Genomic DNA, 72,089 nt, shown 5'->3' on the forward strand with positions numbered 1-72,089 from the left:
GTCATTCAAGCGCTAGTTTCATCAATACCATTTGACATTCTTGCCTATCAGTTTGATTGACCTCTATTTCTTGTAAAGTGGTTGTGGCAGGAACAAGGAAATGATTTCTATGGATACTACGTTTGCGAGTCCATCCGCCACACGACCTGTGAGCGGGGCTACACTGACGAACAATATGAAGTACGTAAATAACAACATTCACAATTTTATTTTATTACCATCATTTGTGTTGAGTTTCATTCATTCATATATATGTATTGACCCCCTTCTTTAAATTAGATGTTTCGAAAGCGGGATGAACTCCTAGCACCAGCTCGCATGCGAGCAATTCAAGAGGAATTGGCGGCATTCTTTCTTGACCACGTGATCCCTGAAGACGGAGAATACTATGTGGACCCTGAGTCCGTATGATTATATTTGTAAGAGATAATTATTGTATATATGTAGCTGGTAGTGTCGGATAGATATACAAGAACTTGTTGTTCGACCAATCTCTCGGAGAAGGAGAGGTGGTCGATATCACTTCTCTCTGTATGCATATATGTTCATGACGATCTTCTGTTTCCTTCGTTTGCTTACTAGCTAGCTAGCGTGTCTAGTCCTCTCTATACGTATGTATAGTACGTAGCGTCGACCAAGCACGGACATAAGAGAGGACACTTCTCTCTATTAATTATAGTTAGCTAACACAATATATGAAACACCTAAATTAACCCCCCAAAACACCCAACCCCCCCCCCCCCTTTAAAAAAAACAAAAACCCCAACCACAGAAATGCTGACGCGTGGATGCCTATTGGTCCCGGTTGGTGCCACCAACCTGGACCAAAGGGTCTCCTGCCTGGGGCTCCGCGCACAGGCCACGTGGAGGCCCATCTGTCCCGGTTCTGGATTGAACCGGGACTAAAGGGACAGGGCATTAGTACCGACCCTTTAGTCCCGGTTCCAGAACCGGGACAAAAGGCCCTTACGAACCGGGACAACAGGCCCTTTTTCTATCAGTGGGATAACCCCGGATCTAAATGTCCTTGTCGGTGTTCCGCGCGATTTTTGAGTTCTTCATTGCTGGTCAAATTGGGGCAAAGACGGTGATAGAATAATGGTTCCTCGGCTTTTCCCATGTCAATGTCCTTCCTTCGAGTCTCCTCGATGACTCTGAGGATGGTGTCGATCGTTGGGCATTCGGTCTGGCATGATTAGTGTTTGTTCACCGCGGTGGCAGTGACCCGCAGAGGGGATGGTCTTCGGTGTGTTTGTGTTATTTAGTTGAGTGTATTTAATTTTCATATCCGTCCAATGAAGCTCAGCTAGATATTAAAGATGTAAGTTGCAATCCCAATTATTGACCTATATCAAAAGTCATATTTCTTTAAAATGGGTGGGGGTACCGAAGATAACCCCGTAAAGCCTAACTGGGATAGAGGAGCAACATGGCAGTTTGAGTTAAATTTGAATTGCATAACATAGTGGACGAAGAGCTGATAAAGACAACTATAACATTGGACAAGGAGATAAGAGAGGTACAGACCACCACCATCAATTGCCTCCTTTATGGCAGCCAAGAAACTCTTAAGGAATTAGGAAACTTCAAAATATGTGTGATATATATTTTACGTGCATATACAAAGACATGCAATAGGCATGTCACTGGTGAAGGAGTAACGTAACATGCCCTCTATTCTTTACCGTCTGAATGAGAATCATTGGGGAGATCCATACGAACAACAATCGGGCTACAATATTATTATTATTGAAACGGAGGATTTGCCTCATCTATTAATTAAGCAGAAGAGAGTTGCCTGGTTAATTAACGAAAAACCGGGCGAAAACCGTCACAAACCGCCGAGTGGCACACACAGATAGCCCACACCCGCCTTCACAGAGAGTGCCACATCGAGCTAGCACGCAAGCGTCATCGTCATCACTTCTCCCCAAGCAGGCGTCATTGCCATCCCTAATCTATCAGAAAGCGACTCCAACTTTGCTGTGGACGAACACCGACCGACCCTCACCGCGAAGGTTGTGTAGAAACACATGAAGACCTGTGCCAGAAATCAGCCACCCACGTCGAGGGCAGCGCAGCTCAATCGGGCTACGATATTCGACTGAACAGGAACCTGCCTGCACAATATACCTCTACAATACTTTGTATATGTCCACATGTTTGTATACAAGACTTGGTCAAACTTAATAAAGTTCGACTTAGGACAAATCTAAAACTTCAGTTATGACCTAACTACACAAATGCATGAATCACCCTGTTAATTCTAGCTAACTAGATGAGGCGATCAAATCCTAATGGATGTACCACACTTTGGATCTTCAGGTGAAATGGAAAACAGAGGGTGACGCAGAGAAGCACAACAGCAGGGGCATGATACAGAGACGACGGAGCTCTGCTGAAACCTGAATACCGCCACTAAGCAGCAAATTAGCAACGCTCCGGTCACAGGCTGACGGGCAAAAATATGCGGCGCAGGCTGCAGAGACGCTGAAAAGCTGATGCAGGAGGGTGGAAAGGAGGAGGACAGAGGAGCAGCACCACCGGCTCTACACCATAACACGCTGGCATCTCGATTACCAACCTAACCGTAGCTATGTTGGACACGATAATGTGAGTCTGGTCCAACAACCGATCTGATTCTGATCACTTCGCTAAGGCTATATATTGCCTTTTACTGAGCCATGTTTTTGCATCCCACAACAAAGCAAGAGCAGCTACCCTTGCAATCACTACCCAGTCTCCAAGAAACAAGTAGTACTAGCTAGCACTGAGAAATGGCTTCGAACACGAGCTTGCTGGCCCAGATCATGGCGTGCACGCTCCTACTCACCGGGCACACGTGCCACGGCGCACGCCACTTGGCTGACGCGACTCCGGCGGCTGCCCCTACCGCTGCTGTACCTGGCCTGCCAGCCGTGCCGACCCTGCCTGCCGTGCCCGCGGACACAGTCACCCTGCTGCCACCAATGCCGGCGGTCACCCTGCCCACCGTGCCGCAAGTGACGCTGCCGCCCATGCCTTCCGTCGTCGTGCCGAAGGCGGTGCTGCCGCCCATGCCCAAGGTGACCATGGCGCCGATGCCCGCTATTGTCGTACCAAAGGTGACACTGCCGCCAATGCCGTTCGTCCCGAATGTGAACGTGCCCATGCCGTTCCTGGCGCCACCTCCGTCTGTGTAGGCGACTCAGTGCGGCGGCCTTGATGCAGAAGTAGCCACCACCCATATTTTCTTACATGCAAGCACTGTATTTTCTTTACACCTCCATATTTTCTTACATGGAACTCTTTACTTTTTTTTGAATTGTTTGGACTGCTTACCACATATGTCACGTGGTAGAACTCTTTACATTTTGTATGTGATGTGTATCAGCTGTTCATATACCATTTTATTTAAGCCTCCATATTTTTATTGTTGGTGTTTCTTGAATTTTGACAGTTGTTCCATTGCACATACTCGTGTTTATATGTGATCTTTGCCTTTTAAGGCCAAAACTGACAGATGTTTAGTTTTTCGAAAGGAATGTCGAAAACTTTCGACCTCTACCTACTCGAATGCATGTAACCATAAATTTAGTAAAATAGAAACAAGACAACATGGCAATATCATCTACTTGCAAGCAGAGAACATGCAGAAGACAACAATGGCAGAATCACAACAAAGACGAGATAAAAGAAACACATACAACTAAGTCGGCATTCTTGTGGCAAAGCCTTCAAGGAGATATGCCCTCGTGCCGATGTCAACAGGTCTAGCCTATGAAAGCCACGATGGGAATTTTCGTTATAGATGAAGGGTTCAACTATTAGACTAGAACATCGAGAGAAGAGACAATACATACAACCATAAAATGATGGAAATAGCATTGTTGCCGTATCAAGCACAATGATAGATGCGCATACGATCCCACAATAAAAAGAAAGATGTAAAGAGTTTCGGAGATCCAGTATTAAGCATAGTCAGGATATACACGAACCAGTATCAACATGTGGAGATATGTGGTACAAACAACAACCAGATACGATTAATTGCTTTTTTTTACGACTAGTTGACACCATCAAAATATTGTACATCTGCCGCCAACCAACATAGCGGAAAAGTAGGATCGCACAGGCGGTCAGGGAGGCGACGAGGGTTCCCTTGCGCGCCGCCGGTGACGCCGCCGGTTCCCTCTCTCTCCGTCGGCCGCTCCGGCGACGGGAGGGAGGGGGAACCTCGGGTCTGTTAGCTAGGTGTGTGTGTGATAGGGTTAAGGTTGAGGGAGACGCTGCCGAGGCCGTTGCGGTGGTGTCACGTCGGAATAAGTTTCTCCGGGTTCCATTCGCGGCCAGGCGAGGCTTTTGCCTTCGTCTAGGAGCCAGCGGAGTTGGGGATCCCCGGGTCTCGTCGAGGTCGCGGGCTTTGGTGGCTGGAGGTCCATCGACACTGGCCGTTTGGGTCCTCAGATAGGCGATGGATGCAGGGAGACGAAGACCCTTCTTCTTCCTTGTTGGTGTGTTAGATTGATGTCCATGCCCTCTCAGCGCTGGTGTCAAGAAAGGAGGAAGCAGCGTGGCGGCAATTGTACCATGGTCGAAGATGATGACCTGCTTGCGACTGGTTGCAGATCCTTCTGCTGCAGGGGTCTTCTCTCAAGATTCAGAGATGATGACACGGGGCTTCGGAGATTTTCTTATGTTATGATTGTCTTAGGGTACTCTAGGTATTCATGGTCCTTTGTGTTTGCGTTTCAGTGTGCTTGTAAGGGTCAACTTCTTTGTACTGATTCGTTATGAATGAAAAAAAATCTTAAAAAAAATATATTATACATCTGCCTAACAACATCCAGGAGCTAACATACTCACATTTTTTAAGACTTCATGCACCAAGTAAAAAACCCACGAAAGACACAATATTTACTAGACTTAAAGATTTTAGATAGCCGTGTGGAATGCGCACCACAAGGGGTGACATCTTATATCGTTGAATCCACCGTGGCTGAGGACACACCCCTTGTATGACAGGTTGTGTACCGCTTTTTCATTACCGGGCCACTAAAGAAGAAGAAGATGATGATAACAACGATGGGTACACAAATGGGATGTGGGATGGGTTGTGAAACCATCATTCCACACGACACCGCCTTCGCACCGAAGACGCCGCTGCCATGACTACATAAAAATAGCAAAAAAGGATGAAAAATGCCCTATGCAAATATTTGGGGTTATCATGTCTCCTGCGGCCAGAAGACCGCCGAAAGTGAAGCAAACCAGTGTATATGTAGGTGGAGGACACTTGCCTTTAATGATTTCAGGCTCTCACGTCTAAGGGTGGCGAACTCATCGAACCAGTACATATTTGATCTTCTGTAGTTTTCTGGCCACATTCTTGGAGTAACTACTCAATGTAGCAATTATTTTTTCTTTGGTCATGGTTGTTCTCTTAGTTGATCTTCTCAGTTTGTTGCGAGTAATGTTGGTAACCCCCGACTATCTATCCGAACGTGAAAAAGAGATAATTTGAGGGCCATCATCAGAGTATGTGGTGGATAGGTCGGACTGAAACATGCTTGGGTGGTTGGGCTAAGAATGTACGAAGACAAGCTGCTATATCCTTGATCACAGTATAGCTGCCACACGATTAAAAGAAAATATCACGCATACAAGTTCGCAATTGTGTGTACGCGGCACAAAGTTTTATGAAAAAATGTCTTTTTGTTTTGTCTCCGCAAAAAAGACAAATTTTAGTGCTTCTAAATAGTGTTGCACGACATAATTTTTTGTCTTTTTTGCACAGGCCATAAAAAAGTTATTTTTCCGTGAAACTTTATGCACGCACATAAAACATGGAGACGTACCCGTGCAAAAAAAATAGATTTTTCTAGAATTTAGAAATGTGTTTTCCAAAGTGGATTCATATGTACCCGGGTTCATCCATATACTTCTCAAGTGTCCTCCACCTACATATATGCTGGTTTTCTTATTTTTGAACTATATGCAATTTGATGCAAGTTTTTTGTGCAATTTAATTTATTTTTATTTGAGTTTATTTCTTGCTTTAGAGTAAGTAATATGGATGCCCTTATTTCATTTTCCCATAGAAAAATGTATGTTTATAATTGTATTTTTTTAATTTTAATAATTTAAGTTTTTGTTAATTTGAAAAGGTGACTGGTCCCAAAAAGAATCAGCCAGGATGTAACTAAATTGTCCTGCTTCAAAAAAAAAAAAGAAGTGAAGCACATCCAAATGCATGCCGTGGAGCCAAGTTCATTCACTTGGCCAAAGATCAACAGTGCCGCATTAGCATTTTTATATTTGACAGAATAAGGAAAGTTGAGCCCAACTCCAGCTCCTCACCTAAATACCGGGAATTTGAGGCATCCATGCATTTTCTCACTAACGTACACAAAATTCTGATTACCAACCATGGTTCCATAGAAGTTGTGCTGCCTACCACGGTGAGTCTGGCCAACGACCAATCTAAGCAAGCCATTACCTGGCTATAGCCTGCCATGCATTGACATGGGTTCTTCCATAGAAGTTGCTCTTTGCCGACGTTTGTTTATGTGTATGCGTTAGTGTTGGTTGTGTGCGTCCAAATTATGCAGAGACCGAATGTATACTCCTTGTGTTTGTTTCACTTGATGCTTCATTTCAAGTAAAGAAACTCTACCCTTTTCTGAAGAAAAAATCCAGCTAACGAACGTAATAAAAAGAACAAAAATCACATGCCCCATTAATCTGAGCTCAGCACCAACTACCACTCAATGCAAGTTATTTCTAGCTTGGTACTCATCGTGTTAAATGTTACGCATTAAACTATCTGTGTACTACACAAGCCACTATAGAAAAGAGGGCTTTGGTTCAGGCCGGGTCAGTCCATTAGTCCCGGTTCAGTCCAGAACCGGGACCCATGGGGGCATTGGTCCCGGTTCGTGAGGCCAGGGGCCTACCGGGCCTTGTGGGGGCATTGGTCCTGGTTCGTCTAGCCACTTTGGTCCCGCTTGGTGGGACGAACCGGGATCAATGGGCCTCGCTCCTGGCCCACCACCATTGATTCCGGTTGGTGGCTTGAACCGGGACCATAAGTTTCCCTTTGGTACCGGTTCATGCCACGAACCGGGACCAATGAGGTGCCTATATATACCCCTCGCCCGCGAGCAGAGCACCCCAGTGCTATGTTTTTCTCTGGCCGGCGAGGGGAGGGTTTTGTGGTGCTCTAGCTCACCTCCTATGCACATGAGGTGTTCGATGAAATGCCCGAGTCACACTAGTTAAGCTTTCTCCTCTCGAAGCTCGACCTCAAAGCTCCATTTTCCTCGAGATTTGTCTAGGTTTAGCGGCCCATCACGTCCCATTCCCGTCTTCACCGCCGACGATCGCCCGCACCGATCTCGTCGCCGGCACCACCGTGGTGAGCCTCTTGTTCTTATCTTCTTTCTGAAAGAAAAAAATTATTACATTAGATAGATACTTGTCTAATTTTGTTACTTTTATTATTGCTTGTTATTATATAGTGCGATGGTTTTGGTATCCGCCACCGCCGGCCTCGTCCTGGCTATGATTCGGATGTGGTATATATTATCTTTTTATAACTATTTGGTTCATTTATTGTTTATGACAATTATGCCGACCAACGTGACATAGATTTTATTTATCTAGGAGGTAGTTGAACCAGAAATTCCAACCGACCCTATTGTCGAGAGGTTAAATTTAGTTGAAGAAGAAAACAATTACTTGAAGGAAAAAATAAAAAATTGAGGAGGAGAAGATGATATTGGAGTTGCATGTTGCGGATGTCGTCGATGATCACAAGATCAAGATGGATGCAATGCGGTTGAAGATGAGAAAGATTAGAAAATATGCCATTCATACCGAGGCTTGGTATCATTATGCCGTTGGATCAATTGTTACCTTGGTTGCGATTATGATCGCATTTGTTTTCGCATTGAAATGTTTTACATAGTTTCAATGTATGGTTTAATTAATTAGATGCTCTGGAGAGCTATATGTTGTTAGATGAGAACTATGTATGTACTTTGGTTTTAATGTGATGATGAACTTCTATTAATTTGGTCACTTAATTATCTATTCATGATGTTCTGTAATGGTTTTTGACACACTTAATTATATATAATGCACGCAGATGAACCGGCAATGGATGTACGGTGACAGACACACCTCCGAGTACATTAAGGGCGTGCATGATTTTCTCGAAGTGGCTGAGGCAAACAAGCAGAATGGTTTTATGTGTTGTCCATGCCCTAAATGTGGGAATACGAAGTCTTACTCTGACCGGAAAATCCTTCACACCCACCTGCTTTACAATGGTTTCATGCCACACTATAATGTTTGGACGAGGCACGGAGAAATAGGGGTTATGATGGAAGACGCGAAGAAGAAGAGGACGATGACAACTATGTGCCCCCTGAATACGGTGATGCTGCAACGGGGGAAGCTGCTGAAGATCAAGAGGAACCAGACGATGTGCCCAATGATGCTGCAACGGGGGAAGCTGCTGAAGATCATGAGGAACCAGACGATGTGCCCGATGATGATGATCTCCGCCGGGTCATTGTCGATGCAAGGACGCAATGCAAAAGTCAAAAGGAGAAGCTGAAGTTCGATTGCATGTTAGAGGATCACAAGAAAGGGCTGTACCCCAATTGCGAAGATGGCAACACAAAGCTCGGTACCGTACTGGAATTGCTGCAGTGGAAGGCAGAGAATGTTGTGCCTGACAAAGGATTTGAGAAGCTACTGAAAATATTGAAGAAGAAGCTTCCAAAGGATAACGAATTGCCCGACAGTACATACACAGCAAAGAAGGTCGTATGCCCTCTAGGATTGGTGGTGCAGAAGATACATCCATGCCCTAATGACCGCATCCTCTACCGCGGTGCGTACAAGGATCTGAACGCATGCCCGGTATGCGGTGCATTGTGGTATAAGATCAGACGGGACGACCCTGGTGATGTTGACGGCGAGCCCCCCAGGAAGAGGGTTCCTGCGAATGTGATTTGGTATGCTCCTATAATACCGCAGTTGAAGCGTCTGTTCAGAAACAAAGAGCATGCCAAGTTGATGCGATGGCACAGTGAGGACCGTAAGAAAGACGGGAAGTTGAGAGCACCCGCTGACGGGTCGCAGTGGAGAAAAATCAAGAGAAAGTACTGGCCTGAGTTTGCAAGTGACCCAAGGAACGTATGGTTTGGTTTAAGCGCGGATGGCATTAATCCTTTCGGGGAGCAGAGCGGCAATCACAACACCTGTCTCGTGACTCTATGTATGTATAACCTTCCTCCTTGGATGTGCATGAAGCGGAAGTTCATTATGATGCCAATTCTCATCCAAGGCCCTAAGCAACCCGGCAACGACATTGATGTGTCCTAAGGCCATTAGTTGAAGAACTTTTACAGCCGTGGAATGGAAACGGTGTACGTACATGGGATGAACACAAACAGGAGGAATTTAACATGCACGCGTTGCTGTTTGTAACCATCAATGATTGGCCCGCTCTCAGTAACCTTTCAGGACAGACAAATAAGGGATACCACGCATGCACGCATTGTTCAGAAGAAACTGAAAGTATATACCTAGACAAATGCAGGAAGAATGTGTACCTGGGCCATCGTCGATTTCTTCCGACCAACCATCAATGTCGAAAGAAAGGCAAGCATTTCAAAGGCGAGGCAGATCCCCGGAAGAAGCCCGCCATGCGTAACGGTGATCACGTACTTGCTATGGTCAATGATTTACACGTAATCTTTGGAAAGGGTTCCGGCGGACTAGCTGTTCCGAATGACGCTGAGGGACACGCACCCATGTGGAAGAAGAAATCTATATTTTGGGACCTACCCTACTGGAAAGACCTAGAGGTCCGCTCTTCAATCGACGTGATGCACGTGACGAAGAACCTTTGCGTGAACCTGCTAGGCTTCTTGGGCGTGTATGGGAAGACAAAAGATACATCTGAGGCACGGGAGGACCTGCAACGTTTGCACGAAAAAGACGGCATGCCTCCGAAGCAGTATAAAGGTCCTGCCAGCTACGCTCTTACGAAAGAAGAGAAAGAAATCTTCTTTGAATGCCTGCTCAGTATGAAGGTCACGACTGGCTTCTCGTTGAATATAAAGGGAATAATAAATATGCCATAGAAAAAGTTCCAGAACCTAAAGTCTCATGACTGCCACGTGATTATGACGCAATTGCTTCCGGTTGCATTGAGGGGGCTTCTACCGGAAAACGTCCGATTAGCCATTGTGAAGCTATGCGCATTCCTCAATGCAATCTCTCAGAAGGTGATCGATCTAGAAATCGTACCAAGGCTAAGGAGTGATGTGACGCAATGTCTTGTTAGTTTCGAGCTGGTGTTCCCACCATCCTTCTTCAATATCATGACGCATGTCCTAGTTCATCTAGTCGACGAGATTGTCATTCTGGGGCCCGTATTTCTACATAATATGTTCCCCTTTGAGAGGTTCATGGGAGTCCTAAAGAAATATGTTCCGTAACCGCGCTAGGCCAGAAGGAAGCATCTCCATGGGCCATCAAACAGAGGATGTCATTGGGTTTTGTGTTGACTTCATTCCTGGCCTTAAGAAGATAGGTCTCCCTAAATCGCGGTATGAGGGGAGACTGACTGGAAAAGGCACGCTGGGAGGGGCCTCAATAATATGCAGGGACGGATATTCTTGGTCTCAAGCACACTACACAGTTCTACAGAACTCTACCTTGGTGACCCCGTATGTCGATGAACACAAGAACAGTCTGCGCTCCAAACACCCGGAGCAGTGCGACGACTGGATTACATGTGAACACATCAGGACTTTCAGCAGTTGGTTGGAAACACGTCTCAGAGGTGACAACACTGTTTGTGATGAGCTGTACTTGTTGTCCAGGGGACCATCTTTGACTGTATTGACTTACAAAGGATACGAGATAAATGGGAATACATTTTACACGATCGCCCAAGATCAAAAGAGCACCAACCAAAACAGCGGTGTCCGCTTTGATGCAGCAACCGAGAGGGGAAAGGACACATATTATGGTTACATAGTGGACATATGGGAACTTGACTACGGACATGATTTTAAGGTCCCTTTGTTTAAGTGCAAATGGGTCAATCTGTCAGGAGGCGGGGTACAGGTAGACCCACAGTACGGAATGACAATAGTGGATCTGAAAAATCTTGGGTACACTGACGAACCGTTCGTCCTAGCCAATGATGTGGCACAGGTTATCTATGTGAAGGACATGTCTACCAAACCGAGAAAAAGAAAAGATAAGGAAGCGAATACATCATACGATGAGCCAAAGCGCCACATAGTTCTTTCAGGAAAAAGGGACATCGTGGGAGTGGAGGGCAAGACAGACATGTCTGAAGATTATGAAAAGTTTCATTAAATTCCTCCCTTCAAAGTCAAGGCTGACCCAAGCATCCTGATAAACGATGAAGATTATCCATGGTTACGGCGCAATAAGCAAATGACACAAGCGAAGAAAAAGTGAAGACTTTCTCCCGCAACTATTATGATGATACCATGCCAACTTTGTAACAGACGAGTATGATACCATTGTCCGTTTTGTACATGCACATGCTATGTGGGTGAAATTATGATACCATGCCAACTTTCAACTTTTTTCAGAGTTCATTTGAAATGCTTTAATGTCCTATGGTTCGGCCCTCGTAATACCGGGATAAAAGGCCATTATTCAAATTTTAACTATTCAAATTTGAAAACTAATGGCACTAACAGAAAGTTTATAATTTTTGTGACCTAAAAGAAAAATAATTAAAAATAAACTTTAATAAAATAAATAAAAATAAAAACAATAAGTATTTTGTTGCAAGTAGAAACAAAATAAAGGGGGACACCATAAGGCCTTTGGTCCCGGTTGGTACCACCAACCGGGACTAAAGGGGGCATTGGTCCCGGTTCGTGGCACCAACCGGGACCAATGCTCCTCGCCCCTGGCCCATGACCATTAGTCCCGGTTTATGCCACAAACCGGGACTAAAGGGTTGGTCCTCGTTGCGGGCAGAGTTTAGTCCCACCTCGCCAACCGAAGGGGGCTCACACCGGTTTATAAGTCCTTCCCTCTCTGCCTTGTTGAGCTCCTCCCAAAGTGAAAATAGATGCCCTTATAGAGAAAAGTTTAACCTAAATTCAGAGTGAATTTCTCTGAAATTCATAGAAATTTACTATAAATTTAGGTTGAATTTTCTCTATAAACGCATCTATGCTCATTTTTGACTAAGTTAATCACAAACTTGTGGTTCACACAAATTTCAAAAAATTCAAATTTTAACTATTCAAATTTGAAAACTAATGGCACTAGCAGAAAGTTTATAATTTTTCTAAAACTAATGGCACTAACAGAAAGTTTATAATTTTGCTAACCTAAAAGCAAAAAAGAATTTAAAATTAAAGCAAAAAACAAAAGAAAATAAATAATGCAAAAAAACAAAAAACTGGAAAAAACTATAGTAAAGTTAATCACAAACTTGTGATTCACACAAATTTCAAACAATTCAAGTTTTAACTATTCAAATTTGAAAAGTAATGGCACTAACAGAAAGTTTATAATTTTTCTAAAACTAATGGCACTAACAGAAAGTTTATAATTTTGCTGACCTAAAAGCAAAAAGAATTAAAAAAGCAAAAAACAAAAGAAAATAAATAATGCAAAAAACAAAACAAAAAATGAAAAAAAACTATTTTATAGTAAAGTTAATCATGAACTTATGATTCACACAAATTTCAAAGAATTCAAATTTGAAAACTAATGGCACTAACAGAAAGCTTATAATTTTTCTGACCTAAAAGCAAAAAAGAATTTAAAAATAAAGCAAGAAACAAAAGAAAATAAATAATGCAAAAAACAAAAGAAAAAAACTGAAAAAAATAGCAACATTAAGTATTTTGTTGTAAGTAGAAACAAAATAAAATAAATAAAGCAACAAAGAAAACAAAAAAACAAAAAAAGTACCACCTACTAGTCCCCCACGGCGTGAATACGACTAGAAACCCTACCATGGGCCAGGATTCAGGCCCGCAGGAGGCCCAGTAGGCCCATAGGCAGATAAAGTAACTTTAGACCCGTAAGCCTGCATTTGAGAGGAGCTCGAAGTGGTCAGCGCAGCCGCGCTTATAAACCACTGTCGAAGTCTCTCGGCTAGCGAGGTGGGACTAAACATCCCACCGCACCGCGCTAGTTCCAGCACAAGGCCATTGGTCCCGGTTCGTGGCTCTTACCGGGACGAAAGGCTGCCTTTGGTACCGGTTGGTGGCACCAACCGGGACCAATACCCCCCCCCCCCTTAGTCCCGGTTGGTGCCACCAACCGGGACCAAAGGCTCTGCTGAAAAGAGGCCTTTGGTCCCGGTTGGTGCCACCAACCGGGACTAAAGGGTGGCATTGGTCCCGATTGGTGCCACGAACCGGGACCAATGCTCTCAGTATATAAGAAAGCACTTAGCGTTTTTCAGATTCATCTGCATCAGTTCCTCCCGCCCCGACGACGCCGCCAGGCTGCCCGAGCTCGCCCCGTCGACGCCATCGCCGCCCTCTGCTGCCTCGTCGATGAGCAGCCGCCCTGCCCCGAGCACGCCGCTGGCGGCCCGCCCCGACCACGTCGTGCGGCCCTGCCCTGACCACGTCGTCGTCGCCCCAGCTGCCCCGCGCCATCGTCGCCTTTGCCTCGCTCAGCCCCGACCACGCCGCTGTCGCCTCTGCCCCTTCCCCGACCACGCCGCCGTTGCCTCTACCCCGACGCGCGCCGTGCCCCTACCCCGATCACGCTGCACCTCTCATCCCTTTGGTCAGGGCCGGCACCGCCCCCCTCTTCCTCCCTGTTTTTTTGCACATATATAGATGTTTTTTCCTGATTATATGTATATGTATGAGTATATGTATGTGTGTATATCTGTTTATATGTCCTTTTCTAGATTTTTTTTGTTTTTGCATTTTTATAAAAATGTATATATGTATGTATATATGTTCTCTCTCTGTGTGTATATATATATATATGTGTGTTCATGTATATATGCAAAAGATAGATTTTTAGAAAAATTAGGATTTTTCTGTTCATAGATTTTTTTGGTGATATTAATTATTGTAAATATGCAAATGTTTGTATATTCATATGAACAATGAATTAGGCAAAACCTTTACTTTTTTTCTAAAATTTCTATTTGAACATTATTTTAAAAAAGCAAGCAATACTACTTCATGTATTTTTAAGAAGGAAGAAGAAGAAAAAGAATGAGAGGAAAAAGGAAATAAGAAGAGGAAGAAAGGAGAAGAAGAGGAGAGGAAGAAGAGGAGAAATAAATAAGAAGATGAAAAAAGAAGAAAAAAAGAGGAGAAGAAGAAAGGAATAGAGGAGAAGAAGAAGAAAAATTCTTCTCTTTTTTTCTTTTTTTTCTTCGATCTTCTTCTCTATTCCTTTATTCTTCTCCTATTTTTTATTTCTTCTTCGTCTTCTTTTTTTTATCGGGTCTGTCGTCGTCGATATACCCCGTGTCCCGATAACTTCAACACGAGGGGGGGGGTTCGACCTACCCCCTCCCCGATAATATTATTTTCCCATGCATGTATGCAAAAGTTACATTTTTAGAAAAGTTTTATATATCTAGCTAGGAAAGGAAGAAGAAGAAAAAGAATGAGAGGAAAAAGAAAAATAAGAAGAGGAAGAAAGGAGAAGAAGAGGAGAGGAAGAAGAGGAGAAATAAATAAGAAGAAGAAAAAAGAAGAAAAAGAAGAGGAGAAGAAGAAAGGAATAGAGGAGAAGAAGAGAAAATATAATATTCTATTTTCTCTTCTTCTCCTCTATTAATATCTTCTTCTCCTCTTTTTTTTCTTATTTTTTCTTCAATCTTCTCCTCTATTAATATCTTCTTCTCCTCTTTTTATTTCTTCTTTGTCTTCTTATTTTTATCGGATATGTCATTGTCGATATACCCCGTGTCCCGATAACTTCAACACGAGGGGGGGGGGGTTCGACCTACCCCCTCCCCGATAACATTATTTTCCCATGTATGTATGTCATCGTTGTCGATATAACCCCCTTCCAGATAACTTCGACCGTGATAACTTATACCACGGGAGCACCCCCCCCCCGGTCCTCTCGCTTGACCAAAACTCTCGAGGACACCCAAACCCTAGAAAAAAACGATGTCGGTCTCCTACCCCCTCCCGCCGCGCCCCTACCCTTGAAGCGTTGCCGAGGCCACCCCAAACCCGGAATAAGCTAGGTCTACGTTTGCCACTAATATATCCACATGCTGTCATGTTTGTGTAATAATTGTCATGTTGTAATATTTGCAGAAACAATGGAGTTCGGACGAGACGAGGAACAAGAACAGGTGTTGGGGGACATAATCTTAGCCGGAGGTGATGTCATGTCGTATCTTAACGACAATGATGGTCTGCAAGCAGAACATGGTGAAGAAGAAGCAGGCTACGGTGATCAAAGAATGGAGGAGGAAAGACATGATTATGATGGCTCCGGTGACCCAATGCTGGTGCAAGAAGGAGCCCGTGGTGACGGCTCCGGTGACCGAACAGAGTCCGGCCAGGTAAATATATTAGTTAAGCCTGTGATGACTAGCTAATTGATGCATTCATTGTTTTGGTATGTACACATATTAATTAACTCCAATCTAATTCTTCTTTTTTCGAGCCCTCCGGATCGAGCACAACTTCACTAAAGAGATGAGGCCCGAAGAAAAAGTTGCGCTCGGATGAAAGGTTTGAGATCACAGCAATCACGCGCGATGGCATGCCGACTGAACCCATCCGGACAAAGGAAGCATTTGCTGCTCAGTGCGGGGTTCTTGTTAGGGACAAGATCCCGATCAGCATCCAGCAATGGTGTAAGCCTAAGAACGAAGACCCTGAGGTGTCTTATGTCAATGATATGCAAAAAGATGATCTTTTGACTGAGCTGAAGGCAAATTTCACCCTACCGCCAGAGGAGGATCCGGAGAAGCCAGTTAAAGAGCAATTAATCAAGTCTCATGCTCTTAAGAAGATGGTAGACCTATTTAGGAGGTGGAAGAATGAGCTGAAAACGTTTGTCGACAAAGAAGAGACACCAGAATTCATCGGCAGATATGAGAAGATCAGAGATCACTGGCCCGCATTTATGGCCTACAAGACATTGGAAAAGAGTAAGAAGATGTCGGCGACAAACAAGAAAAATGCTGCAAAGAAGAAGCTTCACCATCGCACGGGGTCAGGTGGCTACCTCAAAGCCCGGCCTAAGTGGGCCAAGACTGAGAATGATCTGCTTGATAAAGGGATCGAACCAGAGACAATGAACTGGCCAGACCATTGCCGGACTTGGTTCTTCGGGGCTGGCGGAACCTTGGACCCTATATCAGGGAAATGCGTTTGGACGGACGAGCAAATGAACATACCAGTCAAGAAGCTAATGCACTATATCGATGCAGCGCAGCAAGGGACATTCGTTCCAGACAGAGAGAACGGCGAGCTCACAATGGCCCTCGGGAATCCTGAGCACCCTGGACGGACATGAGGCACGCCAGGCTCCGTTTCGTGGAAGGCTGGTTTTCCGGACGCAGGCGTTTACAAATGCCAGGAGAGGAGGAAAAAAGTGGAGCATGCCCAAATTCAGACGCTACACGAAAGGGTTCAAGCGCTAGAGGAACGAGAAGTAGCTCGCAGCAAGCGACCCAAAACTACCCCCAAAGCTACCCCGCCATCTCAGCGGAGAAGCAGCGTGGCTTCCACCGAGCTGCTTCAGCCGGAGCATGTCTTGACGGCTCCTGCTAGCTACCCCGTGGATGCTATCATGGAGTCTCAACATTGCCACCTTATGACGCAATGGTAGAACTTCAAAGTCAAGGCGGCTGTCGGCTCTGTTTGACCTACTGAACCCGGCGCAACTTTTCACTATAGTCCGATTCCAGAAGGATATGCCAGGGTGACGGTGGACGAAATAACGGAGGGATTTGAGGACTTCCAGCTTGACTACTCTACCGGTGAAGGGGAGACTCGGTTGGGTTCTTGTCTATTGACTCCATGCCTATGGCGGAAGGAGCTCATCAAGCTTCTGAACTGGACGCCTTCGCCTCCTCCTCCTCCTCGGGCGAGTCAGGGCACTCCGCCTCCACCTCCGGCGAGTGATCAGGGCACTCAGCCTCCTTCTCCGACGCGTGGCGGCACTCCGCCTCCTTCTCCACCTGCGCCGGCGCGCCCGAGCAGCCAGCCTCCTCCTTCTCCGCCTTGTCAGCAAGGGCGGAAGAGACCCGCCGCCGCTCCAGCTGCTCCGACGTGTCGTAGTCCTTCTCCTCCGCCTCGTAAGCAAGGAAAGAAGACAGTTGCAGCCGCTCCGTCTGCTCTACCGATGTCTAGCAGTACAGCTAGAGGCGGGAGGCAATACAGATTTGGTCCTTCTCTTAAGACTCCAGAGAAGTTACCATATGAGAGGACCCCGGAGGAGAACGCCAAGATCGCGTGAGCCGAAGTGAGGAACTTCTTTGAAGGGGTGGAAGCAAAGAAACATCCACCTCCGGAGGAGAAGGTAGATCCTGTGAAAGCGAAGCGCACTCTGGCTGCCCTGAAAAAACCAGCAAAGTCTCCGCCGAAAGGCAACTATGATCGCATTATTGCAAAGAAATTTGTGGAAGCGGAGCGTGCTACCTCTTGAGCTTGCGTTGGATTTCCCCGAAGAGGAAAGGATGATGCAGCAGAGTAGCGTAAGTATTTCCCTCAGTTTTTGAGAACCAAGGTATCAATCCAGTAGGAGGCCACGCTCAAGTCCCTCGTACATGCACAAAACGATAGCTACTCGCAACCAACGCGATTAGGGGTTGTCAATCCCTTCATGGTCACTTACGAGAGTGAGATCTAATAGATATAATATTTTTGGTATTTTTGGTATAGAGATGCAAAGTGAAAAGTAAAAGGCAAAGTAAAAAGGCATAGCAAGATTAAAGTGATGGAGATTGATATGATGAGAATAGACCCGGGGGCCATAGGTTTCACTAGTGGCTTCTCTAAAGAGCATAAGTATTCTACGGTGGGTGAACAAATTACTGTTGAGCAATTGACAGAATTGAGCATAGTTATGAGAATATCTAGGCATGATCATGTATATAGGCATCACGTCCGTGACAAGTAGACCGAAATGATTCTGCATCTACTACTATTACTCCACTCATCGACCGCTATCCAGCATGCATCTAGAGTATTAAGTTAAAAACAGAGTAACGCTTTAAGCAAGATGACATGATGTAGAGAGATAAATTCATGCAATATGAAATAAACCCCATCTTGTTATCCTCGATGGCAATGATGCAATACGTGCCTTGCTGCCCCTTCTATCACTGGGAAAGGACACCGCAAGATCGAACCCAAAGCTAAGCACTTCTCCCATGGCAAGAAAAATCAATCTAGTAGGCCAAACCAAACTGATAATTCAAAGAAACTTGCAAAGATAACTAATCATACATAAAAGAATTCAGAGAAGATTCAAATATTATTCATAGATAGACTTGATCATAAACCCACAATTCATCGGTCTCAACAAACACACCGCAAAAATAAGATTACATCGAATAGATCTCCACGAGAGAGGGGCAGAACTTTGTATTGAGATCCAAAAAGAGAGAAGAAGCCATCTAGCTACTAACTATGGACCCGAAGATCTGAGGTAAACTACTCCCACTTCATCGGAGGGGCTATGATGATGTAGAAGCCCTCCATGATGACGCCCCTCTCCGGCGGAGCTCCGGAACATGCCCCAAGATGGGATCTCGTGGATACAGAAAGTTGCGGCGGTGGAATTAGGTTTTTTGGCTCCTCTTTTGATCGTTTGGGGGTACGTAGGTATATATAGCAGGAAGGAGTACGTCGGTGGAGCACCGAGGGGCCCACGAGGCAGGGGGCGCACCCTAGGGGGGTGGGCGCGCCCCCCCACCCTTGTGACCGCCTCTTTGACTCCTTGGAGTAGGGTCCAAGTCTCCTAGATCACTTTCGGTGAGAAAATCCTGTTCCCGAAGGTTTTATTCTGTTTGGACTCCGTTTGATATTTTGTTTCTCCGAAATACTGAAATAGGCAACAAACATCAATTCTGGGTTGGGCCTCCGGTTAATAGGTTAGTCCCAAAAATAATATAAAAGTGGAAAATAAAGCCCAATATAGTCCAAAATAGTAGATAATATAGCATGGAGCAATAAAAAATTATAGATACATTGGAGACGTATCAGGCATCCCCAAGCTTAATTCCTGCTCGTCCTCGAGTAGGTAAATGATAAAAAAAAAGAATTTTTGATGCGGAGTGCTACTTGGCATAATTTCAATGCAAATCTTCTTAATTGTGGTATGAATATTCAGATTAGGAAGATTCAAGACAAAAGTTCATATTGACATAGAGAATAATAATACTTCAAGCAAACCAACAAAGCAATTATGTTTTCTTAAAGTAACATGGCCAAAGAAAGTTCATCCCTACAAAATCATATAGTTTAGTCATGCTCCATTTTCATCACACAAGAATGCTCTCATCATGCACAACCCTGATGACAAGCCAAGCAATTGTTTCATACCTTAATAATTTCAAACTCATAAACTTTCACGCAATACATGAGCGTGAGCCATGGATATAGCACTATGGGTGGAATAGAATATAATGATGGGGGTTATGTGGAGAAGACAAAAAGGAGAAAGTCTCACATCAACGAGGCTAATCAATGGGCTATGGAGATGCCCATCGATTGATGTTAATGCAAGGAGTAGGGATTGCCATGCAACGGATGCACTAGAGCTATAAATGTATGAAAGCTCAACAAAAGAAACTAAGTGGGTGTGCATCCAACTTGCTTGCTCACGAAGACCTAGGGCACTTGAGGAGGCCCATTGTTGGAATATACAAGTCAAGTTCTATAATGAAAATTCCCACTAGTATATGAAAGTGATAACTCAAGAGACTCTCTATATGAAGAACATGGTGCTACTTTGAAGCACAAGTGTGGAAAAAAGGAATAGTAGCATTGCCCCTTTTTATTTATTTTCTTTTTTTGGCCTTTCTCTTTTTTTTGACAATGCTATATTGAATGATGATCATCACACTTCTATTTATTTACAACTCAATGATTACAACTCGATACTAGAACAAAGTATGACTCTATATGGATGCCTCCGGCGGTGTACCGGGATATGCAATGAATCAAGAGTGACAAGTATGAAAAAATTATGAATGGTGGCTTTGCCACAAATACTATGTCAACTACATGATCATGCTAATCAATATGACAATGATGAATGTGTCATGATAAATTGGATGGTGGAAAGTTGCATGTCAATATATCTCGGAATGGCTATGGAAATGCCATAATAGGTAGGTATGGTGGCTATTTTGAGGAAGATATAAGGAGGTTTATGTGTGAAAGAGCGTATCATATCACGGGGTTTGGATGCACCGGCGAAGTTTGCACCAACTCTCGATGTGAGAAAGGGCAATGCACGGTACCGTAGAGGCTAGCAATGATGGAAGGGTGAGAGTGCGTATAATCCATGGACTCAACATTAGTCATAAAGAACTCATATACTTATTGCAAAAATCTACAAGCCATCAAAAACCAAAGTATTACGCGCATGCTCCTAGGGGGATAGATTGGTAGGAAAAGACCATCGCTCGTCCCCGACCGCCACTCATAAGGAGGACAATCAAATAACACCTCATGTTTAAAATTTGTTGCATAACATTTACCATACGTGCATGCTACGGGACTTGCAAACTTTAACTCAAGCACTTCTCAAATTCACAATTACTCTACTAGCATGACTTCGATATTACTACCTCCATATCTCAAAACAATTATCAAGCATCTAACTTTTCTTAGTATTCAACACACTCAAAAGAAAGTTTCACAAATCATGAATACCAAGCATGTTATTATTAAGCAAATTACCATGCTATTAAGACTCTCAAAATAATTTAAGTGAAGCATGAGAGATCAATAGTTTCTTTAAAACAAATCCACCACTGTGCTCTAAAAAATCTAAGTGAAGCACATAGAGCAAAATTATAGCGCTCAAAAGATATAAGTGAAGCACATAGAGCAAAACTACTTAGCTCAAGAAGATATAAGTGAAGCACATAGAGTATTCTATCAAATTCTAATTCATGTATGGATCTCTCAAAAGGTGTGTACAGCAAGGATGATTGTGGCACACTAACAACCAAAGGCACAAATAATACAAGACGCTCCAAGGAAAACACATATCATGTTGGTGAATAAAAATATAGCTCCAAGTAAATTACCGATGGAAGTGGACGAAAGAGGGGATGCCTTCCGGGGCATCCCCAAGCTTTGACTTTTTGGTGTCCTTGGATTATCTTGGGGGTGCCATGGGCATCCCCAAGCTTATGCTCTTGCCACTCCTTGTTCCATAATCCATCACAAGAATTCACCCAAAACTTGAAAACTTCACAACACAAAACTTAAAGTAGAAAACTCGTGAGCTCCGTTAGCGAAAGAAAACAAAAAACCACTTCAAGGTACTGTAATGAACTCATTATTTATTTATATTGGTGTTAAACCTACTGTATTCCAACTTCTCTATGGATTATAAACTATTTTACTAACCATAGATTCATTAAAATAAGCAAACAACACATGAAAAACAGAATCTGTCAAAAACAGAACAGTCTGTAGTAATCTGTAGCTAGCGCGATATCTGGAACCACAAAAATTCTAAAATAAATTTCTGGACGTGAGGAATTTATCTATTAATCATCTTAAAAAAGAATTAACTAAATATAACTCTCCAAATAAAAATGACAGCAGTTCTCGTGAGCGCTAAAGTTTCTGTTTTTTACAGCAAGTTCAACAAGACTTTCCCCAAGTCTTCCCAACGGTTCTACTTGGCACAAACACTAATTAAACACAAAAAACACAACCAAAACAGAGGATAAATAATTTATTTATTACTAAACAGGAGCAAAAATCAAGGAATAAAAATAAAATTGGGTTGCCTCCCAACAAGCGATATCGTTTAACGCCCCTAGCTAGGCATAAAAGCGAGGATAAATCTAGGTATTACCATCTTTGGTAGGCAATCCATAAGTGGCTCTCATGATAGTTTCATACGGAAATTTTATTTTCTTTCTTGGAAAGTGTTCCATGCCCTTTTTAATGGAAATTGAAATCTAATATTCCCTTCCTTCATATCAATAATCGCACCAACCGTTCTAAGGAAAGGTCTACCAAGAATAATAGGGCAAGAATGATTGCAATCTATATCAAAAACAATGAAATCTACGGGCACATAATTTATATTTGCAACAATAAGAACATCATTAATCCTTCCCATAGGTTTCTTAATAGTAGAATCCGTAAGATGCAAGTTTAGAGAGCAATCATCAAAATTGCGGAAATCTAGCAAATCACACAAAGTTTTGGGGATAGTGGAGACACTAGCACCCAAATCACACAAAGCATAAAACTCATGATCTTTAATTTTAATTTTAATAGTTTGTTCCCACTCATCATAGAGTTTTCTAGGGATAGAAACTTTCAACTCAAGTTTTTCTTCATAAGATTGCATCAAGGCATCAACAATATGTTCGGTGAAGGCTTTCTTTTGACTATAAGCATGTGGAGAATTTAGCACGGATTGCAACAAGGAAATACAATCAATTAAAGAGCAACTTTCATAATTAAATTCCTTGAAATCCAATATAGTGGGTTTAGCAACATCTAGATTTTTATTTCTTTCAATCTCACTTTCATCAATTTCATCATAAAGATCTAAATACTCCGAATTTTTAGAACGTCTTCTAGGTAAAGGAAGGTCATATTCAGTTTCATTAAGATTCATATTGCAAAATAAAGATTTAGGAGACACATCAATAACTTTTAGATCTTCATCTTGAGTTTCATAGGAATTGGAAGAACACGCTTTAATAAAGGCATCTTTGGAAGCACGCATCCTAGCGGTTCTTTCCTTGCACTCATCAATGGAAATTCTCATGGATTTGAGAGACTCATTGATACCATGCTTAGGAGGAATAGATCTAAGCTTTAAAGAATCAACCTCAAGAGAAATTCTATCAACGTTCCTAGCCAAATCATCAACTGTAAGCAATTTCTCTTCAAGCAAAGCATTAAAATTCTTTTGTGAATTCATAAACTCTTTAACACTATTCTCAAATTCAGAGGGCATCTTATTATAATTTCCATAAGAGTTGTTGTAGGAATTCCCATAATTATTAGAAGGATTACTGGGATATGGCCTAGGATTAAAATTCCCTCTATAAGCGTTGTTACCAAAATTATTCCTACCAACAAAATTCACACCCATAGATTCATTGTTATTCTCAATCAAAGTAGACAAAGGCATATCATTAGGATTAGAAGAAACACTCTTAGTAGCAAATAATTTCATAAGTTCATCCATATTTCCACTCAAAACATTGATTTCTTCTATCGCATGCACTTTTTTATTAGACGATCTTTCTGTATGCCATTGAGAATAATTAACCATAATATTATCTAGGAGTTTAGTAGCATCTCCTAAAGTGATTTCCATAAAAGTGCCTCCCGCGACCGAATCTAAAAGATTTCTAGAAGCAAAATTCAAGCCGGCATAAATTTTTTGTATAATCATCCATAATTTCAAACCATGAGTAGGGCAATTACGTATCATTAATTTCATTATCTCCCAAGCTTGTGCGATATGTTCATGATCAAGTTGCTTAAATTTCATAATATCGTTTCTAAGAGAGATGATCTTAGCAGGAGGGAAATACTTTGAGATAAAATCATCTTTGCACTTGTTCCAAGAATCAATACTATTTTTAGGCAAAGATGAAAACCAAGCTTTAGCACGATCTCTAAGCGAAAAAGGAAATAGCTTCAATTTAATGACATCATTATTGACATCTTTTTTCTTTTGCATATCACATAAATCAACGAAGCTATTCAGATGAGTAGCGGCATCTTCACTAGGATGGTCGGCGAATTGATCTTTCATAACAAGATTCAACAAAGCAGTATTGATTTCACAAGATTCAGTATTGGCAAGAGGAGCAATCGGAGTGCTAAGGAAATCATTATTATTGGTATTGGTGAAGTCACACAATTTGGTAGTATCTTGAGCCATCGCGACAAACAAGCAATCCAACACACGGGCAAACAAAAAGGCTAGCGAGAAAAAAGGCAAACGGAGAAAGAGAAGGAGAAGGAGATTGAGAAAGAGAGGGCGAATAAAACGGCAAGGGTGAAGTGGGGGAGAGGAAAACGAGAGGCAAATGGCAACTAATGTAATGCGAGAGATATGGATTGTGATGGGTACTTGGTATGTTGACTTTTTGCGTAGACTCCCCGGCAACGGCGCCGGAAATTCTTCTTACTACCTCTTGAGCTTGCGTTGGATTTCCCCAAAGAGGAAAGGATGATGCAGCAGAGTAGCGTAAGTATTTCCCTCAGTTTTTGAGAACCAAGGTATCAATCCAGTAGTAGGCCACACTCAAGTCCCTCGTACCTGCACAAAACGGTAGCTACTCGCAACCAACGCGATTAGGGGTTGTCAATCCCTTCACGGTCACTTACAAGAGTGAGATCTGATAGATATAATATTTTTGGTATTTTTGGTATTTTTGGTACAGAGATGCAAAGTGAAGAGTAAAAGGCAAAGTAAAAAGCAAAACAAGATTAAAGTGATGGAGATTGATATGATGTGAATAGACCCGGGGGCCATAGGTTTCACTAGTGGCTTCTCTCAAGAGCATAAGTATTCTACGGTGGGTGAACAAATTACTGTTGAGCAATTGACAGAATTGAGCATAGTTATGAGAATATCTAGGCATGATCATGTATATAGGCATCACGTCCGTGACAAGTAGACCGAAACGATTCTGCATCTACTACTATTACTCCACTCATCGACCGCTATCCAGCATGCATCTAGAGTATTAAGTTAAAAACAAAGTAATGCTTTAAGCAAGATGACATGATGTAGAGAGATAAATTCATGCAATATGAAATAAACCCCATCTTGTTATCTTCGATGGCAACGATGCAATACGTGCCTTGCTGCCCCTTCTGTCACTGGGAAAGGACACCGCAAGATTGTACCCAAAGCTAAGCACTTCTCCCATGGCAAGAAAAACCAATCTAGTAGGCCAAACCAAACTGATAATTCGAAGAGACTTGCAAAGATAACTAATCATACGTAAAAGAATTCAGAGAAGATTCAAATATTATTCATAGATAGACAACGACTGCCCACGTGCTTCAATGAGATCGGACTGCGCGTTCGCCAACGCCTTGCGCCGACGCCTGTCCAACCGCGTCTCGCGGCGCCTTCACATGTCCTCCTCGCGACGCCTTGCCCAGTAGGACTGCTCGTAGGCGACGTCCTCCGGGTGGCGGTGCCGCCACTCCGCCATGACCAGCTCGTCCTCCTGGGCGACGAGGAGGCGGCGCTGCCGCTCGGCGTGCTCCGCACGGTCTTGTGCCGTGTTCAGACGCGGCGGCGGGGCACGGTCGAGCGCTTGCTGGAGCGTGTAGACATCCTGGAAGTTCATCTGGCCGCGCGGCTGGCCTAGGCACCACGCCGCCGCGTCGTACGCGCGGCCGGCCTCGCGCGTCGTCCCGTACATGCCGAGGCCGAGCCGAAGATCGCCGGAGCGTATCTCCGCGTAGTAGCCGCCGTTGGGGCGCAGGCGGACGCCGCGGTAGCCGGACGCTCCTTGGCGGCGCGGCGGCATGGCGGCGCGGCGGTGGCGGGGCGCTGGGGCGGCGGAGGCGCGTCGGTGGTGGGGCACTGGAGCGGCGCATGGCAGAGAGAGAGGAAGAGGAGAAGAGGAGACGTGAAGAGGCGCGTGGCGCGCGCCGCACTTTATAGGCGCGCCGGAAGAAGCGCGCAAAAGATGGCGCGCGAGCTAGCGCCTTTTCGCGCGCGCGCAAGCGGTTTCCGCGCCCGTGGTTTTCCCGCCGCCGCTGGAGCGCGACAAAACGCCCCCCGCGCGCTAAAGGCTGCGTTTACCGCGCGAGCGTCGTTTCGCGCGGCCATTGGAGATGCTCTTAGGGGGCCAACCTTTGCTCCACTTGATTGCCGTTTGTGCCTTTGGATGGATGAGCAATGATTCAAGAACTTCACCCATAATATAAAAACGTTTCTCAAGCCAACATAGCTTTAAAAACATTCTTATACCTTGTAGGCCAAACCAAACTAATCACTGGGAAAGGACACCGCAAGATCGTACCCAAAGCTAAGCACTTCTCCCATGGCAAGAAAAACCAATCTAGTAGGCCAAACCAAACTGATAATTCAAAGAGACTTGCAAAGATAACTAATCATACGTAAAAGAATTCAGAGAAGATTCAAATATTATTCATAGATAGACAACGACTGCCCACGTGCTTCAATGAGATCGGACTGCGCGTTCGCCAACGCCTTGCGCCGACGCCTGTCCAACCGCGTCTCGCGGCGCCTTCACATGTCCTCCTCGCGACGCCTTGCCCAGTAGGACTGCTCGTAGGCGACGTCCTCCGGGTGGCGGTGCCGCCACTCCGCCATGACCAGCTCGTCCTCCTGGGCGACGAGGAGGCGGCGCTGCCGCTCGGCGTGCTCCGCACGGTCTTGTGCCGTGTTCAGACGCGGCGGCGGGGCACGGTCGAGCGCTTGCTGGAGCGTGTAGACATCCTGGAAGTTCATCTGGCCGCGCGGCCGGCCTAGGCACCACGCCGCCGCGTCGTACGCGCGGCCGGCCTCGCGCGTCGTCCCGTACATGCCGAGGCCGAGCCGAAGATCGCCGGAGCGTATCTCCGCGTAGTAGCCGCCGTTGGGGCGCAGGCGGACGCCGCGGTAGCCGGACGCTCCTTGGCGGCGCGGCGGCATGGCGGCGCGGCGGTGGCGGGGCGCTGGGGTGGCGGAGGCGCGTCGGTGGTGGGGCACTGGAGCGGCGCGTGGCAGAGAGAGAGGAAGAGGAGAAGAGGAGACGTGAAGAGGCGCGTGGCGCGCGCCGCACTTTATAGGCGCGCCGGAAGAAGCGCGCAAAAGATGGCGCGCGAGCTAGCGCCTTTTCGCGCGCGCGCAAGCGGTTTCCGCGCCCGTGGTTTTCCCGCCGCCGCTGGAGCGCGACAAAACGCCCCCCGCGCGCTAAAGGCTGCGTTTACCGCGCGAGCGTCGTTTCGCGCGGCCATTGGAGATGCTCTTAGGGGGCCAACCTTTGCTCTACTTGATTGCCGTTTGTGCCTTTGGATGGATGAGCAATGATTCAAGAACTTCATCCTATAATATAAAAACGTTTCTCAAGCCAATATAGCTTTAAAAACATTCTTATACTATATAACGAAGGGAGTAACTCTTAATAATGGATCATGGAGAGCATTTCATATAAAAATCAACGTGGAAAGAGAGAGAGATTTGGTCGAACAGCGGCGAGGGGGTGGAATGGCGTGTAAGGAGAGGAATGGGGATGGTGAAGGTCCCCGAGGTATCTTTACTCCTATAAAAATATGAGTTGATAATGATGGTGTGCCTGCCTTTGTGGCATCTGTACCGTCCGATTCAAAACCTAAGGCTGAGATCCAGAAGAGTTGTCCACGAGCCCCGACGTCAGACAGACTACTTGTTTCTACTTCTCTCGCGTAAGAAATAGAAGCTTCGAGTACCCTCCTAACAATCAACGTCACTACAGGGTGGAAATCTCTCGGTCTCTCCCGACTATACAGTGAAAAAAGGCAAACAGAGAGGCGACGCGAGAGGGTGTTTTCCGGCGGGCCGCCGTCGGGCTCTGGGAGGTGGGGAAGACAGCGGACGGCTGCGTCGCGGTTGTAGATAATGGTGTTTTAGGATTTGATTCTGGCGTTGGCGGGCAGGCGGGGCGACTTTGATGAAGTGGAATAAGGTTCCTCCGGCTCCTTCCCGTCGCGGCGGTGCTCCCTCTGATGGCGTTGCGGCTCTAGGGAGGTTGGTCTCTCTCTGATCCGGGCATCCGGCGAGGTTTGGTTGGTGAAGGGGTTGTACAGAAGTTGGGATTTGTGGAGAGGGATTCCCAGATCCGGTCACCACGGACGACCGGCAGCTGCGGGCGAAGTTGTTGGAGTTGCTGCTGCACTCCGGTGTAGGCTGGCGCTGGTGGCAGCTTCAAGGACTGGGGAGCAGGGGTACCCCCGACTTATGCACCGAACCCGCCCCTGGTTCTGTCTTATGCGGCAGGACTTGTATGCGGCCCACAAAGCCATGGATTGGCGATAGTGCTCCTCGCACCGGCGGGTGCAGAGATCAGCATGCCTTGGTGAAGAATTAAGATGAGCTGGGCTGTAAGTTACTTTGTTTTCTCTGATGACATTGATTCCCTTCATCCCTTGCTTTCTCTGGTTCTCAACCTCCAACGACGTCCCTTTTTTTGTGCTGCCTATGGAGATTAGCAGCGGCAGGATCTCCATGAGTAGGCCATGGAGGATATCTGCCGGTGGCGACCTACTCGTTCCCGATGGCTCCGGTGCCCCAAGGGTAGGTGTTCTTTCCTATCGTGCTGCATATGGAAGCTCCGTTCTCGAAATCTCATGTCTGTAGGATGTTGCCGTCAGGGTGGATTTAGCTGGGGTGGTTTTAGCCTACATTGTTAGCGTAATAATTATGATACTTTTGTTCAAGCATACCAGCAAACGCACACACTTTTGATTTATTTTCCTAAGCTGCTGACTTTTCTTCTGATATTTCACCTGACCAAGTGAAAATGGATCTTTCCCTAGCTGTCTATTCCTACATTTTTTTGCAAATATGTGCCCGTTATGCTGTCATGTAAATTCCACAACACATCTGTATGCGTGTATCCTTCTTATAGTTTCTATTACCCAATTATAGTCATGCTTGACAGCGTGAGGGCTGAGACTAACAATTCTTTTCGCCTCTATGCCCCTTATTTCAGTGCATTGTGCTATTGTATACTACTATTATAATGGCATGTGCATTTAGTAAAATCCCTTGATTATGGCAACATGTAAAAAATTTAAATGTTTCCTGAGTGCAGAATGTGGTATAGATTCGTGCAAGTTCTAAAACCTGCAAGTACTGAATTACATAATAATTGTGCAAGGCAGTAAAAAAGAAGAAGATGATGATGATTCAGTTATCAAGAGGATGTCTGAACTCTAAACCTGAAGGACAGGAAATCAAACTTGAGGAGGATAATGGAAGAGAAGAAGAAGCAGACATTAGGATAATGAAACAGAAGGAGTAGATAATGAGGATGGTACTGAAAGAGAAGACGAGATGCACCTTGGCTAAGTAAAGAGCTAGACCTAAAATTGCCCATAAAGGGAATCAGGTCCCTTTCTCTATCGGTGACATCTTAGCTGCCGTCGATTAGGTGCATATTTCACGAGATAATCTCGTTCTAACATGTCTCTAATTTTGATTTTTCCTGCGGATTTCAAAATATAGAAGGCAGCTTCGAAGAGGGGTCACTGGCGAGCAACGTGAGGCCATTGCGTCTATTTTTGTGTTAGTTAGTTTCAAAGAAATCACACTAATTTCTCTTAGTTTATGTCTCTACAGAGAAATAATTCCTGGAGCAGGTTTCAGTGAAGACTACTGATTTAGAATTGGCTGTACGTTCATGAACAAATTTCTGTTGCTGAAATAAGTCATGGTGCAGACTTCAGTGAGGACTACTGATCTAGAAGTCGTATGTTCATGAACAATTTTTTGTTGCTCTGACTGAACGGTTTGTCTCTGTAATTCTTATCTGTTTGGGTGGTGCCCAGCTGCCAATAGAAGACAAGCTGTCTTCTTGCCGAACAACGCCACAATTGCATAGTTCCATGTTATTTAGGATTGTCTCTGTCGCATACGACTTGGAGTTACAAGAGGTCCGGTACTAATTTTGTGTATGTATGTACATGTGCACTCGCCTGCTCTATATACACATGATTTGGAAGCATCTTTTGCTGTACATTTTGTTTCTTTGCTCGGTACAAAATATTGCAAGTGTTGTTCATTTTTTCCCCTTTTATGTAAATATACTACAGACCTTCTACATGCTCAGTTTTCTTCCTTTTGTCTGAATATATCAGACATTTATGTATGAGGTAGTGATTGTCTGATGTCCTAGCAGTTTGATGAAGCAAAAAACGAAGAGCTAATATTGTTGGCACATATGTTTTGAGCAAACAACTAAAAGAAGACTATCATGCTTGACAAATGATTCCATGTCCTCATAGATGCCTAAGGTATGTAACTAATTAAGTGAAACTAGCTATGTGAGTTATGTTTGGAATATTTCTTCCTTCTACTTCATTCTTGTTTGTCATGAAACCATATATAAGTGTGCTCAAGCTATAGTATGTATGCATAATATATTGTCTTGATTGCTATCTTCAAGATACTATTATGTGATATTTGATATGATTCTTTTTACGTCAAATCTTGCAAAGGGGTTTGGAATGTTACAACATCGATTTATATTATATGTTGTCATTATATTTTGTTCATGGTCGGCATGCTGCATCATATAATGAGATGACATATACGCGGCATTGGTGGGTGGCGGATCAGGATAGGTTTAACCCATTGTACTATGGCTGAAAAATTAAGTTAGTAGTCGTCACAATTTTGCCACATGCGTTTGGCTTGTTTTTTCTCGATGCATGATAGAGTGAGCAATGTGAAAGGTGAGTAGGGAGGACAACAAGTCTTCTCCCAAGGCAAAGACGGAGAAGAAAATGTTTGGCTTCGATCAAAGGGTTTATTGATTGGAAACCATATGTTTAATCATGCTTGATATGTACTCAGTACATTTGTTATTGTTTATAACAACATATTGGTTCATGATTATAACTTAAATCCACCTGATCTTATTTGATTCGTAGCGTAGCACGGGCATCTTACTAGTCTATGAACATACCACGAGCTCTAACGACCAAATTCACATGTTCCGCTATCTAATTTCACATGTTTCATATTTATTAAAAAGTGTTAAAAATTGTAGGAGTGGAATATACATGCCACTATCACTACTGAAAGTGAACAAGACTAGAAGTGAAATTATACAAGTTAGACAACATCAGGACCTTTGATATAAATTCCGACGACTCACGGTTGGATTACGGATAAACCTCACCTACTAATACCAAGTCGTTGGACGTTTTCCATCAGCTTTAAACCTATGACCATAGTGCCAAATTCCTCAGCTGGAGCTTTCATGAGTCAATCGCATCATCATCGCCACGCAAATATCGTTGCAGGATCCGACGAAAAGGTGGATATATAGATTTAGTGGAATGCTATTTGCTTGTAACAAGGTGCCGAGTCCCTGTCAATGGAAAGCGCTTCGAATGAACGATCTATGCTACGCACGTAAGCCGGTCCGATTCGATCCGATCCATCATTCATACACACGCACAAAGGTAAGAAATTGCGTGTAAAAGGCGGCATTTGAACGCATCAAGAAAGGCCTGATTACAGGGAGGCCACATCCCATATATGCCGCTAATGCTTTTGTGTTTACTGCTCCAGCCTGCAGGAAAGCGAGTGGGTAACTAAAGCAAGCAACAGGACCAAATCCGTCTCCTTTACCGGCGCCCGATTCTGTTAAACAAATGTGGCCGCATGCTTGCTTGGGGTGCTTTTGTCGGCCCCTCTATTCTTATAAGCCCGTCAGATCCAGCTCTGCATTACCTTAATCATTAAGCACTACCGTGTACTCCTACAAGCCTAAGGCTCCATGACATTGCTGCAACTGTGGAGGCCTGGTATTCTCAAAAACATATGTCGAAATTGTGTTCAGGAAACGGCATTGCGGGTTTTCAGAGTTGGTGATGATATAATTAACATAACACTTTCAGAGTTGGTGATGATACAACTAACATAACAGTATGATATGAAGATTTAGCGTTGCAACTGAAATGTGATTCAGTGGGAGTGCTCTTGACAGTTGAACCATATAAAAATCCATGCAAAAAAAGGTGCACAGAATGGCTGAGAGAAAATAAATAAAACATGAAACGCAATACTTTGCGATTTTAAATTACTTTGCGCAGGAAAAGGTAGAAAAGGAAACGCGGACAAATATGAATGGGATGAATAATTCGGAAAAGGTGAAAGTTTGAAAACACAAAAAAAGATGGAGTGCCAGATCATACACACACGGATCCACACAAGCTAAAAGCAGTCAAAACAGAAAAAAAGAGAAAAAGAGAAGCAAGTTGGTAGCTGCTTAAGGGAGGAGTGATGATATACAGTGGTAGCAAGCAGCAGCAGCAGCAGGTCGAGCATACTGAATCTATCTCACCCTGCATTGCACTCCATCAGGGATTCAGGATGAACCATGGGCAGCAGCAGCCGTACCACCTGAGCAACACGGTGATCGGCTACCTCAACCTGCTCACGCTGCTCGCCTCCATCCCCGTCATCGGCGCGGGCCTCTGGCTGGCGCACGCCGCCTCCGCCGCGCCGGGCCCCACGTGCCAGTCCGCGCTGCAGGCCCCGCTGCTCGCCGTCGGCTTCGTCGCCTTCCTCGTCTCGCTCCCGGGCTTCGTCGGCGCGCGCTACCACGTCTCATGGGCGCTCTGGCTCTACCTGCTCGCCGTGCTCCTCCTCGTGCTCTTCCTCCTCGGCGCCACCGTGTTCGGCCTCGCCGTCACGGCGGGCGGCGGCGGCAGGATGGTGCCCGGGAGGCCCTACCGCGAGTATCGGATGCGGGACTACTCGCCGTGGCTGCGGGGCCACGTGTCCGCCGACCGGTACTGGCGCACGGCGCTGGCGTGCGTGGCCAGCTCCAGGGCGTGCCCCAAGGTGGCCGGATGGACGCCCGACGACTACATGCGCCGCGACCTCACGCCCGTGCAGTCCGGATGCTGCAAGCCGCCCACGTCCTGCGTCTACGGCGGCGACGGGCTGACGGGCCAGGGCCCGGCGGTGGTGGCGGTGCAGGACGAGGACTGCTTCCGGTGGCAGAACGACCCGGCGGTGCTCTGCTACGGCTGCGACTCGTGCAGGGCCGGCGTGATGGAGCAGCTGCGCCGCCACTGGCACAACGTCACCGTCGTCAACGCCGTGCTGCTGCTGCTGCTCATCGCCGTCTGCTCCTGCGGCTGCTGCGCCTTCCGCAACGCCCGCCGCGCCGAGTACGCCTACGCCGGACGCATGTCCAAGATCCACCCGCGATGGGACTACTTCTGGTCCGTCCTCCTCGCCCTAGCTACTTCGTTCATGTCAAATTACTCACCATTTGCATGGTATACATTCATTGATTTGCTTACGTACTTATCCATGACAAATCTATGTGTGTATGAATCAGGTCAAGGTGGTGGCGTGGCCACAGAGAACAAATCTATTAACTCACTGAAGCCTCCTTCCTTGGTTCACATCACATGGTGTGATTGTTCCCACGGAGAGTGGTTTGGAATTTGTATGAACAAATAATTTCCAAGTGTTTTTAGTCTAAACTAGAGTCATTAGACACATATAAGAGTTTGCTCCACATGTATGTTGCGCATATCAAGTAAAGTACGTGATTTTTTTTACATTTTCTCCCACTGTGATTATGTGTGTCGTGTATTCAATTCTTGTTGCTCATCTAGAAAAATTCAAGCTGACAACAGGGATTACCCAGACAGGTATTGGACTCTCATCCCCGTGCCCGCAAGTCACCCCATACCCGTCCCCGTACCCGCCCACGAGGACAAAAAGTTTCCCATCCTCATCCGCATCCGGGTTTTCATCCCCGTGTGGAAACCCATATACGCAATCAACAAAAACCTTCGGTAGCAAATTAGTAAAACAAAAGCAACATTTCAGCACAATAAGTAATACGTTATCACTAGGTTCGAATGATTTCCATAATTACTTATCTCAGGTCACGGTGGTGGCGTGGCCACACAGAACAATCTATTAACTCACTGAAGCCTCCTTGGTTCACATGGTGTGGTGGTTCCCACCGAATGGAAGACTTGTTAGTTTGGAATTTGTATGAACAAATAATTTCAAGTGTTTTTGGTCTAAAAGGCAGATGGTTTGCTCCACGTATATGTAGCACGTATCAGGTAAAGTATATGATTTTTTATATCTTTCGCCCATTGTGATTAGCGTGTGTCCTTTATTCAATTATCATAGCTCATCTAGGAAAATTAAAGCTGGCAATGGGGATTACCCGGACGCGTATTGGACTCTCATCCCCGTCCCCAGGGACGGAGCCAGGATTGACCATGGGGGGGGGGGGGGGGGGGGAGGTGGGTGGCGAAGACAATGACACTAGAAAAAAATTAGGTTAACACGCTTTCCACTAATTTCTTAACAGGATTAACCAGCCTGTTACAGTGATAAGAGATCTAGATTCACCAAATTTTATTAGTGACATTTTTTTATTAGGAGCTTGCATATCAATTAAATTATGCTTGGGCTATTACCTTGGTTCTTTGAATCGTCATATTCACCATTTCCTCTAAAGGGGCATGCTTGGAAAATTAACCACCTGGTGCAATCAACAGAAAATAATTATTAGATATCATGTATTAAGAAATTATAAATGATTGAAAAATAAATAATTCTTACTTACCTCATAGCATCAATGGAAATCTTTAGCCTTAGTTAGGATTAGGCTGCTTCATTTTACTAGATTGTACTATAGCATCATGTTTTGATGGTTGAGTGCTTGAACCAACTGGTTTTAATAATTATGAATGGATTTGGCTCTTTTACTCTTCATGTCTACACAAGCACAAATAAATAAACGAAAATGTTATAATTGATGATTAATGCTTATAGTTTGTACGATTATACTTCTATAGTTTTTAAAGGCATGAACCAATCCCAGATTACTGGGTTGTACCCCTAAAAAAGATCTAATGGGCTGTACTAGTACATGGGCTGAGGATAGGGGGGCGAAGCGGGTTACGTACATGGACGCAAGCAGAAAAATTAGGGAATCGTTGATCGCTATCGAGGGTCGACTCGATCCTTGCCCCTCCCCCCTCGTCCCCCCTTAGAATCGTCCCTGCCCGTCCCCGTACCCATCCACGAGGATAAAAGGTTTCTCATCCACATCCCATCAGGATTTTCAACCCATGGGAAACCCATATACGCAATCAACAACAACCTTAGCATTTCAGTAAAAGAAAAGCAACATTTTAATACAATAAATAATATGTTTTCACTAGGTTAGGGGTGTTTTTGGGCTTTTGGGGCCAAAGAGGCATGATGGGTGTAAAAGTGGGAGGGTATGGGCGAGAATTACCTAGGGTCCACTACCTTTAGAGCCCACGTGTAAGGTCTTGACGGGTAAGACGAGTAACGGGTATGGGTCGTTGTCTTGTGTGCTAGGTAAATGCTGAAAATATTAGTACTTTTCAATTAATCTAATCCACAAGTAGATAATAAGTATGTGAGTGCGTACAGTACATAGAACCGAAACATCTAATTAGAGTCAATAGACAGATATAAGGGGGGCTTATTGGTTTGGAAATTCGTATGAACAAATAATTCCCAAGTGCTTTTTAGTCTAAACTAGAGCCATTAGACAGATATAAGAGTTTGCTCCACATGTATGTAGCGCATATCAAGTAAAGTACGCGTTTTTTTACATTTTCTCTCATTGTGATTATGTGTGTCGTGTATTCAACTCTCATCCCCGTCCCCCGTGACAGTCACCCCATACCCGTCCCCGTCCCGTACCCGGCCGCGAGATTAAAAAGGTACCCATTCCCATCACCATCAGGGTTTTCATCTCTGTGGGGAAACCCGTATACACAATCAACAACAACCTTCAATAGCATTTTAGTAAAACAAAAGTAGCATTTCAGCACAATAAACAATATGTCGTCACTAGGTTAGGGATTTCTTTGGGCTTTTGGGCCTAAGAGACGTGATGGGTGTAAAATTTGGAGGGTATGGGCGAGAATTACCTAGGGTCCACTAACTTTAGAGACCACGTGTAAGGCCTTCACGGGTAAGACGAGTAATGGGCACCGGTAATGCTATCACATCCTCATCCCCGTCTTGAGCGCCGGGTAACGTATTTGACACACCAGCTTCGCCGTGGGCATTAAAGTTGGCACATCCCCATCACCCAATAGAGCAATTACCCACAGAGACGCGTTAACCATTATCTGTTTCTAGTTTAGGTTTGGATCATCCAACTAAAAGTGTGTCTTTTGTATTAGAAGGTAGCCCCGAGACGACAGTAGTCAGTTCGAGCACCTGTTAAGATCCAAGATTACTCAACATGAATTTTTGATAAGTATGTTCTTAACATTCATCTTTGCAACATTTAAGTGCACATGAAGTGTGTGAAAAAATGGCTAAACCGTGGGGTTTTTTTTGTGAAAAGGCTAAACCGTGGTTTATTCAAAGCAATGTTCGAGTAATCCTATGTTGATTTACAATGACGATTCTCATATTGTAGTGGCCTAGTGGGTTGGTTGGTACTCTCTATGTAAAGAAATAAAGAAAGTCTTATATTTCTTTACATAGGTAGTACTGATTATCTTACAATAGTCTACGACTGAACACATTCTTCTCTCATTTCAGTTGGTTCCGACTGATGAAAGCATCGCGACAAAGCTAATTCACTTTTTTTGTACAAATTCTCGGGTACATAGAAGTTGAATGACAACAGTTGACGGTTATGTTGGCACAGTGAAATTATCGGATTCTTATTCAGTTTGATGAATGTTGCTTTACAAACATTTTGTATATGTTGTGTTGTACAAGTTTTCGTTGGACATTGATGTTGTTTTACTTGTAAAGATTATATTTTTAGATGTTTTGCACCATCTTATCTTAATATGGCAAACCCTACCTTCCAAACAAATGTTTTATACAAAGGGGATTTTGGCTAGAGGAAGATTTGGGGATTTGAGGAAGTGAGGGATCATCTAATCCTCTTAAATCTCCACCCCCTTTGGGACTGGAAATCCCCCTCTGTCAAACGAGGCCTAAGGGGTTCCCGAAATGCTATTACCAACTGTAGTGAGCGCTGCAGGAGAATCGCCTACAGCCGCTACTAATGGTCTGCGAGCTCAAATGTGGCATTTATGTTTATTTTCTTGCCTTTATCGGTTTATTTTTCTCTTGGTTTGTTTTTTTCGTTTCCCTTTAAGGTTCTTTTCATTTTTTTACCACCATCTACTTTTTTATTTTTCCTAAATTAATATTGTGTTTTTTAATATTTTCCCTCACAAACACAAACACGGAAACACCTAAGCTTTTCTTAACACACTAAAATCGCAGATAATTATATACACTCAACCTATGAACGCACGCATGCAACCCCTATCCCTATGAGCATCTTTGAGATACTTAGCCGGCACTGAGATTGATGAAGCCACCATAGACGTCTCATACTTAACGGGAAGTATCCTCCCATTGAATTAACATTGCTGAAATGTCTGAAATAAATCCAGAAAAATGTGAGTCACTTCAACCCTGGTTGACTAGTTCCACCATAAGGAAACTAATCATCTGTGGTACGCTCAGTTCGCAACACCTAAGTATTTTAAAATACGTGTGGCCACTTTTAAAAAGTGTGTGAAGTTTATTAGAACTCGCATGAATATGTTTATTAAGTTCTTTTTGAACTATATATTTTATCAAGTCTTTTTAGGGTACATATTTTTTAAGTGAGTAAACATATATATGATGGGAGTTCAACCATTTGTAGACAAGAGGGGGCCAGCGGAAAACACATGTCTGCAATGAAGGAGCTATGTCTCGCCCCCTGTCGGACATAGCTCTGTCTCGCCTCGGGCGAGAGCGCTACTGGGCAGACCCTCTACTATAGTTGTGGCGCATGAATTTTATCCCTGTGGTTTTTCTATTAGTTTTTTCACTGATGAATCTTTTTTCCTTTTTGAATTTTATTTATTTTTTTTCCTTTTTCTGTTTATTATTTCTTTTTTCATCGATTTCTCTATGGTTTTTTATTTGGTTTTCCTTCTTTTTTTCAACACAGGTATACATTTTCCCTACACCTTGTACAATTTTCTTTTACATCACGAAAAATATTTTATATATGTTAAAAAAATTCAAATACATGATTAACATTTGTTTTTTCAGTCATTTGTTTTGATGTCTATGTTATCATACATATTGTACATTTTGGGTACACATTTTCTCCGCTACATATTTTGAAATTTTGTGAATATATTTTGAACGTTTTGCAAATACATGTTGAAACATGTTTTTGTATGGTACAAAAAGGGCTTCTTAACTATGGGAACATTTTTTACATTTTCATAAACATTTCTAAAGATATCACGAACATATATTCGAAACACTTAACATTATATCAATACAACTTACATTTTTTGAATGGTATGATTTTTTATTACACAAACATTTTTTACTTCTATAACATTTAAAAATATATCAGGCACTTATATTTTTTTGGTATGGTACACACATTTCATGTAAGTTGACCTAATAATTTTTTTACATTGCATGAACATTTTTAAAATGTGCGATAAACTCTTTAAACAATTGACTAAGTTATTTTTTTGAAATAAATGTATTTACTATTTTTTGAGATATAGAAAAAGTAGAAACGGGAAAAAGACGTGTGTGATCATCATGGTGTCGGCCTGACGGATAGCTACTGGGCCAGACCACTACCGCCTCCTGTATCAAAATTTGTTTGTATTTTCAGTAATTGTTTCCGAACTTTTTAAAATTTGTGTTCCAAAATGTTCACTTTTTTCAAAATGTTTGCGTTTTAAAAGACACCGCTACTGTTAACCCTCGCTACAAAACCTCTACAGCCCAACGCTAACGGGCCAGCACTCGTCTACACCGTGGGGAGCTCCTATTCCGCGTGTTCTGCGCCCGTAAAGGGAAACAACACCCACGAGTGTAATCTCAATGTAGTTGGTCGCTTGTCGCTTCACCCCCCCCCCCAATCGCTGGTTGCCTTGTCTAAAAAAAGTTGTTGGTTGACCTTTGACAATGAGCATGGACCACTGGCTAGGTTTTTGTTTTCGAGGATTGATAGACCTTTATTAGCTGGAAATGTTTTGAGGAATACAAATAATTTCCGGTCTATCAAGGGGCCACACATGCCGCCCCCGAGGTAATGTTGTCAACATAAAGCACATTAAGGAGACTTATTTGGGATCTTCTGCTGCTATCATTCATGAGATAAGGAGGCGTATCCAGGTGTTCGCTTCAGCTCAAGTAGACCACTGGCCAAGTTGTTGACTATTGACTTTTATGCAGAAGTTCACAAAAAATCATGAAAAAGTTCATACAGTTCCAAAAAAAATTAAAAAGTAAAAAATCCATAGGAATTTCGAAAAGTTCATCGATTTTGAAAAAACATTTATTGATTTTAAAAATAGTTTCATTGTGTTTGAAAAAACAATCATCGAAATACAAACTAATTCATCAACTCCGAAAAAAAGTTCGCAAAATTGAAAATAGTTCATTGATTTTGAGGAATTTCATCAAATTTGAAAATTTTCCTCGGATTTGTAAAAAAGTCCATCGATTTCGAAACAAAAGTTCAACGAATTTGAAAAAAAAAGTGCATCAAAATTTCGAAAAGGTGCAGCAATTTGAAAAAAATTCATTGAATTTGAAATTTTTTGTGAATTTTGAAAAAAAATATAAAGAAATATGAAATAAAAAAAACAGAGAAAGAGAGAAAAAAACAAAAGCCGTTCCCGAAAAAGTCCAACGAAAATCGGTCCAGAAATACATTATCACAATGTGTGGTCTGTCTGGTTGGCTAGTGCGAGTTACAAGTAAGATGGAGGTCCCGAGCTCGAATCTCTCCCGCGTATTAAACCAGAAAAAAAAAAGAGGGAATGGGCCGGGGCCTGAAGCAGTAAATGGGAAATGCTAACGCCGTGCTGCCACTGAGCAGATTCTATTTGCCGCACGAGGGCAGCAAATTGTCAGCCTTCGCTTAAGCCCAGCCACGAATAGGCCAGCCCAAGTGTCCTTCCTTCGATGCTTTTTTCATTTGTTTTCTGTTTTGATTTTCTATTTTTCCGTATGATCCGTTTTCTTTCTATGTTTCTCTTTTTTCAGCTTCTATTTTTCATTTCATTTCTTTTTTTTTCTTTTTGATTTTTTTTTCTTTTCCATTTTTGTACCTTTTGTTATGTACGGTGAATGTTTTTAACCGTACAATGAACTTATTTAATCTATGGTGAACATTTCCATATACAGACTGAACTTTTTTAATGATATACGATGAACTTTTTTGTAGTATACATTGAACATTTTTTAACGCAAATTGAATAGAATGTAATACACAGTAAACTATTTTTAAATATACACTAAACTTTGTTTATTATATACGATGAACATTTTTTTTGTATGCATCTAAAAAATTAGTACTCCCTCCATCCCAAAATAGGTGTCTCAACTTTGTACTAAATTTAGTTTAGTACAAAGTTGTACTAAGGTTAAGGCACTTATTTTGAGATGGAGGGAGTATATGATGAACATTTTAATTTTATACATCGAATTTTTTAATACACATTGAACAGTTTTTTACCACACGATGAATGTATTTTGATATACACTGAACTCTTTTATAAACACATGTTGATTTTTTCATAAATTATATGTTTCCATTTTTAATAGGGTTTTGAATATTTAACTCCTAGATAATAACAAGATGTTTTCTTTTCAAAAAGATGACTAAAAATCGAAGAGGAAAAAAGAAAAACAACTCATGGGAAGAATGGGTCGAAGGCGCGCGGGGGGGGGGGGGGGGGGGGTAACCACATCGGCCCCCGAGCATGGGTTGGGCCGAGGATCCCCCAAACTATCCACCAAGTGGGCCATACCTGCTACGCTCCATGGCGTCCTCATGATGGAATCGCCGGTAGACCTGACGCATACTCCAAGACAAGATGTAATCCTCGGCATGTTTATCCTCCGATGTAACCGACATAGGTGTAACCCTAGGTACCCCGGTTGTCTATATATGCCGAGGGGTTTAGACCATAGAGGTAGATTCATTCATACATGTGATCTCGAGGTAGATCAACCTGTACTTTCTACCCCATCCACAATCAATACAATAAAAGTAGGACGTATGATTTTACCTCTTTGAGGGGGTCTGAACCTTGGTAAATATTGTCTCTTCTATTGTAAAACGTAGTAGAGAACAAAAAAAATCGCCCTACGATCAGTCAGGAACACGAAGATGCGATGAGCGATTAGGATCAGAATGTTGCCGACTCCGAGTTGTAGCGAAAGTAGATGAGTCCGCATAGATCGTACTTGGAGTCCCTCGAACTGTAGATGAATGATCCCGCGAACCGCCCACGAACAGTCACTCGAACGTAAGACCGAAAGCACAGCCTATCTACGAGTTGCAAGCGTACGGTCTTCACCATCCAGCAGCGCTTCGTCGTCCCAAACTAATCATCGCCAGAGAATTAGAGGGACGAGATTAGAACCACCCTGGGCTTCTTATTATGAGGATTAGAGGATCTAGGTCAAGCTCTAATTGATCAATCAGGATCAACTAGAACTAGAGAACTAGAGGAGCCTCCAAAACTTGTGTCTAAAAGTGCCAAAAGCCTCTAGTATATATAGGTTAGAGGGAAGAGGCAGGGTGCCACAATGAGGGATAATACACCCCTCCTTGGCCGGCCAAGAGGAGGGGGATTCCCCCTCCAATTCGGCCTCCCCTCCCTTCCCCAAGTGGAAAGGAGGGCGCCACTTCCACTTGGGCCCAAGTGGCCCAAGTAGCATTCCACCACTTGCCCTTTTAAGACCCGTTGATATTAAATTAAATATAAAAGTCTCCTAACCATTACTAGAGCCTTTTAATATCAATTCAACATGTCGGGAAACATTTTCGACATATATATATTATTTAGCGATGATACCCGGTATTGCCCAACAAACTCTGAAACCCTTCCGGTGACCCTGAAACGCTTCTAATTCCTTTCGAAACTATTTCGGTTATTAATGAAACTATTTCACAAATAAATCCATGTACTCCTGTCCTACTAACACTCAGCAAATTTTGATTACCTTAGGCTTGTGACTCTGTAGGTTCGGTAAAACATAGACATGAATGAAACCCCTTCGTTCAATGACTAATAGTGGAACTGTAGACTTCCATATTGATCCCTATGATTACACGAATGACATTCGAGTGAATCATTTGTCATCATGTGATGTTCCTTTGATTCATGATACTTTATAGAACCCAAGGAGTGTCAATATCGTTTTGAGTCATCCACATGCTCACTATACCGTTATCCTCATTACCAGTTTTGTTCTTCTTTCTTATTGAAATGTTTCGGCATCCCCGTGACATACTCACCTGTGTCCGCCCAGACGATGATGGATGTCATCACATCGAGAGGGCCGTAACAATATCTCTCCATTGTCGGAGGAACAAATTCCATTCTTAAGCTATCTAGTCTCTTGTCAAACTTTTCGATGAACCTGCAAGTTGTCGTTATGATAACCATGTTATAGATGACATTTGAGCAACCCCAAAGTCCACAGTACAGTAATAATTGACTAAGAACTCTCATGGTCTAAGGAACTAAAACACATGTTAATACTCTGTGTTATAACAATTGATTTCAGACAATATTATCTCAAAGCATAACAAACAAGTTTGGATCGATTCAATATGATCGTTCTTCTAACATCATACTTTCAAATTTGTTTTAGGACTATCCTTACACTTAACGATATCCTAAGATCTGGAAAACATGATCACAAATAACGCTTGAGCTAGTCTTCGAGGCGAGACTAGGAATCTTACTTTGCGGCTTATAATTCCACACGTGCATATGTGTTTTCCACTGAATCACATGTTCTAGGATCATAGCAGTTATAGCATAGAATATAAACCCTTAATTATGAACATGAAAATATAATAATGCAATATTATTGCCTCTAGTGCATATTTTCAACATCTTCTTCGTCTTGTTACCATCTAGGCAAGATCACTAGCTCAGGACCGCCTACCGGAGATCTGCTAGATTTAGCTCTGTCATTACTAGCTCATGCAGGTCCCTCTGTGTGATTAAGACAGCTCGATGGCTCACCTTCGGATCGACGACGGGATTGATTATGGGAGCAAATTTCTGCACCGGAAAACTTTTTGTCTTCGGCAGCGTCCTGCTTTACGCCGATTTGACTAGCCACCTCGGCCAAATCGAAAATTTCACTCCAAGGCAGACCATTGTTGGGGAACGTAGCAACAATTCAAAAAATTTCCTATGCGTCACCAAGATCAATCTAGGAGATACTAGCAACGAGAGAGATGGAGTGCATCTTCATACCCTTGAAGATCACTAAGCGGAAGCGTTACAAGAACGCGGTTGCTGGAGTCGTACTCGCGGCGATTCAAATCACGGAAGATCCGATCTAGCGCCGAACGGACGGCGCCTCCGCGTTCAACACACGTACAGCCCGGGCACGTCTCCTCCTCCTTGATCCAGCAAGAGGAGAGGAGAAGTTGAGGGAGAACTCCGGCAGCACGACGGTGTGGTGGTGGAGCTTGTGGTGTTCCTGCAGGGCTTCACCAAGCTCTACGGAGGAGAAGGAAGAGTTGGGGGAAGGAGGGGCTGCGCCAGGGAAGGGGTGTTGCAGCCCTCCCACCTGATACGTCTCCAACATATCTATAATTTTTGATTGCTCCATGCTATGTTATCTACTGTTTTGGGCAATATTGGGCTTTATTATCCACTTTTATATTATTTTTGGGACTAACCTATTAACCGGAGGCCCAGCCCAGAATTGTTGTTTTTTTTGCCTATTTTAGTGTTTCAAAGAAAATGAATATCAAACGGGGTCGAAACGGAACGAAATCAACTGGAGAAGTTATTTTTGGAAGGAAAGCTACCGGATGGACTTGGACCCCACGTCAGGAGCCAAGGGAGGTGCTCACGAGGGTGGGGGTGCCCCCCCTAGGGCGCGCCCCCTGCCTCGTGGGGCCCCTGAAGCTCCACCGATGTACTTCCTGCACCCATATATACCTACGTATCATAAAACTTTCAGAACAGACAATAGATCGGGAGTTCCGCTGCCTGAAGCCTCCGTAGCCACCGAAAACCAATCTAGACCCGTTTCGGCACCCTGCCGGAGGGGGAATCCCTCTCCGGTGGCCATCTTCATCATCCCGGTGCTCTCCATGATGAGGAGGGAGTAGTTCTCCCTCGGGGCTGAGGGTATGTACCAGTAGCTATGTGTTTGATCTCTCTCTCTCTCTCTCGTGTTCTTGCGGTGGTACGATCTTGATGTATCGCGAGCTTTGCTATTATAGTTGGATCCTATGAAGTTTTCTTCCCCCTCTACTCTCTTGTAATGAATTGAGTTTCCCCTTTGAAGTTATCTTATCGGACTGAGTCTTTAAAGATTTGAGAACACTTGATGTATGTCTTGCCGTGCGTATCTGTGGTGACAATGGGATACCACGTGATTCACTTGATGTATGTTTTGGTGATCAACTTGCGGGTTCCGCCCATGAACCTATGCATAGGGGTTGGCACACGTTTTTGTCGTGATTCTCCAGTAGAAACTTTGGGGCACTCTTTGAGGTTCTATGTATTGGTTGAATAGATGAAGCTGAGATTGTGTGATGCATATCGTATAATCATACCCACGGATACTTGAGGTGACATTGGAGTATCTAGGTGACATTAGGGTTTTGGTTGATTTGTGTCTTAAGGTATTATTCTAGTACGAACTCTAGGGCTGTTTGTGACACTTATAGGAATAGCCCAACGGATTGATTGGAAAGAATAACTTTGAGGTGGTTTCGTACCCTACCATAATCTCTTCGTTTGTTCTCCGCTATTAGTGTCTTTGGAGTGACTCTTTGTTGCATGTTGAGGGATAGTTATGTGATCCAATTATGTTATTATTGTTGAGGGAACTTACACTAGCGAAAGTATGAACCCTACACCTTGTTTCCTATCATTGCAATACCGTTTACGCTCACTTTTATCATTAGTTACCTTGTTGTTTTTATAATTTCATATTACAAATACCTTTATCTACTATCCATATACCACTTTTATCACCATCTCTTCGCCGAACTAGTGCACCTATACAATTTACCATTATATTGGGTGTGTTGGGGATACAAGAGACTCTTTATTATTTGGTTGCAGGGTTGCTTGAGAGAGACCATCTTCATCCTACGCCTCCTACGGACTGATAAACCTTAGGTCATCCACTTGAGGGAAATTTGCTACTGTCCTACAAACCTCTGCACTTGGAGGCCCAACAACGTCTACAAGAATAAGGTTGTGTAGTAGACATCAAGCTCTTTTCTGGCGCCGTTGCCGGGGAAGTTAGCGCTTGAAGGTATATCTTTAGATCTTGCAATCGAGTCTTTTAGTTTCTTGTTTTATCACTAGTTTAGTTTATAAAAGAAAACTACAAAAAAATGGAATTAAGATTACCTCATATGCTTCATCTTTTTAATATCTATCATGAAAATAAGGATTCCGATAATTGTGCTCAAGTGCTAGAAGAAGAATGCATTAGAATGTTTGGCACTAAATATTTGAATGATGAGCATGATTGCAATGTTGTTAGTATGAATTCCTTGAATATCTATGATGCTAATGATATGCAAAGCCACAAGCTTGGGGAAGCTATGTTTGATGAGGATGATATTTTTTGTCCCCCAAGTTTTGATGAGAAAATTTATTATGATGAAATCATGCCTCCTATTTATGATGATTATATTGATGAAAGTGGATTTGGAGAGGTCATGACTTTATTTTGTGATGAATCCACTATTTCAGAAGAGGTTCCAATTGATTATGAGAACAAAGTTGCTATCTTTGATGATTATTGTGATGAATTGTATGCTATAAAGAATAATGACATCCATGAAACTTTTCATAATGATTTTAGTTTTCAATTGGATTATGCCTCACATGATAATTATTTTGTTGAGTTTGCTCCCACTATTATTCATGAGAATAATTTTGATTGTGTGGAGAGTAGTATATTTTCTATGCTTGTAGATCATGAAAAGAATGCTTTAGGTGCTGGTTATATTATTGAATTCATTCATGAGTCTACTGAAATTTATTATCAGGGAGGAATATATGCTTGTAGGAATTGCAATAATATCAAGTTTCCTCTCTATGTGCTTAAATTTTTGAAGTTTTGCTTGCTTTACCTTCCTATGCAAGTTGATTCTTGTTCCCATAAGTTGTTTGCTCAGAAAATCCCTATGCATAGGAAGTATGTTAGACTTAAATGTGCTAGTCATATTCTTTATGATGCTCTCTTTATGTTACAATTCTTGTCCTTTATGTGAGCACCATTGAAATCATCATGCCTAGCTAGGGGCATTAAACGATAGCGCTTGTTGGGAGGCAACCCAATTTTATTTTTATTCCTTGCTTTTTGTTCCTGTTTAGTAACAAATAATTAATCTAGCCTCTGTTTATATGTGGTTTTATGCTTTTAATTAGTGTTTGTGCCAAGTAGAACCTTTGGGAAGACTTGGGGAAAGTCTTGTTGATCATGCTGTAAAAAACAGAAACTTTAGCGCTCACGAGAATTGCTGCCATTTTTTTATTGGAGAGTGATATTTAGTTAATTCTTTTTGAAGATGATTAATAGATAAATTCCTAAGGTCCAGCAATTTATTTGAGAATTTTATGAGTTCCAGAAGTATACGTTTGATCCAGATTACTACAGACTGTTCTGTTTTTGACAGATTCTGTTTTTCGTGTGTTATTTGCTTATTTTAATGAATCTATGGCTAGTAAAATAGTTTATAAACCATAGATAAGTTGGAATACAGTAGGTTTAGCACCCATATAAATAAATAATTATTTCATTACAGTACCTTGAAGTGGTGATTTATTTTCTTATACTAACGGAGCTTACGAGTTTTCTGTTAAGTTTTGTGTTGTGAAGTTTTCAAGTTTTGGGTAAGGATTCGATGGACTATGAAATAAGGAGTGGAAATAGCCTAAGCTTGGGTATGCCCCGGAAGGCATCCCCTCTTTCGTCTTGGTTCATTGGTAACTTTACTTGGAGCTATATTTTTATTCACCACATGATATGTTTTTTGCTTCGAGCGTCAATTTATTTTGTTAATATTTGCTTGCTGTTATTTAGAACAATGTTTTGCATCTTTTATTCTAGTAAAAGTGTCATTGATAGTCTTTACTATGCCTATGTTACAAGTCCACATGTTGCTGTTTGAAAACAGAAAGTTTACCGCTGTTGCAATAATTCCCTAGAAAATTCAGAATGTGATAAAATGTTGAAACCTTTTGCATATTAAGCTCTGATAAATTTACTACAGTGGGAATTTTATTTAATAATTTTTGGATCTAGGGAAGTATGGATGTTGCTGCATTCTTTACAGACTATTCTGTTTAGGCAGATTGCTGTTATGCTTGCATTGTTTGCATATGTTTGCTTCTTTAATGATTCTATTTGAGGATAGGACTATTAAATATGCAGAGGCATTCAGTATGAAATGTTGAATAATAATTTTAGGGATTTGCTACAATACAGTATGATAAGGTTTTTGCAATGGTTTATACTAACTTATCTCACGAGTCCTTGTTGAGTTTTGTGTGGATGAAGCTTTTGAGATTTAGGGAGACCGTGATATGAGAGGAATTAAGGAGACACAAAAGCTCAAGCTTGGGGATGCCCAAGGCACCCAAGATAATATTTCAAGAAGTCTCAAGCGTCTAAGCTTGGGGATGCCCCGGTTGGCATCCCACCTTTCTTCTTCAACAACTATCGGTTAGTTTCGGTTGATCCTAAGTTTTTGCTTCTTCACATGATGTTTGCCATTCTTAGAATGTCATTGTATTTTTCTTTGCTTGCTGTTTGAATAAAATACCAAGATCTGAAATTCTTAAATGTTAGAGAGTCTTCACATAGTTGCATAATTATTTTACTACTCATTGATCTTCACTTATATCTTTCGGAGTAGTTTGTTGTTTCCTCTAGTACTTCACTTATACCTTTTAGAGCATGGTGGTAGTTTTATTTTTAAGAAATAGATGAACTCTCATGCTTCACTTATATTACTTTGAGAGTCTTAAGCAGCATGGTAATGTGCTTAATCCTAATATGCTAGGTATTCAAGATTAATAAAACTTTCTTATGAGTGTATTGAACACTAAGAGAAGTTTGATGCTTGATGATTGTTTTGAGATATGGAGGTAATAATATCAAAGTCGTGCTAATTGAGTAGTTGTGAAATTGAGAAATACTTGTGTTGAAGTTTGCAAGTCCCGTAGCATGCACATATGGTAAACGTTGTGTAACAAATTTGAAACATGAGGTGTTATTTGATTGTCCTCCTTATGAGTGGCGGTCGGGGACGAGCGATGGTCTTTTCCTACCAATCTATCCCCCTAGGAGCATGCGCGTAGTGCCGAGGTTTTTGATGACTTGTAGACTTTTGCAATAAGTATGTGAGTTCTTTATGACTAATGTTGAGTCCATGGATTATACGCACTCTCACCCTTCCATCATTGCTAGCCTCTTCAGTACCGTGCATTGCCCTTTCTCACATTGAGAGTTGGTGCAAAATTCGCTGGTGCATCCAAACCCCGTGATATGATACGCTCTTTCACACATAAACCTCCTTATATCTTCCTCAAAACAGCCACCATACCTACCTAGTATGGCATTTCCATAGCCATTCCGAGACATATTGCCATGCAACTTTCCACCGTTCCGTTTATTATGACACGCATCATCATTGTCATATTGCTTAGCATGATCACGTAGTTGACATAGTATTTGTGGCAAAGCCACCGTTCATAATTCTTTCATACATGTCACTATTGATTCATTGCATATCCCGGTACACCGCCGGAGGCATTCATATAGAGTCATCTTTGTTCTAGTATCAAGTTGTAATCATTGAGTTGTAAATAAAAAGAAGTGTGATGATCATCATTTTCTAGAGCATTGTCCCAAGTGAGGAATAAAAAAGAGAGAAGGCCATAAAAAAAGAAGAGAGGGCCCAAAAAAAGAGAGAAAAAGAGAGAAGGGACAATGTTACTATCCTTTTACCACACTTGTGCTTCAAAGTAGCACCATGATCTTCATAGTAGAGAGTCTCTCATGTTATCACTTTCATATACTAGTGGGAATTTTTCATTATAGAACTTGGCTTTTATATTCCAACAATGGGCCTCCTCAAGTGCCCTAGGTCTTCGTGAGCAAGCAAGTTGGATGCACACCCACTTAGTTTCTTTTGTTGAGCTTTCATACATTTATAGCTCTAGTACATCCGTTGCATGGCAATCCCTACTCCTTGCATTAACATCAATCGATGGGCATCTCCATAGCCCATTGATTAGCCTGGTTGATGTGGACTTTCTCCTTTTTGTCTTCTCCACATAACCCCCTCATTATTCTATTCCACCCATAGTGCTATGTCCATGGCTCGCGCTCATATATTGCGTGAAAATTTATAGGTGTGAGATTACTAAAGTATGAAAAAATTACTTGGCTTGTCATCGGGGTTGTGCATGATGAGAGCATTCTTGTGTGACGAAAATGGAGCATGATTAAGCTATATGATTTTGTAGGGATGAACTTTCTTTGGCCATGTTATTTTGAAAAGACATAATTGCTTAGTTAGTATGCTTGAAGTATTATTATTTTTATGTCAATATGAACTTTTATCTTGAGTCTTTCGGATCTGAATATTCATGCCACAATTAAGAAGAATTACATTGAAATTATGCCAAGTAGCACTCCGCATCAAAAATTCTGTTTTTATCATTTACCTACTAGAGGACGAGCAGGAATTAAGCTTGGGGATGCTTGATACGTCTCCAACGTATCTATAATTCTTGATTGCTCCATGCTATGTTATCTACTGTTTTGGGCAATATTGGGCTTTATTATCCACTTTTATATTATTTTTGGGACTAACCTATTAACCGGAGGCCCAGCCCAGAATTGCTGTTTTTTGCCTATTTCAGTGTTTCGAGGAAAAGGAATATCAAACGGAGTCGAAACGGAATGAAATCAACTGGAGAAGTTATTTTTGGAAGGAAAGCTACCGGATGGACTTGGACCCCATGTCAGGAGCCAAGAGAGGTGCTCACGAGGGTGGGGGGCGTGCCCCCATGCCTCGTGGGGCCCCCGAAGCTCCAGCGACGTACTTCCTGCACCAATATATACCTATGTATCCTAAAACTTCCAGAACAGACAATAGATCGGGAGTTCCGCCGCCAGAAGCCTCTGTAGCCACCGAAAACCAATCTAGACTCGTTCCGGCACCCTGCCGGAGGGGGATTCCCCCTCCGGTGGCCATCTTCATCATCCCGGTGCTCTCCATGACGAGGAGGGAGTAGTTCTCCCTCGGGGCTGAGGGTATGTACCAGTAGCTATGTGTTTGATCTCTCTCTCTCTCTCTCTCTCTCTCGTGTTCTTGAGGTGGTACGATCTTGATGTATCACAAGCTTTGCTATTATAGTTGGATCCTATGATGTTTTCTCCCCCCTCTACTCTTTTGTAATGAATTGAGTTTCCCCTTTGAAGTTATCTTATCGGATTGAGTCTTTAAAGATTTGAGAACACTTGATGTATGTCTTGCCGTGCGTATCTGTGGTGACAATGGGATACCACGTGATTCACTTGATGTATGTTTTGGTGATCAACTTGCGGGTTCCGTCCATGAACCTATGCATAGGGGTTGGCACACGTTTTCGTCGTGATTCTTCGGTAGAAACTTTGGGGCACTCTTTGAGGTTCTATGTGTTGGTTGAATAGATGAATCTGAGATTGTGTGATGCATATCGTATAATCATACCCACAGATACTTGAGGTGACACTGGAGTATCTAGGTGACATTAGGGTTTTGGTTGATTTGTGTCTTAAGGTGTTATTCTAGTACGAACTCTAGGGCTGTTTGTGACACTTATAGGAATAGCCCAACAGATTGATTGGAAAGAATAACTTTGAGGTGGTTTTGTACCCTACCATGATCTCTTCGTTTGTTCTCCGCTATTAGTGACTTTGGAGTGACTCTTTGTTGCATGTTGAGGGATAGTTATGTGAGCCAATTATGTTATTATTGTTGAGGGAACTTACACTAGCGAAAGTATGAACCCTAGGCCTTGTTTCTATCATTGCAATACCATTTATGCTCACTTTTATCATTAGTTACCTTGCTGTTTTTATAATTTCAGATTACAAATACCTTTATCTACTATCCATATACCACTTGTATCACCATCTCTTCGCCGAACTAGTGCACCTGTACAATTTACCATTGTATTGGGTGTGTTGGGGACACAAGAGAATCTTTGTTATTTGGTTGAAGGGTTGCTTGAGAGAGACCATCTTCATCCTACGCCTCCTACGGATTGATAAACCTTAGGTCATCTACTTGAGGGAAATTTGCTACTGTCCTACAAACCTCTGCACTTGGAGACCCAACAACGTCTACAAGAAGAAGGTTGTGTAGTAGACATCACCACCCTCCCTCTATTTATAGGGTGAAGGGGAGAGGGGGCCGGCCCCTCTGGATCCCATCTAGAGGGGAGGGGTGACTTGCCCCCCAAGCAAGGTGGAGGCGCCCCCTCCCCTAGGGTTTCCAAACCTAGGTGCCTTGGGCCCTTAGGGGGGCGCACCAGCCCACCAGGGGCTGGTTACCTCCCATATTCAGCCCATTAAGTCCCCTGAGGCAGGTGGCCCCACCCGTTGGACCTCCGGACACCTTTCAATGGTCCCGGTACAATACCGATAACCCCCGAAACCATTCCGGCGACTGAAACTGGACTTCCCATATATAAATCTTCACCTCTGGACCATTCCGGAACTCCTCGTGACATCCGGGTCTCCGAACAACCTTCGGTAACCACATACAATTTCCCATAACAACTCTAGTGTCACCAAACCTTAAGTGTGTAGACCCTATGGGTTCGGGAACCATGTAGACATGACCGAGAAGTTCTCCGGCCAATAACCAACAGCGGGATCTGGATACGCATGTTGGCTCCCACATGTTCCACGATGATCTCATTAGATGAACCACGATGCCGGGGATTCAATCAATCCCGTATACAATTCCCTTTATTCACCGGTATGTTACTTGCCCGAGATTCGATCGTCGGTATCCCAATACCTCGTTCAATCTCGTTACCAGCAAGTCTCTTTACTCGTTCCATAATTCAGGCAAGATGACCATACCCTCGAAATCACTTCTATCTTTGCTTGCTTAGTTGCTTGCTCTTTCGCTATGCCTATGCTGCGATACCTACCACTTGCTTATCATGCCTCCTATATTGTTGAACCAAGCCTCTAACCCACCTTGCCCTAGCAAACCATTGTTTGGCTATGTTACCGCTTTGCTCAGCCCCTCTTATAGCGTTGTTAGTTGCAGGTGAAGATTGAAGTTTGTTCCTTGTTGGAACATGGAGATGTTGTTCCTTGTTGGAACATGTTTACTTGTTGGGATATCACAATATATCTTATTCAATTAATGCATCTATATACTTGGTAAAGGGTGGAAGGCTCGGCCTTATGCCTGGTGTTTTTTTCCACTCTTGCCGCCCTAGTTTCCGTCATATCGGTGTTATGTTCCCGGATTTTGCGTTCCTTACGCGGTTGGGTAATAATGGGAACCCCTTGACAGTTCGCCTTGAATAAAACTCCTCCAGCAATGCCCAACCTTGGTTTTACCATTTGCACTAACAACCTACCACCTTCCCCTGGGTTCTGCAGACTCAAGGGTCATCTTTATTCTAACCCCCCCCCCCCCGGGCCAGTGCTCCTCTGAGTGTTGGTCCGACCGAGCAGACTGCGGGGCCACCTCGGGGCAACTTGAGGTTTGGTTTTACTCGTAGGATGTCTCATCTGAGTGTGCCCTGAGAACGAGATATGTGCAGCTCCTATCGGGATTTGTCGGCACATTCGGGCGGTGTTGCTGGACTTGTTTTACCATTGTCGAGGATGTCTTGTAGAACCGGGATACCGAGTCTGATCGGAATGTCTCGGGAGAAGGTCTATTCCTTCGTTGACCGTGAGAGCTTGTGATGGGCTAAGTTGGGACACCCCTACAGGGTTTTGAACTTTCGAAAGTCGTGCCCGCGGTTATGGGCAGATGGGAATTTGTTAATGTCCGGTTGTAGAAAACCTGAACTTGACCTTAATTAAAATGTATCAACCGCGTGTGTAACTGTGATGGTCTCTTTCCGGCGGAGTCCGGGAAGTGAACACGGTGTTGGAGTTATGCTTGACGTAGGTTGTTATAGGATCACTTCTTGATCATACTTTTATCGACCGTGCTTTGCCTTCTCTTCTCGCTCCCATTTGCGTATGTTAGCCACCTTATATGCTAGTCGCTTGCTACAGCTCCACCTCATACCTTTTACCTTACCCATAAGCTTAAATAGTCTTGATCACGAGGGTGCGAGATTGCTGAGTCCCCGTGACTCACAGATACTTCCTAAAACCAGCTTGCAGGTGCCGATGAGTTCGTGCATATGACGCATCCAAGCTCAGGAGGAGCTCGATGAAGATCTTGCCCTTTATGTTGTTTCGTTCTAGTTGATCAGTAGTGGAGCCCAGTTGGGATCGGGGACCTTTGTCGCATTTGGGGTTCTTCTTTTATTTTGGTTCCGTAGTTGGACATTGATTCTATTTGGTTGATGTAATGCTTTATTCATGTAATTGTGTGAAGTGGCGATTGTAAGCCAACCATGTATCTTTTTCCCCTATTGTATTACATGGGTTGTGTGAAGATTACCTTACTTGCGACATTGCTTTCAATGCGGTTATGCCTCTAAGTCGTGCTTCGACACGTGGGAGATATAGCCGCATCGAGGGCGTTTCAAGTTGGTAATCAGAGCCTTCCCCGACCTTAGGAGCCACATTGCTTGATCATTTTTAGCGGCCGAGTTGTGTCTAGAAAAATGTTTTGAGTCATTTAGGAATTATATATCAGAGAGTTTAGGAATTCTTTTACTCCCCAGTCTCCTCATCGCTCTGGTAAGGCATCCTGACGTAGAGTTTTGACTCTTCTCTTCTCAAATTTCACTAAAAAAAATTTTAGGATCACGCGGGTATCTTGGAATCGTTCCGATGGTTTTGTGACGAGAACATTGTCTTGGTGCCTCCTGTCAGGGGTTTTGTGGAAGTGTCCCGGGGAGTTGAGCTCTGAGGTGTTGTCGTCATAATTTTATCATTGCAATTATGGAATACCTGAGTTTAGTACGCCGACATCGAAAATCTCTTTTATGCAGTTCGTTGGTGAGATAATCTCGACGCCACCCAGTACTGGGGCGGGAGTTCGGGAGTATCGCCATAACTTGTATAACGGATGCTTTTCGAAGGTTGAGGTAGATGGTTTCCGAAGTTTTTTTCTCGGTTATGTGTTGAAGGATGGATACAGCTGGATGTAGAATTTGTTAGATTTGGGTGAGATATTATGCTTCCCCCGTATCCCCAACACCTGATTGCATAACCGGAAAGGTTTGGGAGTTTCATAGGTGGGAATTCAAGTAGCTCTTAGGATATTTTTCCGACAGATGTATGATATGAAATTGGGGTTCGACGTCTAGTGGTCCGCCTATTCACGGTCGATTTTACAGTGGTCTCGTTGTGTCTTAAAGTGTCCTTGGCTATGCCGACTCGAGGACGCTTCGTATGTCATGTGCACTGCCTTGTACATGATGGTGCTGTACGATCGAGCCCGTGTAGGCCCCAACACGAAAACTTCGGACGAAATCTCTATCATATGTTTGTTCCGGCTTATTCTGCAAGCCAACCCTTTGTTTTTGTTTTGAGTTGTGGTATTCGAGTTGCTTCAAAGTCAAATGTTGATTCCATACCTTCCCTAAGTGGTGTTCTCACATTTCTATGTGAATGCAAATCCTTCATGACAATCGAGATTGTCATGTTAATTCTTTTTCAACCGGTGTGTTTTCTCTTCAAGTGAAGCCGATCATTTCAACATCCGCAAGATCAAATATCAATTTCTTTTGAACGCTGTTTGTTTCATCCGTCTCCAAGTTGCCTTTGTTTTCCCTCCCTCCCACCCTTTTCTTCAAGGAACCAGATTTCTTATTCAAGTATCATTTTAATGTTGTGAAGTCTCTCCATTCTTTTACGTCAATGTTCTTATATGTTGATTCTCAGGAAGATACCAACGAAGCTTCAAGTTCATCATTCTTCACTCGTTTTCTTCTCCGGTGGATTTAATTCAAGCTTTGGTATTGAGCATACTCCTTTTCTTTTTGCCCAATGCCTATTTATGCCGGTGCACCTCTTAATCTTCCCCGCTTGCTATTCTTTTGTTCCGGAGTGCTAAAGATATCTCAAAAGATTCGTGTTTCCACTCTTAATCCGTTCAAGCTATTTTGAGGATGTTATCTCATTCAAGCCTTTTAATTCAACCGGTGCATTCTCTCTTTAAATCTTTTCAACGGTGTTTCTTTTGAGTGGGCCCTAACCCATAGGTCTTTTCCCAGGATCTTACCTGACTCTTCTTATTCTCCCTGAGTTATTCTCAAATCTTCTAAAGTTTGACGTAAGAATGAATTATCATCAGTCAAATGTCTTTCTCCAAGATCTTTCAAATTCTTTTCATCGTTGGCTCAACCTCTTCGTTTTGATTCTTCCGGAGTGCCTAAATAAGTCATGATGGTATTTCTCGTCGGCATTCTCAGTTTGGAAGACCGAAGAAGATTCTTCTTTCAACCTTGCTCCATTCTCTTCAAGATTCGTGATTCTAGCTTGTTGCCATCCTCTCGTAATTGTTTTCGATTGTCAGAATTTTTTCTCACCCATCCGGAGTAATTCAGGAGTCTTTCTAGTTTGTTTCTCCGGAGCCCATCATTTCAGAAGATTTATTAATTCTCACCTTTCAGTTATCATTCTCCAATCTTACCGGTGCTTCATTCAAATATCCTCTAATCAGCTCGTGATCTCTTCGTTCTCATGGATCTAAATTTCCCTCAAGTATCTTCTTTCATTCTCTAATTCTTCCCGGTGGTTCTTCATCTTTTATCCGTTCATTTTCAATTCTTACGGTGGTTCGTGCAAGATTCCTCTTCTTTCTTATCATATCAATTCATTCGCTGTTTCGATTCCACCGGTGTTTCGTTGAAGACCTTATCAAGTTGGCGCGATATCTATCTTAATCCTTTTTCCTACGAGAATAAGTAGTATGCCAATTCCATTTCTTGTCATCAATTTTAAATTGGTGAAGGATACGCATAATGTAATTCTTATTCTTGTTTCATCGAGTTTATTTAATTCCTTATTCCGGAGTGGTTCATCATATCATATTCTCAGTTCGAGATGCCTTATCTTCTCTTCCCCGGAGTTCCAAGCTCTAATTATCACGGAGATCCATCAAATCATCGCAATGTTTCACCTTGTGTTTTCAACTTCTCTTTCCTCTCGTTTGATCATTCTTTTATTATCGGAGTTCTTCATGGAGGTTCTACATGGTGGTTCTTCAAGGATTTAATTCCTTCTCGAAGTGCTCATCAAGATTCTTTTATATGAAGCTCAAGCTTTTCTGCATATTGTAATCCGGAGTGCAATTCTTCCTTCCGTATCAATAGAGGTGGTATTATATCATTCTTGATAATTTGAGTTCATGTTTCATGATTCACATGTTGTCAAGAATGAGGTATTTAAACCCATCACTTTCATCGTTGGAGTTATCTTGGGTCATATTCCACTTAAAGCCTTCCCTAAGGATTGTTGCTAATTATGGTGCTTATAAATGTCCCAAGTTCTTCATTTATCCTCCCGGTGAAATAAGTTTCTCGTCTCCTTGTTCTTACCAATCAAATCTATTCCGTGAGTGGCAAGTTGTCACCTCATAATTTTGAGATATCTTCTATAAGTCCATATCAAGCTTATCCTTTCATTGTTGGTTTTCCAACAATTCCGTTCGACCCATTTCCTAAGGATGCCTTCTCAAGCTCTTTTGTGGCATAAGATGGCATTTTCTTCTCCATTATTTTCCAATTATCTATATTCTATTCTTTCGTTCTGGAGGCATTGTGATGTTCCTCTTTTCAACCATCATCTCGTTTGTCAAAGATCATGTTCTTTTTGTGCTTATCCTTTAACCGGATTGTGTGCCATTCTGCTCAAGTTCTTTTCGCCTTATCAAGCCTTGCATCTCTTTCAACCGGAGTGCTGTCTGAGATATTTCTTACTCGTTCCATTCATTTAATAGTTCTGGAGGCAGTGTTTGGTAATGTCATCAAGTATCTTCTCATCTTATCAAGTTCTTATTCAATTTCCTTTTTTTTGCAATCGGAGTGCTACCCAAAGTTGCTCTTCCATGTTTCTCTTTTCTGACGGAGACTGTTAACTTCATTCATATCCATTGTATTCTTTTCTCAAATTGGCTCAACCTTTTCAAGGTTCTTTGGTTTCACTCGTTTGTCAAAGAAGCAACTTAGTTTTACCTCTTCTCTTTCTCTTCCGTTTGTCCATCCGGTGCCATTCTAGATCCCGGGACGAGATCCTCTCATAGTGGTGGAGTGTTGTAACGCCCCGAGACCGATGTGCCAGGTGTCTTCCAGTTATTCGCTGTCGTTGCCATGTCATTTGCTTGCGTGTCGCATCTTGTCATGTCATCATGTGCATTGCATCATCATGTTTTCAAAACTTGCATTCGTCCGGGTTCTCCGAGTTTCTCTCCGTTGTCCGTTCTGAGCCCAACCGCACTTGCACGCGCCCGCGGCATGTCCGAAATAATATTTTATAAGTGGCCGGAAAATGTTCTTGGATTGGGTTGAAATTTGGTGTGCGGTCTTATTATAGTGTAGATAGACCGCCTGTCAAGTTTCATCGCAATCGGAGTTCGTTTGACGCCCCAACGGATAATTATAGCGGCAGTATAGCCGGTCTATCGTCGGACGTTTTTGGTCTCCGGAAACCGTGCCGGGATGCATCTCTCCCCTCTTCTCTCAGACCAACCCGCTCTTCACAATTCGTCAGGCCCAACCTAGGCTCTCTTGTCAGCCCGCGGCCCTCCTCATGCGCGTCCGAAAATTGTCCCGGACCCGACCTGGGCAGTCATCACCGTTGGATCCGGATCATCCCCAAAACATCTACAAAACGTCACCGTTTTCTTATTTGGACTCCCTAGCTATTTTATCCGCGATCGTCCGTTTGCGATCATAGGGTCGAGATAGCCCCTAACCTAATCCGTGATGTATATATTTAGTCTATCCCTAGTCCATTTTGAACCTAACCCCTTTTTCCTAGGGATCCTCCTAGCCGCCGTCGCCCCACTGTATCTCATCTATTTCCGTGCCCGACCAACCACCGCGCTCCGTTCCTCGATCCCGAGCCGCCGTCCCGTGTGCTCGCCAGCACCGTCGCTCCGCCACCGCCGGCTGGCTCCGCCGCCGCCGAGCCTCAGGCCAGCTCCGCCGCCCCTCCTCTACATCTCCCTGCCTCTCCCTAACCTCTCTCCTCTCCCCTGCAGTGCTCCTCGCCGCCACCGCCATGGAGTTCGTCGTTGGCTCCCTGCTGCCGCCCTGCTCCGGCGACGGATCCGGCGGGATCCGGCCCCCACCGCCCGGATCCTTCCATCCCCGATGGGATCCGCCTCCCTCCTCCGTCGGAGACATGCCAAGCCATCGCCGTCGTCCCGCTCCGCGCGGAGGAGCGTCGCCAAACACTCGCCTCGCCTGCACTCGTTGACCGCGCCTTCGCCAAATCCAGCGCCAGCTCGTGGTTTGGCCACCTCCCATTCGTTCGTTGACCACAGGCCCAGTCAGCGCCAGGCCTCCCTCCTCCACCGAACCGGGCCTTAGCCCATGAGTGAGCAGCTCCTCCAGCCCCTCTGTGCGGTTGGGCCAGCCAGATTCAGCCCATGTCACGTTTTTTTCCGTTCTGCGATTTGTCTAATTATCCGGAAACTGCTGTTTTACAGATTAGTCCCTCTAGTTCATGCATATAATACCTCACAATTGGTGCATCGGATTAAAATGTTTTATATATGAAACTTGCTTAGAATTTTTTCTAGATTCATAATATGAAACTTTCACCCATGTTTAAAATGTTGTTTGATTAATTTTTGCTCTAGGACATGTTAAAATGGTTTAATTCATATCTAACTAACCGTAGCTCCGTTTTTAACAAACCTTATATGTAAATGGGGTAGAATTTTGCCTAGTTTAACTTGGTCTACTTGTTTTGCATGTTTAACAACTCTAAAATTTGGTTTAGGGCAGAACAGTACCACATCTAATATATGCATATGGGGACTTACCGGAATTGTTGTTTGTTGTTCCGACCTCATTTAAACTTGCCTAGTTACGTAGTTTTCATTTGCTTCACCCTCTTGCTATGTTAACCAACATTTAATATTGTTGAGTACATAAACGGGAGAAAACTAAATAATTGATGTGGTGTTCCATCAATATGCAACTCGTTGTATATTGAGCTCCACTTAACTTGTAGTTTTGTTTGTGCCCTTTGCCATGCCATGCATTTTTAAACCGGACATGCATCATATTTGTTTGCGCATCATGCCATGTTTATGTGATGGTTGTTTACTATGTTGTGTGTTTCTTTCCGGTGTTGCTTCTTCGGGTTGGTTTCGATAACGTCGCGTTTGTGAGGATTCGTTCGACTTCGTCCGTTTGTCTTCTTCATGGACTCGTTCGTTCTTCTTCCTTGCGGAAATTCAGGCAAGATGACCATACCCTCGAAATCACTTCTATCTTTGCTTGCTTAGTTGCTTGCTCTTTTGCTATGCCTATGCTGCGATACCTACCACTTGTTTATCATGCCTCCTATATTGTTGAACCAAGCCTCTAACCCACCTTGCCCTAGCAAACCGTTGTTTGGCTATGTTACCGCTTTGCTCAGCCCCTCTTATAGCGTTGTTAGTTGCAGGTGAAGATTGAAGTTTGTTCCTTGTTGAAACATGGAGATGTTGTTCCTTGTTGGAACATGTTTACTTGTTGGGATATCACAATATATCTTATTCAATTAATGCATCTATATACTTGGTAAAGGATGGAAGGCTCGGCCTTATGCCTGGTGTTTTGTTCCACTCTTGCCGCCCTAGTTTCCGTCATATCAGTGTTATGTTCCTGGATTTTGCGTTCCTTACGCGGTTGGGTAATAATGGGAACCCCTTGACAGGTCGCCTTGAATAAAACTCCTCCAGCAATGCCCAACCTTGGTTTTACCATTTGCACTAACAACCTACCACCTTCCCTTGGGTTATGCAGACTCAAGGGTCATCTTTATTCTAACCCCCCCGGCCAGTGCTCCTCTGAGTGTTGGTCCCACCGAGCAGACTGTGGGGCCACCTCGGGGCAACTTGAGGTTTGGTTTTACTCGTAGGATGTCTCATCTGAGTGTGCCCTGAGAATGAGATATGTGCAGCTCCTATCGGGATTTGTCGGCACATTCGGGCGGTGTTGCTGGACTTGTTTTACCATTGTCGAGGATGTCTTGTAGAACCGGGATACCGAGTCTGATCGGAATGTCTCGGGAGGAGGTCTATTCCTTCGTTGACCGTGAGAGCTTGTGATGGGCTGAGTTGGGACACCCCTGCAGGGTTTTGAACTTTCGAAAGCCGTGCCCGTGGTTATGGGCAGATGGGAATTTGTTAATGTCCGGTTGTAGAAAACCTGAACTTGACCTTAACTAAATGTATCAACCGCGTGCGTAACTGTGATGGTCTCTTTCCGGCAGAGTCCGGGAAGTGAACACGGTGTTGGAGTTATGCTTGACGTAGGTTGTTATAGGATCACTTCTTGATCATACTTTTATCGACCGTGCTTTGCCTTCTCTTCTCGCTCCCATTTGCGTATGTTAGCCACCTTATATGCTAGTCGCTTGCTGCAGCTCCACCTCATACCTTTTACCTTACCCATAAGCTTAAATAGTCTTGATCGCGAGGGTGCGAGATTGCTGAGTCCCCGTGACTCACAGATACTTCCAAAAACCAGCTTGCAGGTGCCGATGAGTTCGTGCAGATGACGCAACCAAGCTCAGGAGGAGCTCGATGAAGATCTTGCCCTTTGTGTTGTTTCGTTCTAGTTGATCAGTAGTGGAGCCCAGTTGGGATCGATCGGGGACCTTTTTCGCATTTGGGGTTCTTCTTTTATTTTGGTTCCGTAGTCGGACCTTGATTGTATTTGGTTGATGTAATGCTTTATTCATGTAATTGTGTGAAGTGGCGACTGTAAGTCAACTATGTATCTTTTTCCCCTATTGTATTACATGGGTTGTGTGAAGATTACCTCACTTGCGACATTGCTTTCAATGCGGTTATGCCTCTAAGTTGTGCTTCGACACGTGGGAGATATAGCCGCATCGAGGGCGTTTCAATCTAGTACTCGGAGTATCTTAAGTATCTCATCACTTTACGTAATTAATATTGTTGGGTTGTTAATTACTTTAATTGGGATTGAGTTGGAGGAACCTTCTCAATGATGTTTCAACTATCATAATAGTTAAAATAAAATATATATTTTTGTTGTAGAAAAAAATTGGCTTTTCGCAAAAATTATAACCATAGAGCTTTCCACCAGCCAAATATGCATATAGTGATAGCATTATTCTGTTCTTGCTCTGCTGTGTTATATTGCCATCATATTCCATGTCCTGACCCGTTTTCGGGCTGCAACGTATTATGTTGCAGACTTTTCAGCCGAGGAGTAAGGTTCGTTAGGTCGTTGCCGTGCAGCTCAGCTATACCGTTGGAGTTGATGGACTCACTTTATCTTCCAAGCCTTCCGTTGTTATCGTATTACATGGCCTTAAGCCATATTTATTGTAATAAGTTCTCTTTTGAGACCTTCGATGTAATAAGTGTGTGATTGCCACTATGTTATAAATCCTTCGAGTACTGTGTGTCAGCATTACCGATCCAGGGATGACATGGAAGCACAGAGACTTGACCGTTTGAGGTCGGGTCGCTACATGCTACTTGGAGCTATTCCAAATAACTGCTCTACTATACGAATCTGGTTTACTACTCAGAGTCATCCGTATTAGTGTCAAAGTTTGCATCGATGTAACCCTTTACGACGAACTCTTTTACCACCTCCATAATCGAGAAAATTCCTTAGTCCACTAGTCACTAAGGATAAGTTCGACTGCTGTCATGTGATCCATTCCTGGATCACTCTTGTACCCCTTGACTGACTCATGGCAAGGAACACTTCAGGTGCGGTACACAACATAGCATACTGTAGAGCCTACGTCTAAAGCATAGGGGATGACCTTCGTCCTTTCTCTCTCTTATGCGGTGGTCAGGTCTTGAGTCTTACTCAATACTCACACCTTGTAACACAACCAAGAACTCCTTTGCTGATCTATTTTGAACTCCTTCAAAATCTTGTCACGGTATATATTCATTTGAAAGTACTATTAAGCATTTTTTATCTATCCTTATGGATCTTGATGCTCAATGTTCAAGTAGCTTAATCCAAGTTTTCCATTGAAAAACACTTTTCAAATAACCCTATATGCTTTCCAGAAATTCTACATCATTTCTAATCAACAATATGTTAACAACATATGCTCATCAAAAATTCTATAGTGCTCCCACTCACTTCTTTGGAAATACAAGTTTCTCATAAACTTTGTATAAACCCAAAATCTTTGATCATCTCATCAAAGTTTATATTCCAACTCCGAGATGCTTACTCTAGTCCTTAGAAGGATTGCTGGAGCTTTGCATACTTGTTAGCATCTTTCAGGATTGACAAAACCTTCTGGTTGTATCACATAGAACCTTTCCTCAAGAAAATCGTCGAGGAAACAATGTTTTGACATCCTATCTGCAAGATTTCATAAATAATGCAGTAACTGCTAACATAATTCCAACAGACTCTTAGCATCGCTATGAGTGAGAAAGTCTCATCATAGTCAACTCCTTGAACTTGTCGGAAAACATCTTAACGACAAGTCGAGCTTTCTTAATGGTGACATTTACCATCATTGTCCGTCTTCCTTTTAAAATTCATCTGCAACCAACAGCCTTACGACCATCAAGTAGTTATTCCAAAGTCTATACTTTGTTTTTATACATGGATCCTCTCTCGGATTTTATGGCCTCGAGCCATTCGTCGGAATCCGGGCCCACCATCGCTTCTCAATAGCTCGTAGGTTCATTGTCGTCTAGCAACATGACTTCCAAGACAGGATTACGTACCACTCTAAAGTAGTACGCATCCTTGTCGACCTATGAGGCTTGGTAGTGACTTGATCCAAAGTTTCATGATCACTATCATAAGCGTCCACTTCAATTGGTGTAGGTGCCACAGGAACAACTTCCTGTGCCCTGCTACACACTAGTTGAAGTGACGGTTCAATAACCTCATCAAGTCTCCATCATCCTCCCACTCAATTCTTTCGAGAGAAACTTTTCCTCGAGAAAGGACCCGTTTCTAGAAACAATCACTTTTGCTTCTAGATCTGAAATAGGAGGTATACCCAACTGTTTTGGGTATTCTATGAAGATGCATTTATCTGCTTTGGGTTCGAGCTTATCAGCCTAAAACTTTTTCACATAAGCGTCGCAGCCCCAAACTTTTAAGAAACGACGGCTTAGGTTTTTCTAAACCATAGTTCACACGGTGTCGTCTCAACGGAATTGCGTGGTGCCCTATTTAAAGTGAATGCGGTTGTCTCTAATGCCTAACCCATAAACGATAGTGGTAATTCGATAGAGACATCATGGTATGCACCATATCCAATAGGGTGCATTTATGATGTTCGGACACACCATCACACTATGGTGTTCCAGGCGGTATTAGTTGTGAAACAATTTCCACAATGTCTTAATTGTGTGCCAAACTCGTAACTCAGATATTCATCTCTATGATCATATCATAGACATTTTATCCTCTTGTCACGATGATCTTCAACTTCACTCTGAAATTACTTAAACCTTTCAATAATTCAGACTTGTGTTTCATCAAGTAAATATACTCAGCATCTATTCAAATCGTATGTGAAGTAAGAACATAACGATATCCACTGTGTGCCTCAGCACTCATTGGACTGCACACATCAAAATGTATTACTTCCAACAAGTTGCTTTATGTTCCATCTTACTGAAAACGAGGCCTTTTAGTCATCTTGCCCATGTGGTATTATTTGCATGTCTCAAGTGATTCAAAATCAAGTGAGTCCAAACGATCCATCTATATGGAGTTTCTTCATGCATATCTACCAATAGACATGGTTCGCATGTCTCAATCTTTTCAAAAACGAGTGAGTCCAAAGATCCATCAACATGGAGCTTCTTCATGCGTTTTATACCAACATGACTCAAATGGCAGTGCCACAAGTATGTGGTACTATCATTACTATCTTATATCTTTTGGCATGAACATGTGTATCACTATGATCGAGATTCAATAAACCATTCATTTTAGGTGCAAGACCATTGAAGGTATTATTCAAATAAACAGAGTAACCATTATTCTCCTTAAATGAATAGCGGTATTGTGATAAACATAATCCAATCATGTCTATGCTCAACACAAACACCAAATAACAATTATTTAGGTTTAACACCAATCCCGATGGTAGAGGGAGCGCGCGATGTTTGATCACATCAACCTTGGAAACACTTCCAACACATGTCGTCATCTCACCTTTAGCTAGTCTCAGCAGCCTTTTATTTCGAGTTACTAACACTTAGCAACCGAACCGGTATTTATTACCCTGGTGCTACTAGGAGTACTAGTAAAGTACACAATAATATAACATATATTCAAAATACTTCTGTCGATCTTGCCAGCCTTCTCATCTACCAAGTATGTAGGGTAGTTCTGCTTCAGTGACCGTTCCCCTCATTACAGAAGCACTTAGTCTCGGGTTTGGGTTCAACCTTGGGTTTCTTCACAAGAGCAGCAACTGATTTGCCGTTTCATGAAGTATCCCTTCTTTCCCTTGCCCTTCTTGAAACTAGTGGTTTAACCATCAACAATTGATGCTCCTACTTGATTTCTACTTTCGCGGTGTCAAACATCGCGAGTTGCTCAAGGATCATTATGTCTATCCCTGATATGTTATAGTTCATCACGAAGCTCTAATAGCTTGGTGGCAGTGACTATGGAGAACCATAACTATCTCATCTGGAAGATTAACTCCCACTTGATTCAAGCGATTGTAGTACTCAAACAATCTGAGCACATGCTCAACGATTGAGCTTTTCTCCCTTAGTTTGCAGGCTTAAGAAACTTGTCACAAGTCTCATACCTCTTGACGTGGGCACTAGTCTGAAATCCCAATTTCAGTCTTTGGAACATCTCATATGTTCTGCGACGTTTCAAAAACGTCTTTGGTGCCACAATTCTAAACCGTTAGCATTACGCATTGAACTATCATGTAGTCATCAAAATGTGTATGTCAGATGTTTCTCAACATCTACAGACGACGCTCGAGGTTCAGCACACTGAGCGGTACATTAAGGACATAAGCCTTTTGCGCAGCAATGAGGATAATCCTCAGTTGACGGACCCAGTCCGCATAATTTCTACTATCAACTTTCAACTAAATTTTCTCTAGGAACATATCTTAAATAGTAGAACTAAAGTGTAAGCTACGACATAATTTGCAAAGACCTTTTGACTATGTTCATGATAATTAAGTTCATCTGATTATTTAATGAACTCCCACTTAGATAGACATCCCTCTAGTCATCTAAGTGATACATGATCCGAGTCAACTAGGCCGTGTCCGATCATCACGTGAGACGGACTAGTCATCATCGGTGAACATCTTCATGTTGATCGTATCTACTATACGACTCATGTTCGACCTTTTGGTCTCTTGTGTTCCGAGGCCATGTCTGTACATGCTAGGCTCATCAGGTCAACCTAAGTGTTTCGCATGTGTAAATCTGGCTTACACCCATTGTATTCGAACGTTAGAATCTATCACACCTGATCATCACGTGGTGCTTCAGAACAACAAACCTTCGCAACAGTGCACAGTTAGGGGGAACACTTTCTTGAAATTTTAGCGAGGGATCATCTTATTTATGCTACCGTCATTCTAAGCAAATAAGATGTAAACATGACAAACATCACAAGCAAATCATAAAGTGACATGATATGGCCAATATCATCTTGCGCCTTTGATCTCCATCTTCGAGGTGCGGCATGAACACCATCGTCACCGGCATGAAACCATGATCTCCATCATCGTGTCTTTATGAAGTTGCCTCGCCAACTATTACTTCTACTACTATGGCTAACAGTTAGCAATAAAGTAAAGTAATTACATGGCGTTTTCATTGACACGCATGTCATAAATAAATTAAGACAACTTCTATGGCTCTTGCCGGTTGTCATACTCATCGACATGCAAGTCGTGATTCCTATTACAAGAACATGATCAATATCATACATCACATATATCATTCATCACATCCTTTTGGCCATATCACATCACATAGCATACCCTGCAAAAACAAGTTAGACGTCCTCTAATTGTTGTCGCATGTTTTACGTGGTTGCTATGGGTTTCTAGCAAGAACGTTTCTTACCTATGCAAAACCACAACGGTGATATGCCAATTGCTATTTACCCTTCATAAGGACCCTTTTCATCGAATTCGATCCGACTAAAGTGGGAGAGACAGACACCCGCCAGCCACCTTATGCATCAAGTGCATGTCAGTCGGTGGAACCATTCTCACGTAAGCGTATGTGTAAGGTCGGTCCGGGCCGCTTCATCCCACAATGCCGTCAGATCAAGATAAGACTAGTAACGGTAAGAAAATTTAATAAATCATCGCCCACAACTGCTTTGTGTTCTACTTGTGCATAGAATCTACGCATAGACCTAGTTCATGATGCCACTGTTGGGGAACGTAGCAATAATTCAAAAAATTTCCTACGCGTCACCAAGATCAATCTAGGAGATACTAGCAACGAGAGAGAGGGAGTGCATCTTCATACCCTTGAAGATCGCTAAGCGGAAGCGTTACAAGAACGCAGTTGATGGAGTCGTACTCGCGGCGATTCAGATCGCGGAAGATCCGATCTAGCGCCGAACGGACGGCGCCTCTGCGTTCAACACACGTACAGCTCGGGCACGTCTCCTCCTTCTTGATCCAGCAAGAGGAGAGGAGAAGTTGAGGGAGAACTCCGGCAACACGACGGCGTGGTGGTGGAGCTTGTGGTGTTCCTGCAGGGCTTCGCCAAGCTCTATAGAGGAGAAGGAAGAGTTGGAGGAGGGAGGGGCTGCGCCAGGGTAGGGGTGCTGCAGCCCTCCCACCCTCCCTTTATTTATAGGGTGAAGGGGAGAGGGGGCTGGCCCCTCTGGATCCCATCTATAGGGGGGCGGCCAAGAGGGGTGACTTGCCCCCCAAGCAAGGTGGAGGCGCCCCCCTCCCCTAGGGTTTCCAAATCCTAGGCACCTTGGGCCCTTGGGGGCCACACTAGCCCACTAGGGGCTGGTTCCCTCCCATATTCAGCCCATTAAGTCCCCCGAGGCAGGTGGCTCCACCCGGTGGACATCCGGACACCTTTCGGTGGTCCCGGTACAATACCGATAACCCCCGAAACCATTCCGACGACTAAAACTGGACTTCCCATATATAAATCTTCACCTCTGGACCATTCCAGAACTCCTCGTGACGTCCGGGATCTCATGCGGGACTCCGAAAAACCTTCGGTAACCACATACAATTTCCCATAACAACTCTAGTGTCACCGAACCTTAAGTGTGTAGACCCTACAGGTTCGGGAACCATGTAGACATGACCGAGACATTCTCCGGCCAATAACCAACAGCGGGATCTGGATACCCATGTTGGCTCCCACATGTTCCACGATGATCTCATCGGATGAACCATGATGTCGGGGATTCAATCAATCCCGTATGCAATTCCCTTTGTTCACCGGTATGTTACTTGCCCGAGATTCGATCGTCGGTATCCCAATACCTTGTTCAATCTCGTTACCGGCAAGTCTCTTTACTCGTTCCGTAATGCATGATCCCGTGGCTAACTCATTAGTCACATTGAGCTCATTATGATGATGCATTACCGAGTGGGCTCAGAGATACCTCTCCGTCATACGGAGTGACAAATCCCAGTCTCGATTCGTGCCAACCCAACAGACACTTTCGGAGATACCTGTAGTGCACCTTTATAGCCACCCAGTTATGTTGTGACGTTCGGTAGACCCAAAGCATTCCTACGGTATCCGGGAGTTGCACAATCTCATGGTCTAAGGAAACAATACTTGACATTAGAAAAGCTCTAGCAAAACGAACTACACGATCTTGTGCTATGCTTAGGATTGGGTCTTGTCCATCACATCATTCTCCTAATGATGTGATCCCGTTATCAATGACATCCAATGTCCATGGTCAGGAAACCATAACCATCTATTGATCAACGAGCTAGTCAACTAGAGGCTTACTAGGGACATGTTGTGGTCTATGTATTCACACATGTATTATGGTTTCCAGTTAATACAATTATAGCATGAACAATAGACAACTATCATGAACATGAAAATACAATAATAACCATTTTATTATTGCCTCTAGGGCATATTTCCAACAACCATCATGTTTGGAAACCTAGAGTACGTTCTGGATGCCCACAGCGAGCTTGCGTTTTCGGGGTGTGTGTCAGACCAGGCCGAAGACCACGCCAACGCCTCCATGCCAATTTCAGATTTAACCTCAGATCAGGACCACGACGCAGATTACACCTCGGATCTAGCTTCGAGCTCAGAGCCAACCAGTACCCCGACGGATCAGACATCAAGCTTGACCGACTAAAGTCCCGAAGCCACGTCGGTGAATTAGGAAGGTATTATGCATGGCCTGGATCTGCTAAAAAAGGGGTCATCTGGAGAGTGTTCGATGGTAAAAAAAAGTTAATATCTGGAGAGATAACTGGCTACCTAGAAATTCAGGCCTAAAAGTTATAGCCAAAAATAAACGAACTAGACTAAAATGGGTCTCTGAATTATTCATAAGCGGGACAAGATGATGGGATGAAAATTTGATTAGGCACTTGTTCTATCACCTTGATGCCGAGGAGATCCTAAAGTCACGTATTTAGTATGTGGGAAAGGGGGGATCTAATTGCTTGGCACTGTGAGAAAAATGACATGTTTTCTATTAAAATGCGTACATACTGGCCTTAAACCTAAAAGGTTGAAAGGGCGAGACAGGAATGCCCAGTAGTGCCATTAATGAGGAAAGAAGGTTGTGGGATGTTATTTGGAAGGCCAAAGTTCCGCAAAGAATAAGAATTTTTGTCTGGCAAGCTGCGTCCAACAGTTTGGTGGTCCAGGTAAATAGAGTATCTCATCACCAAACGGTGTCAGGTCTCTATATGGGGTGTTGAGGATGAATGTATTTTTCCATGCCCTTGTGACTTGTCCTAAGGCACGTGTTTTCTGTTTCGCCACGGGGAAGTGTGGAATATCCCAAGTGAGGAGTTTTTCAGATTTACGAGGCCAGACTCACTTATTATTCTGCTTGCTTGACCATCTGGGGTCACTGGTGCGCGAGCAATTTTTATTCATGTTCTAAAGAGCTTGGCATCTAAGAAACGATCCAATTTTTGGAAGGGGGGAATAATCTTTGTCGTTACTTTTGTGGAAAATTATTGGAAAACCTTCTCGTCAGCTAACACCTGTGTGCATGTGAACTTAAGTGACAAAGGTAAGCGGGTGATAGATAATTGGAGGTACGCTATTCCGCCCGCCGCGAATGGTCGTGCTCTTTGGAAACCTCCGGATCTTGAGTATATTATGGTAAACATTGATGCTAGTTTTATGGACAACATGAGATTGTGTTGGGGTTATTGCCAGGAATCATCTGGGTGAAGTCTTGGTTTGTTCATGCGATTTTATCCGTTCGTGTACCTGTGTGGATGAAGCGGAGCTCCGTGCGTGCCTCGTCGGGTTATAAATTGGTATTACACTTCACAAACCAATTATTTTGGAAACTGGCCGCTCTTTTGTTGCATATTTTCTGGCAAAATAATCCATTGATAGGTCTCCTCTTGTGGATTTGAAAAAGGACCCGCTGAGCGTCTCAAAGTTTATTGAGGATTTCAGGATCATGAAGATTGATAGGCAGGCTAATAGGGTGTCACATGAGATTGCAAAATTTAGTGGTATTACACTTCACAAACCAATTATTTTGGAAACTGACTGCTCTTTTGTTGCATATTTTCTGGTAAAATAATCCATTGACAGGTCTCCTCTTGTGGATTTGAAAAAGGAGACGTTGAGGGTCTCAAAGTTTATTGAGGATTTCAGGATCATGAAGATTGATAGGCAGGCTAATAGGGTGTCGCATGAGATTGCAAAATTTAGTGGTATTACACTTCACAAACCAATTATTTTAGAAACTGACTGCTCTTTTGTTGCATATTTTCTGGCAAAATAATCCATTGACAGGTCTACTCTTGTGGATCTGAAAAAGGATCCATTGAGCGTCTCAAAGTTTATTGAGGGTTTCAGGATCATGAAGATTGATAGGCAGGCTAATAGGGTGTCGCATGAGATTGCAAAATTTAATGGTATTACACTTCACAAACCAATTATTTTGGAAACTGACTGCTCTTTTGTTGCATATTTTCTGGCAAAATAATCCATTGACAGGTCTGCTCTTGTGGATCTGAAAAAGGAGCCGTTGAGCGTCTCAAAGTTTATTGAGGGTTTCAGGATCATGAAGATTGATAGGCAGGCTAATAGGGTGTCGCATGAGATTGCAAAATTTAGTGGTATTACACTTCACAAACCAATTATTTTGGAAACTGACTGCTCTTTTGTTGCATATTTTCTGGTAAAATAATCCATTGACAGGTCTACTCTTGTGGATCTGAAAAAGGAGCCGTTGAGCGTCTCAAAGTTTATTGAAGATTTCAGGATCATGAAGATTGATAGGCAGGCTAATAGGGTGCCGCATGAGATTGCAAAATTTAGTGGTATTACACTTCACAGACCAATTATTTTGTAAACTGACTGCTCTTTTGTTGCATATTTTCTGGCAACATAATCCATTGACAGCTCTCCTCTTGTGGATCTGGAAAAGGAGGCGTTGAGCGTCTCAAAGTTTATTGAGGATTTCAGGATCATGAAGATTGATAGGCAGGCTAATAGGGTGTCGCATGAGATTGCAAAATTTAATGGTATTACACTTCACAAACCAATTATTTTGGAAACTGACTGCTCTTTTGTTGCATATTTTCTGGCAAAATAATCCATTGACAGGTCTGCTCTTGTGGATCTGAAAAAGGAGCCGTTGAGCGTCTCAAAGTTTATTGAGGGTTTCAGGATCATGAAGATTGATAGGCAGGCTAATAGGGTGTCGCATGAGATTGCAAAATTTAGTGGTATTACACTTCACAAACCAATTATTTTGGAAACTGACTGCTCTTTTGTTGCATATTTTCTGGTAAAATAATCCATTGACAGGTCTGCTCTTGTGGATCTGAAAAAGGAGCCGTTGAGCGTCTCAAAGTTTATTGTGGGTTTCAGGATCATAAAGATTGATAGGCAGGCTAATAGGGTGCCGCATGAGATTGCAAAATTTAATGGTATTACACTTCACAAACCAATTATTTTGGAAACTGACTGCTCTTTTGTTGCATATTTTCTGGCAAAATAATCCATTGACAGGTCTGCTCTTGTGGATCTGAAAAAGGAGCCGTTGAGCGTCTCAAAGTTTATTGAGGGTTTCAGGATCATAAAGATTGATAGGCAGGCTAATAGGGTGCCGCATGAGATTGCAAAATTTAGTGGTATTACACTTCACAAACCAATTATTTTGTAAACTGACTGCTCTTTTGTTGCATATTTTCTGGCAAAATAATCCATTGACAGGCCTGCTCTTGTGGATCTGAAGAAGGAGGCGTTGAGCGTCTCAAAGTTTATTGAGGATTTCAGGATCATGAAGATTGATAGGCAGGCTAATAGGATGCCGCATTAGATTGCAAAATTTAGTGGTATTACACTTCACAGACCAATTATTTTGTAAACTGACTGCTCTTTTGTTGCATATTTTCTGGCAACATAATCCATTGACAGGTCTCCTCTTGTGGATCTGAAAAAGGAGGCGTTGAGCGTCTCAAAGTTTATTGAGGATTTCAGGATCATGAAGATTGATAGGCAGGCTAATAGGGTGCCGCATGAGATTGCAAAATTTAGTGGTATTACACTTCACAGA

The 72,089-nt window shown here is 43.1% G+C and overlaps 2 protein-coding genes and 1 long non-coding RNA gene across 3 annotated transcripts; all 3 read left to right on the top strand.

Moving 5' to 3' along the window:
• Positions 1 to 2,709: 2,709 nt before the first annotated feature.
• On the top strand, positions 2,710 to 3,304 carry LOC123107936 (protein PELPK1-like). Its single transcript, XM_044529820.1, has one exon. The coding sequence runs from the start codon at positions 2,778 to 2,780 to the stop codon at positions 3,180 to 3,182; it is 405 nt and encodes a 134-aa protein (XP_044385755.1). The 5' UTR covers positions 2,710 to 2,777; the 3' UTR covers positions 3,183 to 3,304.
• A 24,358-nt stretch (positions 3,305 to 27,662) lies between these two features.
• Positions 27,663 to 29,978, top strand: LOC123107937 (uncharacterized). The gene is made up of 3 exons (XR_006451809.1): positions 27,663 to 28,292; positions 28,401 to 29,453; positions 29,533 to 29,978. It is a non-coding gene; the product is annotated as an uncharacterized lncRNA (long non-coding RNA).
• A 2,216-nt stretch (positions 29,979 to 32,194) lies between these two features.
• Positions 32,195 to 33,502, top strand: LOC123107938 (tetraspanin-6). Its single transcript, XM_044529821.1, has 2 exons — positions 32,195 to 33,155; positions 33,275 to 33,502. Exons 1-2 carry the CDS (start codon positions 32,206 to 32,208, stop codon positions 33,312 to 33,314), a joined length of 990 nt encoding a protein of 329 aa, XP_044385756.1. The 5' UTR covers positions 32,195 to 32,205; the 3' UTR covers positions 33,315 to 33,502.
• The last annotated feature ends 38,587 nt before the right edge of the window (positions 33,503 to 72,089 follow it).

This window comes from Triticum aestivum, chromosome 5A, assembly GCF_018294505.1.
Source record: "Triticum aestivum cultivar Chinese Spring chromosome 5A, IWGSC CS RefSeq v2.1, whole genome shotgun sequence".
NCBI lineage: Eukaryota > Viridiplantae > Streptophyta > Magnoliopsida > Poales > Poaceae > Triticum > Triticum aestivum.

What these genes read in the sequence shown, in the direction of transcription:
- LOC123107936 (XM_044529820.1), top strand. Translation starts at nt 2,778, where the DNA reads ATGGCTTCGAACACGAGCTTGCTGGCCCAGATCATGGCGTGCACGCTC.
- LOC123107938 (XM_044529821.1), top strand. Translation starts at nt 32,206, where the DNA reads ATGATATACAGTGGTAGCAAGCAGCAGCAGCAGCAGGTCGAGCATACT. An exon ending in CCGCGATGGGACTACTTCTG is followed by an intron (nt 33,156 to 33,274) that starts GTCCGTCCTCCT and finishes TGTATGAATCAG; the next exon opens with GTCAAGGTGGTGGCGTGGCC.